The following is a 60948-nucleotide window of genomic DNA, read 5'->3' as shown; positions in this document are numbered from 1 at the left end:
GGGGCATTGAGGCAATGGCCTTCGTTGCCTCCATGCAGTATCAGCTTCTACTGGAGCATTTCAAGGGCACCAAGGCAATGATCAGGGGCATTGAGGCAATGGCCTTCGTTGCCTCCATGCACTATCAGCTTCTACTGGAGCATTTCAAGGGCACCAAGGCAATGATCAGGGGGCATTGAGGCAATGGCCTGCAATAACTTTGTTCTGAAAATATTTTCATTCAAACTTCAGAACCATGATTCTGTCAAAGCACATTGATTATTATATTGCATTTACTTAAAAAACTGAGGATCCGCCATGATGTACAACAACCTTGGGAATACCACATTCAACAAAACTCAGAACATTTGAGTTTGTTGAATGGGAGACTCTAAGATATGTAAAATTAGCATCGGGATAAAGAATTATAATATGTGGTTTAGTAGCCTTGCACCTACATGTATGTGATTGTGTGTAAGCACTGTACACTCTGCACTATCCTGAGTTATGTCAACAAAATCACAGGCATATTTTTGGGGGGTTGGATTGGCAAAAGTCCTGGGTTTGAATCCCAGCCGAGTAATATCTGTGATTTTTTTCTTCACAGAGCTCAGGAAAGTACTGTGATATACAGTGCTTACACACATCAGTGTAAGGGTAAAACTAATAGTGAAGAGAGACTCATTGATTGATCCAGATATTATCTTCAGTGGCATTTGTGGCAGCGACTGTTTCTGAATTACAGTGAAATGTTTATTCTGCCAGGGACAAGGATGGATTTAAGGAGTAACATCTAGCCTCAAGCAAGGCTAAGTTACATCAGTATAAACTCATCATGGCTATATTTCCACATTGTACCTTGTGCCAAATCATGTATGGACAATGAAGCGGTGCATTTAAAGTAAACTACAATGTTGCTACAAGATGAATCAATGCATTGAAATAGCCAGACAGACCATTTGGATAGAATCTTGACTGGTTTGGGGGATTTTTCAACTGGCATTTAATCTAATAGTAATCAGTATATCGCTGTTAAGTGAGTATATTTTGCCACCCCCACTTGCAGTGATGCACAACTCTAAGTTTAAAACTACGTACATGTACATGTACATGTAATACCTGGTCATACCTGGTTATACATGTATGCAATACTTGTTAGAGTACTTGGTAGGCTTCATAAACCACAATGTGAAAGATACATGTATGACCCTTGTGTAAGTGTTATTTGCTTTTTGCATGCCAGCAATTACATGCCAGCCACGTTACATTATCCTGTTTATTTATGTTAGTGCCTTGATGCTGTTAACAGAGTTTTGCAGATTATTTTGTACATTGAAATGCAATAGAGACTTCATCCAAAACAAGAACAATGTTTTTAAATCAGTTGGTAACTGCAATATCATTTTCCAGTTTGCTTGAGTTCCTTAAGTTCCTTGAGTTCCTGAATGAGTTCTTCAGTCATGTTAGGTAATCGTCGTCTTTCTGGTTTGCTAAATGTTGGGCTGGCAGTCGGGAAGTTGTCCACGTTTAGTTCGGTTGGTTTATTATAGAATGGATGCCAATGTCCTTGTATACTAGGGCTATCTGTATGCCATTGTTTGCGGATACGTACAATATCCAGTCCTGATTGCGTCCTTAATAGATTAACCTCCCCAAGAACTTCATCTCTTGATAAGTTAGCGAGGTTTATACTGCGTTTGGTTCCATTCACTGAAAGGAAAAGAAAGGGAGCAGAATGTATTTCAATATTTTAATATCAGCTGCTAATTTTGTACATTTGAGTATATAAGCCTACTAGTAATTTCAAGGGTAAGAGAAGCTATTGCTGTCAAATGTATGTATTCTCTCAAGAAAAGTTTGTTCTCTGTATACATTATCAGATCATGATGATTTATAAACTTATATTTTGGACCAATTTGGACAACATGAATTTCTGATGAATACTTTGTGTACGACGGGGTGACTTCAATTTAATTGTTTGTTCTTAATTCATGTAAGGACTAAGGATGTTGAGAAATAAATACAAATTTTCTTTTAGACAGAATGTTTGTGTTTAACATGTATAAAATACTATCACATAACACTTACAGAACTCTGCAACCACTTTGGGATGAGTGTATTTCCTGTGTGGTGTGACATACATAACAATCTGTGGATGTTTTTCTGCGAAGTCAATGACGTCTTGCTCAATGAAGTCTCTGTGAATGGAAACAAGAGCCAGGTTATCAATTACTGTATACATGTAGCCAACTTCATGGCTCTGTCTACTGCTGAATTCTGGGCTTACATGTAGCCCCAATCTCTCACGTTTGTTGCTTACAGGACAAGTGCCAAATTATGAGTAAGCGAAGACTGCCTCAATATGAAGTACGCAAGCACATGAGTAAAAATACCTGGTTCCATAAGCAAAGCCATGAAATGAAAGTTGTTTTGAAAATCAGAGGAAATCGGGGTCCAATGTACTGGCACTAATTACTAGGCGTATTACATGTATTTGTCTTGGTTAGGCCTACCTGTGGAAGCATCAATCATATAATTCTAGAAGTAGTTACTTCTAGATTTTTTAAAGACACTGGACACTATTGGTAATTGTCAAAGACCAGTCTTCTCACTTGGTGTATCTCAACATATATGGATAAAATAACAAACGTGTGAAAATTTGAGCTTGATTGGTCATCGGAGTTGTGAGATAACTATGAAAGAAAAAAACAGCCTTGTCACACGAAGTTGTGTGCTGTCAGATGCTTGATTTTGAGACCTCACATTCTAAATATGAGATCTTGAAATCAAATATGTGGAAAATTACTTCTTTCTCGTAAACTACGTCACTTCAGAGGGAGCCTTTTCTCACAACGTTTTATACTACCAACCTCTCCCCATTACTAGTTACCAAGTGAGGTTTTATGCTGATACAAATTTTGCGTAATTACCAATAGTGTCCACTGCCTTTAAGGAGTCTAACATTTTGGACCTCTGTAAGGCTGTAAGTGTTTAAAATGGTTGTTGATCTAGATTAACATTTCATGGTCATAGCCAGCAAAAACTTCAGTTTCCTTTGTACTACACCTTACACATCTAAAACATCCCCAAGACACAGAACATTCACAATGCATTTACAGGACTGAGGAAGTATAAACCGGGCATAACACTGGCATGACTGGTGGTAAACATTGCGGACCTACTCAAATCACATTTATAGTTATATAGACCTAACTATTTTGTGACATGGACAACTACATTTTTATGAATGAATCGTCCTCTACTCTACTTACTACCAACATGTATAACTACATGTACACTACACTAGTAAAAGTACTTGAATACAAGTCGCTTTGACACCTCACAAACTTAGCACAAACTCGTCCCTCTGCAAACTCAGCACCCACAAATTTGGCACCCAGCAACTTTAGCACCCTGCAAACTTGGCACCTTGCTCCTACAAACTTGGCCCCTCGCGAACTCGGCACAATGTAAACTCGGCACACTGCAAACTCAGCACCTTGCAAGTTTGGCACCCTGCAATCTTGGCACCCACAGACTTGCCACCTGCAAACTGGGCACCCATGAATGTCGGCACCATTTATGAACTCGGCATCGACCTATTTTTACTAAAAACCTTGGCACAAAGCAATCACTCGCTGGAAGGGTCAAGTGGTTAAATAAAGTGACGTACTTACACAATAAGGACTGGTTTGAATCTTGTTAATAATGATACATGTAGTTGCTTTGTTAACGCTGTCATAACCATTGTTTGCTAATAAGTCTTCATAACTGCTTCTGAGGAAATACGTCAGATAATTTTTTTTCTGTAAACTTGCTGGGTGGTCAGTTTTCAAAACATTGTTGAACTATTAGTTTTCGTAAATTTTTTGATGTTTTTAATGGGCAGTTGGGCATTAAAAGTGTTTTGTTGACGATGCATGGCTAAGAGTAAGACTAGAGGACGGTTCAATTTTAAAGGGGATTCAACGGAGATAGATTTGCTGGGGAAGTTTTGCCAGACGGCCTGGTCAGTGGTCAACAATGAGTGAGCCATTGCTGGCGCTGCACATGGGCGATGTTCAACTTCAGTGTGTGCATTGTCTGTAGTTAATGTCGCTTTTGCTGCTTAAAAAGTTGAATTAAACCACATTAATGTATTTCCATGGTATTTTTCATCATTTCTAGTATTTTTTTTGGTTTACTATGAAAATATATTCTCCATCCCGCTAGTAATATTTGTAATACAAACTTAAAACTATTAAAAATATTGGATTCGGAATAGTTGCTGTCCCTTTACATTACAAAACCCGCCGTTCACTCATATGGTGCGAACGCACTGCAGCACTGCCTTGTAACACCCCCCTTTCAAAGAATGATTTAGTCCAACTTGGCTGCGGCTTGGCAGTTTGTCAATCCAACAGGCTGGTACCTGCGGTTCAGCGCTTGGTGACCAAAAAATAAAGCGTTTGCAAAGTGATGCGACAGGTTCAAAATATAACCTGGGAACTCGCTCCGGGATCTGGGAAGTTTTTGTCTTTTTTCTTCCCAAATATTTTCTCAATGGTGTTTCGACTGTTCATTGATCATTAGATTAGTCAGTCATTGAGGATTAACTACATGTAGCTGTTGAAATTGTACATGATGGACCAGATTGACGTTTGCCGCTCGAGAGAATCTCATAACCCACCGGCCTTGCGGCCGTCGGGAGGAGGGTTGCGTTATCACAACTAGATTTTGAAAAGTTTCTGTATCCTGCCACAACTGCACTTTTTTCATTTGTTATGAAACAAATTAAATGCATCTATTCTAACTAAAAACTAATTCAACTTATGCAGGCGTCAATTTGAAGCGTGGACCGACCCTCCTCAGAAGTCGCAAAATATCGACGCCGTTTTGATGCCGAAGCCTAAGGTCAATAATTTGTTGTTATAGTGAAGCCTTAACGTTTTTTTTTTTAAATAATTGGGTGAAGTGTTACCTATAAATAGGATTTGAAACTTTGCATGGTGGAAGTAAGATATAGAAAAGTTTGCGGTAACACCATGTAATAACAATCTCTAAATGAGTTGGGGTGGTTCTGAAAAGAACCGTTGGATTAACTCGACGTTTCGATCAGTATGCTCTGATCGTCTTCTGGAGAATGCTGGACTCTTATGCTGCATGCTGCTTAAGTACTGGGCGGTGGATCAGCGGTGATGCATGAAGGCGGGAAATAGAGGCGGGAAGTGAACTCGATGATGCGTGGTGAAACCTGTTGTGGAGCCTTGGGTGGTGTGTGGGGGGTGTGTGCTCACTGAACCGTGTCAGTAGGAACAAGCACAGGGGATAGTGAGGGTGTGGGGCCTAGGTGACTGAGGGTATATTACATGGTGTTACCGCAAACTTTTCTATATGTTACCTATAAAGTTTATGAAAAGGGTGAAGCGTTGACGAGCCTTATTTGTGTTTGGTGATGTGACATCGAATCCACGACATCGGTCGCGCCGAAAGTATGTCAAAGTCGTGGCGTTTCAAACAACTGTAATTGTGATGCAATCTTTGAAGATGGCCTGTTTTGAAATATGCGCAAGCCAACTTGGAATTTGCCCACACAAATACACACATTCTAACATCGCGCGCCGCATTACCTTGCAAACTGCATCCTGTGGTGCATTCCACTTGCGCAAACGTTGCCAAGTTTGCGCACGTTTGCTACCGATCTCATTTCGAGTTGAACGAGCTGTGCGCCGCCAACGTTAGCAAAAGTTAGCAACGAGGCGAACTAGACTGGTTCCCTGTCTATACCTTATCAGCAAGGAAAGACGTCAGATGTTCAGGCTAGCGATCGCGACTGTGTATGTGTATAATAATGTGTGTTGCGTGGTGGTAGCTTCACCTATGGAAATAATTCAAAGGGTGAAGCTTGGACTAACACATTTGCTGATAGAGTGAAGTGGTGGTGAAATCCTGACCCTATACATAATTGGCTCAGGTGAAGAAAGGTGATGACGTGAGGAGGGTCGGTCCACGCTTCAAATTGACGCCTGCATTAGTATTACATAAATTAACTCAAAAAAAGATGTTTTCAGAAAAAATGTAATATTTGAAAATAAACAAACAAACAAACATAACCTTAGGCAGTTTCAGTGAAATTTAATGCAGGTGGTTTTTTCTCTGACAAGATGTGGTCTCTTAAGGTGTATTCTAAGGAGTAAAAATCAATTTAAAGTTTTGAAATCGGATGTTTGGTTGCAGAGATGTACCGTTTTTAATGAGCGTGGATCGTGCAAAAAACGTACCTGTGTTCAAGTTCAATTGTTATGTTTTTCTTCATATCGGCTACGACCAAGTTTAATGCACAGCCTATGGCAATAGAGGGCGCACTATAGACAAGCACCCTCTACCAATAGACCTTATCGCAAATACCAATGCGCAAGCGCAGACTGTTGAATGAGGTGCATTGTGGGATAGATATGGATCAAATTTGGATACCAGCAAGACCACAATGCACCTAATTCCAAGCTTTACGCGCGCGCCCCGGTATTTGCGAAAAGGTCTATGGGGAGGTTTACAAACAGTACTGCGCGGCGCTAGTAATGATTTTTATAAATGGCAAAAAGTGATATTTTGTGAATCAAACTGAGGAGCGGCATCGTGGGGGAAATTTTTAACTATAAAAATTAAAAATGTGTTAAGTTTTGCAGGTGTTTGTGTGAATATTCTTTATTAATTATGTCAACAAATAGCATTATTAAATTAACCAGATTGGAATAAAATTGAAGAGTTTATGACTGGAATGTTTTCTTTAATTTAAGATCAGTTGATCCTTTGATTTAAAATTGTAGCATTAATACAGTAAACAAATATTTAGAACAATCTTTAAAAAACTTGAGGATGAAGGCATTGGTACACATCGATTATTATTGTTATATTTACAAAGACAATTTCTAAAAACTAGTGGCTACAATACAATCAATTTTTTGTTCTACTTTCGTTTCAATTAGTATAGGCCTTGAAAATAGATAATAAATACTAGTTTTTTTTGACTCAAGATGAGCAGTCTGCTATTATCAATTCGGAACGTGGAAATTACCAAAAACAAGATCGGGCAGCTTTCCCTCAACCAAGACGAAACATAATAATTAGAGCCCCGGCCTATCAAACTTATTGTAACACACGCCCTCTTGTGGTGGCACATCACGGAAACACGAAGATGTACGGAAGTACATGTACAATCGTGCGTATTTAGGACAACTTTGCAAGAAATGGTTGAACAAAACCTCTTGGAGGGAGAAGAAAACAAAATCAAATTACACAAAATTTTCACAAGTTAAACTTAAAAGTATGGGAATTAGCACTGACAAAGTCGCATTCAATTTTGATGATTTTCTCTGGAAGAAATCTTGATTCAAAAAAGGGAAAACGCCGACAAAAATAGTTTTTAATGGTAAAAGCTATGCGACTAGATGTACCATGTGTGGAATTTTATCGGCTACACGACGATGATGTAATCGTTATCTCATTTTGTGTAAAGATGTGCTCCCTCATCGCAAAAAAACGCCTTCGGGCTTCTTCGGCGCTTTCCAAAGATTTCCCAAATCCGTAGTCGACAGGGTTCATAGGTGACGTCATGCACAAACAAATGGGCGCTGCACGCGGGGCCAAGCCTCCGGTTTTTGTCGTTGCTCTCTATTTTTTACAATATCTCCGAAACTATTCATCCGATTTCAAATATTTTTGAAATGTAAGCACGAGGAGAGAATGCTCCTGCCTGCTGTCAAGTCTCATAGTTTTGAGGGAAAAGTTTCCGTATGGCGCCACCACTGTTTCATTCGATATGAAACAATATAGTACCTTATTTACCTCAATGAGATATCCCTTTTTGTAAAAATGAGTGAAAAAGTGGTGGCGCCATACGGAAAGTTATCCGTTTTGAGTTGTACAAAATGTGAGTTATAATTTAATATATATCGTTCTTTTTTTTCGGGGCTGTGTGTGTGTGTGTTTTGGTACACGTGAAATCAACTTGATGGAACTGCCTAATAACCTGATTGATAGTGATATTTAGATTTAAAATGATCGAAAAAAGTGGTGGCAGTGCACTGCAGATTATATCGTAGGAGGTCCTGTTTTCGAGGTGTCCCTAAAATCGTGGCAAATCTTTTACCTCTCTGTGCGCGATGTAAACAGTCCCTAGATAAAAAAAATTGTGGTTTTATTTGCCAAGCAAAGAGTCTCCTCTCCCTTGACCAAAACTTAGAAACACGTAAGGCTCCACTGGTTATTTGCACTTGTAAATGCAAAATATTTGGTATTTTAGGCATTTCTACAAGGTACAAAAATATGTCATAATGTTGAGGCCATATAAAAATATTTGCCCACCCAAAACGTTTCATCAAACACTATTTCAATTCACAATTTATGATGATCAAATCATGTGACTGAATATTATGCTGAGCATTCTGAAAAAAATATACAGAGGCTTAAAGAAGCCATGTGCCTTATATCATTTTCTAATATTTTTGGAGATTTTTATTTTTTAACCCTCGTATCAATATTTTTATTAATATTAAAATTTAAACATCAGCTTGTTGATTCAATTATCACTGTTTATTTATACATTTTATTATAAATTTTAAGAAGAAAAAAAAGGGAAAAAACTAAATAATTAGTCACACTTTTTATTTAATTATTTATTTTTGTTATTTTTTGCAAATTACCATGGTAATTTTTAAAAGTTCATTAAAAATATTTTGAATAAAACAAAGACAACTGCTGGCTATAGAGTCATACACAGAGTCTCAAAGAACACTTGTAGTCACTGCAGATGTTTCTTCCATGTATGGCTTCCCCGGGAAACCATACTTTCTTGTTTGCCGTGAAAACAGGAAAAACTCAAAACAAATGGGGCCAGTTGAAGTCATCGAAGATCGGTGTGTAGTGACGTGTGAACATTTCAATGTCCATCAAGTTTTAATATATGTTTGCATACTTCATATTAACAAATGAAGATAATTAGGGCATCGGTTGATATATGGCATCATTATTTTTCTCCCAATTCAAAGAAAAAGGCATAATAGCGTGAAAACTGGTAAGCAGAGGATATTTTTATTAAAATTATATAATAACATAAGTTTTCCGAGTTATCAACACAACAAAAACCGAAAATGTACCGAATTCGTATTAATTAATGTGCATGTGCCAAGTTTTATAAATGTTTTAATATAAGTTTGTGGTGCCAAGATTGCAACTGTTGAACTGGTTAACTTGTGCAAGGGGGTACGGGTGCTGAGTTTTGCATGAAAAATGCCCAGTCCAACACTAACTACACATACATGTAAACCATGTAACAGGTCCAAAACACAAAGTCAAAACGGTACACTTTGACTTACCTAACTCCTTTTGCACTCCCTCCCGCCTTGCTGAACTGAAGGGTGAGCCTCTGCAACTGACACACGTAACGTCCGATTCCATTTTTCAAAACACTTTGTAAAAAAGCACTTGCATTGTGCGACATTGACATGTTTTGAGAACAAAATGTGGGTCAACAGTGCAAACCTTAACCAACTCTGAACTTAAGGCCGTGTCCGAATTGGCGACTTCGGCTACAGCTACGGCTAGATCAGCGCGTCTGTCAGTGTTGAAGGATAGGCAGACGCGCGCGATCTAGCCGTAGCTGTAGCCGAAATCGCCGTTTCGGACACGGCCTACCGTTACGAACCAGCAGCATGCAAAGCTTAACATGCTTTCTCGAAATTGTGGACGTGACGTCTGGGAACCAACACCGGCACCCAGCTATTTTAAGCAATGTAAAATTATTATATTTTTAATAATAAGTTATTAATATTTTGGTGACTTTTTAAGTCATTAAAAAAGAAATTTTTTAATTTTTACATATTTAAAACTTGAAAAGTTATTTGTATTGTTTATTATTGAGCTTTTAAGTGGTTGATATTAAATGTTTCGAAAAAGACAGATCCCATTATTAATCCGCGAACTTTATTAAACTTTAAACTAAAAACAAATCTGCAACTTTCTGGTAGATTCAACGTTGTTTCAGTTCTTCACGTTAATATTTAGCTTTAGAACAAACTTCTGCTAAAAAAATGTCTGTAATTAATGTATTAAATCAGTTCCGACGTATTTTGTTGGTTTCCTTTTTATGCGGAGGCAGATCAACAGCTGGCACTTTTTGAAGGTGTTGCACGGTTTTGACAGTTCCATAGCCGTACGTGGTAAATTGGTCGTTGTAAATCACTCTTTATAAACATTTAGATGTTGCCATTGTTACTATTAAACAGAGTGAGCAGATTAAGACATGGAAACAATGAGAAGGATAAGTTACAGTGCCTTTGACAAGTCGGACTCAGATGGTGAAAGCTGTCAAAAGATGACGAAAGGAGACCTTGGTTTTGGGTTAGGACTGCTGCCAGGAGCTGTTGTTATTAAGCCGACAAGTACCAGCAATAGTTCACACAGACATTGCAAGGAGCATAGTACTTGTCATCACGGAAGCAGAACCAAATTGTTTGATGAAGAAGAAGTGTTTGTAAGAAACAACAACCCCAAATGTTTAAGATGTAATGAAGAACCAAATGACAGTGATACAGAAAGCAGACTTTGTTGTTGTTGTGAATCTGGACTGCAACCACAGAGTTATTTTGGAGATCATGATTCTGAATCAGAGAGAGTTGAGGGCTCTAATTTGATGCCAAGACTTAGATCTGTAGTAAGAAAAGCTCTTATGAATCAAAGGAAAGTCAGTGGTAAGTATTTAGGAATGGTGCAAAAAATTATAATCTGTTCAATTTAAACCTGACAGGTCACCGTGTTGTATTTTAACTTTTAAGAATTTGAAGTAAGTTTTGAAATGAAAATTTGTTACAAAAGGTTCTGACTGTTTGCTATTATTAATACTTCAAATTTCAATATTTAATATGTAAGAATATTAACAAATAAAATATATCCTACAAATATTTTAAGGAAATTGTAATTTCTGAACTAACACATTATCTCTATATTTAATTAAGGTTCTGGTGACAACAAGGTTGACCCCTGTAGCTCTGATGAACAAGTAATCTTTGGGTTAGAATTGGCATCACAGGTAAATGTATGATGTAATGAAAATCTACTATCTTCAGTAAAAAAGAACCAGCTACTGTAGTGTTTAATTAGTCACTAGTTTAGCCTGTGTGTTCTTCAACGACCACATTGCATTTGGAATACAAGTTTTCAAAAAATTAAAAGTATAAACAAAAAATGATAAACAAACTAAGAAAAAAGAATGAACAAATTTAAATCAAATTTTTATCACAAAAGGTGAAAAGTGGTCCTTGCAATTCAATTGTAAACTAAATTTAACTGGAAGTACTAACTACTAAAACGGCATTGGCTTTTGAGATATACATGAATGTCTTCTCTTTAATTTTGTCTTAATTTTAGTTTGTTGTCAACTAAGATCTTTCTTTTCCTTTTATGAACAGGAAGTGATAGAGCTACAGAGTGATCTTGAAGCAACTAAGAGGCAGTTAAACAGTAAATATCGAGCCATTCAAATACTTAAAAGTCAGGTGAATAAATCTTGTTTTTGAATTAATTACAATTTTGATGTCCTTGGCTTGAAGTCTTGACTGTGAATGGACACTACACATTGTGACTCAAGTTACACTGGAATGTACTAACACGGCTTATTGTGATTTAATTGTTTTGCAGGTTTGGGGGAAAATATACAAAGAAAACAAAGTTTATTAATTGTGCATCTACATTATAATGTAGGAGGCATGTTGAGTACTGTTTAGCATGGACCATAAGATTTGCATTCCAATTATTAGGGCACATACAGTCCATCTGTATTTTGTTTTTGAGAATCTATGCATGTGTGTGCATAGTGTAGGTGTATATGACCATTGTATTCTGCATCATGGATGAATTTGGTGATCCGCAACAAATCAATAAAGAAACAGTGAAAAACAGCTGTTACGTTTTACAACAATCTGTAAACTCTGCATACATGTATCTGCCCTTGTACACTGTATGTTCTCTAGCACTGCAATCATTTCCCACAATAACTGACACAAAATGTTACTTACTAAAAATATGTGTACATTTCATTCCCTTTGCCATGACCCTGCACTTGTGACCATGTCATGTATGGTGTTGCTGCACATAGTTTGCACATGTAAGTATATGTACATTGCATCAATTTATTGTTTATTAATCATTACATTTATTTACTTGTAGTGCATTCATAATTCAGCATGTGAACAACAAATCATGAATTATTTATCCATCTTTCTCCTGTTCTTGCTTGCATGCAAACAAAACGAAAATGAGCAAATAAATAAATAATACCAATAATAATGTATCAAAACTTTGCTCTTTGTAAACCTATCCACATCTGCAATATTTATTGACCTGCTTTATATCACCTCTTAAGTTTAACCTCTAAGTATTCTATGGAATTGCTTCTTGATAATTCAAGATTTAAGTTTGATTTTGTTGCAGGTTGTCATGATTAACAAAGAACATTCCAAGTCAATCCAAGAAGCTAAATGTATGAAGACATCACTGGAGAAGGTAACATCATTTAGGTCTAATTAAATATAATTAATGCATTGTTTGAATGACAACAAAACATACAGTACACAACAAATTGGTAATCTGAAATGAAAGACACAATTTAAAATTTATATTGAAATGTTGAAATGGAGTTTTTGTTCAATTGGCTGTTGTACAGGAGGTTAATGGTCTTCAGTTTGATCTAAGTGCCACAAGAGATTGTTCAATGATGACTCAGCAGACATGGGCAGAACGATATGACAGGTAGGGTCTGTAGTCTATGGCCATATACAAAAGCATGTTACAATTGTATACATGTATAAAAGAATTAAAGTTCAGATGAGCACACTATCATAATGTGATGCATTGTTTTGTCTTCATTTTTCATGACAAAGTACATATTTTAAGTTTGTACATGGTTATCACCATCCAATGCAATCCAAGGAAGAAAGACAATCTCAAGTGCTTGCTATAACAGTCGTCTTGCACATTTAGTTCTTTTTTGGTTGTCTAAGTTATTGCATTTTGATATAAGCCTTCAAAAGGAAAAATAATAATTGTTTTATTATGAATTAGCGATTCGATATAAGTATTTAATAAACAAACTGTTCGCCTTTTTTTTCTTCTTTTTTTTCTTTTCTTTTTTTAGAGTTTGTTTGGAAAATAGAACTCTTGAAACAAATCTACAAGAATATGTAGAACAACTTCGGATGGCACGGCTAGACAATTTAGGTAAGGAAATCCTCACAGAATATCCTTAAATATAAGATGTGTCATTTTTCAATATGAGTTTTCTAAAATCAGTTTGTCATTCCAGGTCTAAAGCAGGAACGAGATGAGCTACTCGCCATGATGGATGTCAAGGAGCGGTTAGGATACAATCGCAACAAGTCATGTAATCTATTTGATACTGAAACTCATTGCACGGCACAGGTCAGTTACTCGAGTATACTCGTTGTCAATCAGTGGAAATTAGAAAACCCAAACTTCTTGTTTGAGTTATCCTCTTCTAGTAAAAAGATGTTGGCATGAATTGTGGTTTGGGACAATTCCTGTGAAACATTGTCATGGTTCTGTTGTTTATGTCCATTGTTGTTGTAATCTGCTAATACTTGCAGGTCGCACAATTGACCTCATTGGCCATTTATGCTACTCAACAAGCTGGGGCATATGGATTATGGATTGCTGTGTTGTGTATTTTGTGCTTGGTGTGATGCACTTAGCTCTAATAAGGTCACACAAACAGACATGCATGTGTCCATCCCATATCAAAATAAATGCTGATGGGCAGTTAAAGGAACACGTTGCCTTGGGTCGGTCGAGTTGGTCTTTGAAAAGCATTTGTAACCGTTTGTTATAAAATGCATATGGGTAGACAGATGTTTTAAAAGTAGAATACAATGATCCACACAAACATGCCTAGAAATTGCACGGTTTTCCTTTTACCTCGTCGACTAACATGGTTGGCCAATTATGGGAGTCAAATTTTTGACTCCCATAAATGGCCGACCGTGTTAGTTCACAAAGTAAAAGGAAAACCATGCAATTTCGAAGCAAATTTGTGTGGATCATTGTATTCTACATTGTATTAAAATATCTTTCTAACCATATGCATTTTATAACAAACGGTTACAAACGCTTTTTATAGACCAACTCGACCGATCCAAGGCAACACGTTCCTTTAAGTAGGCAGACCTATTACTTGTCTCATATGTGTACTGTATATTATATTAATTTGATAGGAACTAGCTGTGCTTGGTGCATGTTTGTGTCGAGGTACAAGACCTAATCCTTGCGGATGTGCTAGAGTAGCTGCTGGGCTCAAGAAAGAAAATTACATCCTTAAGTATGAGGTGAGATTCTCTGGTGTTAACTCCAACAATAATTGATTCTAGTGCTGTTGTATGTTATATTATCACTGTCTCTGAAGAATGGTGATAAGAATTTTTTCCTTTGTAAACATTTAGTGTATTTACAATTTTTGAAAATATTAACCACCCTCAAATAAAATAGACTTGTCCATGCCAGACAATCTCAGTACACACAGAGTACACACATGGTACAATTGCACAATAAGTACTGATTTGCAGAAACAATGACAGAGCTTTTCCCTACAGTCTGCAACATTGTCTATGGGACAGGCAAATGAGATGATTCTCATTTCTCAACATTTGGGGCTTTACCCCTTATGTTCTGCCCTAGAGGTGCACTTGTAGTATGCTTATTTATTTATTTATTTCCAGGCAGCACAAAAGCCTGAGGAATAATCTAAAGGCAATAAAAACCCACACAGGCGCAACAAGTACAAGAACAAATACGTCAAACTAAACACCCAACGAATGTAAGAGTTGAGCAGTTGTTTTGCATGCAGTTAATGTTAGTTTTTACTTCTTGTAGATGGATCAACTCCGGCAAAACTTAGATGCTACACAACTAATGGCAGATTCCTTCCGGACAGCTTTTGATCATCAATTGGACCAGAATATTTGTGAGAAGATAACATCACTTTGCCAGGATGAGAGAAGAGGAGATGGTCCATCTGGGAATCGTAAGACAATAATTATAAGATCTTATAGTTAACACTGTGTCCATTTAGGGTCTCTATAAGCACTGTTGATTTCAGTTTCAACACAAAGGTGTGGCAAGACTCTGTTTAGAATCCATTAACATAAAGCTTAATGTGATGTATGTGTGATGCATGTACTATGGTAAAAGTACAAGTGACTTAGGGGGTAAATTGCTATATCAGTCAATCTTAGGCAACAGGTGGATTTTGGCAAGGGTTAACTGATCTGTCATGATGACATTCTGCATCACTGTGGTGTATTATACAAATGATGTAACATTTGCTGAAGTATGAGGTCTATCAAAACGTACGTAAATAAATGCAAAGGGACTAGCGTTCTAGTCTAGGGTTGATGAGAGGCAAAATGGTTAGTCCTTCAGAGGCAACAGTAGCAACAAATGCTACAGTTTTTCATTACATTTATAAGGATGTATCAATTATGGTCATTTTGTTTATAATGTATTGTTGATTTTATTTATACTGGCAGAAAGCAATGGTCCCCAGGAATCAAGAGTTTCAAACGAGTATGTTGAAGATGATCAACAAAGCACTATTCACAATGATGGTGAAGGGTTTAGAAGCATTGCTGTTCAAGCATCGCAGCCACTACCAGATTTGATTAGTACCTTGGCAGACTTGGTAAGTTACAAACTTCTGTGATGCAACCATTGATAACTTGGTTGAATTTTAAAACCTTTCTCACAAAGCAGTATTCATTATCTTAGTCCCTTCATGCATTGTCCAATCGTAACTTAAAATGGCCAACAACATTCAAACAGTCTGACCCTTGTGCACACATGCAGGGTATGTGCGTGTGTACACTCGCTGCCCTGTGCACACATGCAGGGCATCTGCATGTGTACACACGCCACCCTGTGCACACATGCAGGGTATGTGCATGTGTTGTACACTCGCTGCCCTGTGCACACATGCAGGGTATGTGCGTGTGTACACTCGCTGCCCTGTGCACACATGCAGGGCATCTGCATGTGTACACTCGCCAACCTGTGCACACATGCAGGGTTTGTGCGTGTGTTGTACACTTGCTGCCCTGTGCACACATGCAGGGTATGTGCATGTGTACACGTGCTGCCCTGTGCACACATGCAGGGTATGTGCATGTGTTGTACACTCGCTGCCCTGTGCACACATGCAGGGTATGTGCATGTGTTGTACACTCGCTGCCCTGTGCACACATGCAGGGTACGTGCATGTGTTGTACACTCGCTGCCCTGTGCACACATGCAGGGCATCTGCATGTGTACACTCGCTGCCCTGTGCACACATGCAGGGTATGTGCATGTGTTGTACACTCGCTGCCCTGTGCACACATGCAGGGTATGTGCATGTGTTGTACACCCGCTGCCCTGTGCACACATGCAGGGCATGTGCATGTGTACACTCGCTGCCCTGTGCACACATGCAGGGTACGTGCATGTGTTGTACACTCGCTGCCCTGTGCACACATGCAGGGTACGTGCATGTGTTGTACACTCGCTGCCCTGTGCACACATGCAGGGTACGTGCATGTGTTGTACACTCGCTGCCCTGTGCACACATGCAGGGTATGTGCATGTGTTGTACACTCGCTGCCCTGTGCACACATGCAGGGTATGTGCATGTGTTGTACACTCTCTGCCCTGTGCACACATGCAGGGCATGTGCATGTGTACACTCGCTGCCCTGTGCACACATGCAGGGTACGTGCATGTGTTGTACACTCGCTGCCCTGTGCACACATGCAGGGTATGTGCATGTGTTGTACACTCGCTGCCCTGTGCACACATGCAGGGCATCTGCATGTGTACACTTGCTGCCCTGTGCACACATGCTGGGTATGTGCATGTGTTGTACACTCGCTGCCCTGTGCACACATGCAGGGTATAATAATAATAATAACCGTATTTATAACGCGCATTTTGCCAAAGGATACAAAGCGCCAGGTATTATTACTGCAAGGAGTGGGGCGAATTTTGAGATAATAAGACCTAATCCTTAAGCACCATGTAATGGTTTACAAGGTGCTATGGCGCAATATGCTGCCAATCCAGCCAGGAACACCGGGGCGAACCCCTTCTCTTTTCAATAAGTGCACTGGGTTCTTTTACATGTGTTTATACAACACATGGGACCAAGGCTTTACATCCCATCCGAAGGACGAAGCAATGGTTATGTGTCTTGCTTAAGGAAACAAGTGTCACGGCTGGGGATTCGAACCCACACTCTGCTGATCAGAAACACCAGAGTTTGAATTCGGTGCTCTTAACCGCTCGGCCACGACACTCCCACGGTGTGTGCATGTGTGAAAAATGTACCACTTAAAAGGTGCTTTTGCATTAAGCATAACCCACTGGAGTGAAAAGTTTATACGCAATCTTAATTATTCAGTTTCTTCTGTTGCACCACACTGTGATCATGGAGATTAACTGTACAAGAGCTGGTATATTGCTGATTGATTAATATTTCTATTTTAGCTGAATGACAAGACGGAGGCTCTGGTTCATCAAAGGCTGGTAGCTAAGATGCTTGCAAGAAAAACACAAGATTTAGAGAAGACAATGCAACAATTGAATGATTACAGTAATAGATAAGTAATGCTTTGTCTAACTTGGAGCGATATTCATCCCTAGGGATCCAGGGAAGGAATGTGTGGTCTGTTGCTTGGTGGGAGGGGCATGAAACACTTTCCTGCTACTTTCTAAATTATTAGTTTGAGAAGGGGTGAAAATATGCTAACCCACCCCTCCTCAGTTTTATTAAAGGCACATTTAGTAATTGGCAAAGACCAGTTTTACCCACTTAGCATATCATCTCAAAATATGTATACATGTACAGAAACAAACCTGTGAAAATTGTGGCTCAATTGGTCATTAAGTTTCAAGAAAATAATAAAAGAAAAAACCCTTGTTGCATATTTTGTCTTTGCCTCTTGATGACTGAGAAAAGCTTTAGGCATTTCTCAGGTTCAAATATTTTTGTGAGAAATTGTTGGAAATCACTGATAAGAGTCTTTGCTAAATCAGAAGTATTTTCTACTCGCCGCAAAGAGTGTAAAAAAAATCCACAGTAGGACTGCTAAACTTTGCATCTTGTTATCAAAGAGATTGTCACATTTATTCATTAGAATATGGAAAGATTGGTTAATTTTCAGAGAACCTTGTGCAGAAATAGGAGTTGGCAGCTTTGTCACATAAATACTCCACCATGAAATGCCTTGAAGCAACATGTACATGCCTAACTATTGGAAAAGCTGACAAAACACTTCCTGTAGGTTATTGACCGTATAACAAAATTAAACTTGATCGATTTCATTTTTGTTAACTTTTATTTCAAGACCTTTGGTAAGATGTATACAAATGGATTTATATACATTCCCAGAACACACAAAACTTATCATTTTCAAACTTGTTTGTTTTGATTATAATGTTGAAATAGATTACTGGAATGAATGTTATGTTTGCACCAATGTGACAAAATTTCAGTGAGACAAAACTTAGATGCTATGAAATACTTTCCAATGTATTTACATTAAAAAAATAAGGTTTTTGAACCTAATTTGGGAAATTAGTCTGTTTACCAATGAGAAAAGTTCAATCGTGCCATCAGTGAGTATGGAAATAAGTTTTTAAGATAAGATTTCTCGTCATTTTTGGCAAACACAAGCAGTCTATTTCACTTTTATACAATTTAAACTGTCTTTCAATTTCACTTTGTGGCATGCAATTAAACTTACAATAAAGCCATGCAGAACTGGTTGAATGGTTATCTTTTGTGAGCACGGCACTTGAAAGACCAATTGCTTACATATTAAGAGAAATCTCATGCCTGATATGACTTTCTTTAAATTTGTAGTTACACTGGCTGCTTATTTGCCGAAAATGACTGGGAAAAACGTATAATGTCTATGTTTCCCAATGTTTAAATTTTGGTTATAAAGGATTATTTTTGTAGTTTAAATATTGAAATTAAACCTGGCCATATTATTTTGTTTTTGTCATGTTGCCTAAATAAATTATTATTTATTAAACTACATTATATGACTTGAGTATTTTGATATAAACCGACTGTCATCTGTTCGTACTTTGCTTATAGATACAAGTTATTTTAACTATAAATGTCACGGTGAGGTTACTGGAAGCAATGATTCTGTAAAATAATTTAATACAAGTGGTGAGAGGTCAGCAACTTATAAAAATAACTTGTTCCTCAGTGAGATTAACACAAACTTAACATATTTTTTTTATCAAACTGCATCATACCAAAATAAGAAACTATGGACTACCTGGATTACAATGATCTTAAACTCATTTGTTTTCTCCCACAATTGGAATAATAATATAATTTGTATGTACCTCAGAAACATTGAAGCCCAAGCTAGCATACACCAAGCCATCTATACAATATGGTACCTAGCGGTTTATGTACATCTATATTAAAGGTTAAAAACAATTAAATACATTGGCTGGTTATATTAGACTGATTATGTTTAAATATTGTTCTTTTTGCTATTTACACAAAATCTACAGCTCTCATTCTTAATAATCTTAAGCCAAGCAACTATATACACATATAACTTTTCTTATCTCATTTTGGGGAGATTGTCAGAAAGGTGGGACTAAACTTAGTTTTAAAACCCAATGCAGCAATCATACAGCCAAACATGGGTAAGTTTGATCGCAATATATACACACTATTTTTGATTTTTGAATCATATACGTAATAAGAAAAACAAAACTTATAAATGTAATGGATAGAAACTCATACAAGTAGATAAATGTTTGTATCAAGCAAATGTACACCCGTTAAACAGTTACACAATGAATGTAAATTTTAAAATCCTCATAATACCAAATCTGTTTAAAAAAAAATCCCCCAGTAAACTAGTACAATAACGGTTAGCCGTAAACTTATTTTGGGTGAAACATTTTTTTTTTACAAGCGATATTCCGTAGGCCTACCTTTTAATCACACTGCATATGTTGATTTGTCATTTGTTTTAAATGAATGAGAATACAAACATTTGTTTTCTTTATTATTTCACTGAAATATTGAATACATGACTATCATGCCTGTACAAGTTGAATTTCACTTGCAAGTCAAACTTAGAACGGAAGAAATAAATAGAAGTAATAGTCTTTGTATATAATAAGCCACAATCTTAATTGTTCTACCAGCCATGTCTCACTTTGCACTGAAGTGTGTAGTATTCGTCTGACATTTGTTTGTTCCAACATTAAGATAAATCTTGATTATTTAGATAATGAATTACTCTGAATGAATACGATTTGCTTTTCCACACCATGATAAGAAACTTTCAAGTTCTTGACATGATTTACTGAATACATTATACTGTCTGTACATCTTTGCATCCTATTTTACATTAGAGATTAGTCAACCAACACCACGCAATTAGTTAGAAGAACCATACTTTACAGATTTCAAATACTGTCAGCTGTTCAAATTTACAAGGGGGAATTCAAAGAAATTTGAAAACATGGAATTGTGGAGGAAATTTCATGAATACAAATTTTCATATCCTGCTAAAGTCTAGGATTATTTTAGTGTTTTAAGGTACATCTTGAAACCATTTTTTTGTATACAAAAATAACTTCAAGTAATGGAATAATTCATCATAATCGAAGTGGCTGGAGATAAAAGGAGTCACATAAAAATAGCAAAAATAAAATGGAATAAAATCTTTCTCTTTACACAGAAGTCAGTGCTATAAATAAATACATGGTTACATTGAATAAATGCAATGATGTATCATTTTAGCTTTACCATCAGTCATGAAAGTAGAGCGTGTGTTTGTGTGTGTAACTAAACCCAATGGTTTATATCATCTCAGTAAATGTAATACAATCTATAAATAAAGCAAAGTGAATCGATGGGTAATATCCCTGAATCTTGGTAACAAGTTTGGTCCCTCATGTGTTTTAAGATGAAAAGTTCATACATTTGTAATACACCTATGTTATAGTAATTGGTGACAGCTGAGACTGAATGAAAGAGAGTCAGATCACTAATACTGGACTCAAATTAGTGATCGGACTTTGGTAGTTTTAATCTTTTCCAAGAAACTTGTCACAATGACGTTTCAAAATAAATATGATTCAAAGTCAACAATGAAGTGACATTTTTGTTTTCCCCTTGTAATAAAAAAAAATGGATTAAAAACTACCCTTTAAATCCTTTTAATATCAAGGTTGTTTAAAAAAAATGAAGTGCTACTGTGCTTTAATAAAACCATCAGCACCAACTTTTAATTCAGTGCAAGTTTTTTTTTACATGAATACATGGTAAGCTTAGGTTTTACCAATGTACACCAATGTGTATGTCTAGTTGGTAAGAAACTAAGGCCGTGTCCGAAACGACGACTTCGGCTACAGCTACGGCTAGATCAGCGCGTCTGTCAGTGTTGAAGAATAGGCAGACGCGCGCGATCTAGCCGTAGCTTTAGCCGAAGTCGCCGTTTCGGACACGGCCTGATTTAGCATTGTTTGAATCCCTAGCAAGTAATGTGCCTGTGATTTTTTCTCACAGAGCTCGGATAAGTACCAAGTATACAGAGCTAACACACATGTGTATGTATACATTATAATTCTTGGAAAAGGAAAAAATTATAAATAGTGATAGCTGTAAAAGAAAAAAAGTAAAGTTTTATGTACAAAAATATTATCTAAACTGCACTTGTTGCATTATAAAGGGCTGTGCAAAATATACATATTTTCTATTATTCCTGCAAAGGCTGCAGACATTTTATACAAAGGTTGCACGCATTGTGCGCCCATCCTTGACAACTTTCTCCCACTTTTCACGATCAATTTTCTGTTGTTGTACACCACTGCCATCCTTCCAGTGAAGGTTTGAAACCATTCTGCTTGGGTTGTCTTCTTGGGAAATTGTTTCCTTGCTCTGCAGAGCAGGGGTCTGATGGACTGGTTGATGAGAGATGCCTTGATCAACATAATGACTTACATGTGAAATGGCAGAGTTTGAAGAAGGATGTTCAGAGGTATGCTGTGGGGTACCTTGCTGAATTAAATTTGGTTGAGCAAAGTCATAACCTGACACACTGGTTTCTGAAGTACCATGCTTTAATACCTTATCGTATGTATGTTGTAAGGTACTGTATGGCAAAGAGCTATTTGTAGAGGTATTTTGTTGTATGAACGGTTGTACGTAGGGGCTGAAGTTCTCTGGTTTGTGCAATGACTCAATAACATCTGGTCTTTCAAATACTGAAGACTCTTGTTGGAATTTGAACGACATGTTACCAAAAGGCCCTTCAGAAAGCTCATTGATGTTTTCTTCAATATTTGGAGTCATGACAAGATCATGAGTGGAAGGTGAAGGAGGTCCAGGGGATGGTGGGTTGGTACTAAAGTCAACAGAATCAATGTCTGTTAATGGTTGAGGAGACATGTCTGTATAATGGCCTGGAAGTGTGCTCCCTTGAAGGGTACCAGTTCTATCTGGTAAGGAAAACATCAAGTCACTGAAATCACTCTTTGGATTTAGTTCATCCTTTGTCAAAGATGGTGGAGGGGAATAATTGGCTTCTTCAAGCTGTAGAGTTCGGTCTAACTCATCTGGAGGAGGCGGAAGGATTGAGTCATGTTCTGCTACTGACTTAGTTAATGTTTGATCCAAATCAAACACTTGTTCATCACATAGGTCTTCATTCACATTAGCATCGTAGAGTTCAAGAGAGTACCCTCTTGCTTTAGCACTATCAACATCCAATTGGTTAACAAACGGATCAGTTGGATAGGCACGTGGACTTAGCTTAGCATTCTGGTTTCTTTGCATATTACCATTGTATAATAATGATGAATGGTTAAAACCATAATTACTGCCCATCATGTCTATATCACTTTCATCGTAGCCATATGCATCACTAGCCATTGCTGTCATTGACTCATTAAAAGTCTGTGGTGTAATGTCACTGTAGCGCCCTCTACAGCCAAATACTTCCTCAGCTTGTGAATGTGTTGGGATGATTCCTTCCCTAAACCCAGTGTCATTGGGATTGGTTGTTGGTGGTGTAGATTTACACCTCACAGCTTTGTCTTGAAAGCTTAGCTTTTTATCTGCAGAGTGTAGAGACTCATAACTGTGTAGGAATTCTGGTGTACTGAACTGATAAGGAACACCAAGGGAACTCTTGGATCTAAGATTTTGCGTTTCTTTGTTTGGTTTCTTCAAGAAGTCCGGAAGTTCTAAGTTCCGAATAGTAAGACCACGTTGGTCATCCATCCTACGACGTTGTGCCTTGGACAGCATAGTGTACAATTCTGTTAAGAAACAATACAAAAACAAGTTAAAGGTACAACCAAAGATACTGGTGCAAAGAATAATTATTATTGACCATTATGAAAGTTGATGTTCAAAATGTTTGACCTACATCTCAATAACAAATGTCAACAATGACAATATTTACAAGAGTTAATAAAGCACTTTGATTATATCAAACAAATAATCATATAATATATTTCAAATCTTACTTGTGTTATTGTACGTACTGGGCACACAGTCACAATGTGAAAAAATTAACAGAACACTTGTTAAGCTTTGCATGGTGAGGAAAAATAAGAAGAAACTAGAAACAAAAAATGGTAAACTTGCGGGTACAGCCACGTGTAAATCTCTTTGGGTGAGTGTTGGCTCTGAAAAGAGCCAGTTTATGGTGTTGTGAGTCTTCAGTCTGCCTTACCTTCAGCATCATGGTTTGTAATTCTGTATTGCCTGTTCTGGGAACCTCTGGACACAGAGGTCTCTGAGATACTTGGTCTCAAGGTTACTGCTTGATTTCCTACTCCACATGCGGAACCTACTTCTTTCAAATTTGCACCATTCTGGAAAAAAAAAAAAAATGTATATATGTATTATGGAAATTTGTAAGATTCCTACAAAGATTTAAAGATGACTCGAGTTAACTTTGTATGTGATGGGCCACAAACACCCAAGCAAAACAATCACAAACCAACGAAACACATAAGCCTAATTCTAGAAAATAAAGTCACCTCTGATAAGCGTCGTTGCAGATGAACAGTTTGTGATGTTCTTGCATGACTGTTTGGAATGAAGCTCTCTGCAGATGCTGATTTGTGAAGTGGAGGAGCATTTATATCTGTTGTACTTGGATCCACTCTAGCCTGGGCGTTGTAATGTCCAGCTGCAAATAAAATATCAAACTTTAGAATACTCTGTTCTAATGAAGTGAAGCAACTACCTCATGGCTAATTATAAAATAAATATCTGATAAAGTAAGTATTTCGCCAGAAAGGTCATTTTCCTAATGACAATAGTCTGGCAATAATTAATAACTAGAATAAAAGAACATTTATAATGGGCCTTATGCAACGCCTCAAAGTGCTGTACACATATATTAAAATCAGCTACATAATATAATACAAAGAGAAAACACACATAAAAACCTACAATAAGCAGATAAGCAAACAACAAATGTATATATACTAACAGCAAATAGGAATTAAAAAAAGAGAGATATAAAAATACAAGATGAATCTCTAAATGATTGAATATTTCTCTATTATTGAAATCGTGGTTGAATAATATTAACTTGTTTTTTCAAGTTGCTGTTTTCGGTGTATTATTTGTGTTTGAACATTGACCATTATTTGGATCTTTACTCACCACCGTACTGTTCCAGAGTCTCAATCAATATCCTCTGACCATCCAAAGATGCCACTGTTATATCCAAGTCAAAAGGTACTGGGGAGTTACTCTGAAAAAAAAAACACCCATTAGAAAGTTAGTTATTGGTTTCAATTTATATTATTATTGGCTTATTAAAAACTGTTTGTATCATTCTAGAACGATTATTATTCATATAATGTTAAAGTAACCAATGAGTGTGAATTGGACCCAATCATTACTGAGCCGCTTACATACCTGTAATAATGTTTGAAAATTAAGTTACATAAACCTCTTCCTGACTTATCTTAAACTATAATCGACTGATTTAATATTGTGTGATGTAGATATCATGCGTATGTTACATTAGGCCTATATAATATCAAACAATGAATCATTGAAGAGAAAGTAGTTACCAGATGTACAACTAGAGTATCTAGTTGAAGGTTGTACTTGTAGGTAACTGGCAGTAAAACCTCAATCAGCTTCTTACATGGTTTAGATTTCACTCCAATTACTCTGTGACTTGGCAGCTCAATCCTGTTAGTGAAAATTAATCCATAAGCAAAAACAGGCAGTTTTAGATTGGTAAAACAGAGCAGATTTAATCGTTTAGGCACAAAGTGTAAGACTACATTACTAGCTTTATCATACTCTACTATCTCCATGTAATAGCTAGTTTATAAAGTAAATTTATAAGTTCAGTACTTCAACCTACATGTATCAAGTAAGTTGTCTGCACCTCAGTATACTGTAGCAATGTTTTATCAAAGATTAAATTTCTTTCCTAATTGTCTTTTTGTTTAAAGGGTCTCGGTACTTTTTGTAGGACACATTTAACCAATTTAACTTACAAAGTTTTGCAAGTAATAATTATTTTAAGGTAAGCTTTCTACTACCATTATCTTCAAACAGTGTAAGTTTAATGTAAACTAGCGGGATACCGCGCTTGGCGCGGCACCCCGCTAGATGAGGAGGATTCTAGTATACAAATGTTGTAAAAGGTAATGTGGGGGCAAGGGAGGTATTCTTACAGGTAATAATCATTTCGTAGGATTGGATTAGAAATTGTACTTATAACCGGTATGGAAATCTGTCATATATGTTGTATTTTTATAAAAATTAATTGTTGAGCGTGCACAACTTAATTGTGAAACGTCGCAACGCGTCGCCTCCCCTCCTCACCTTCTCTCTTGCGTTCTCCAACTAAAGGAATTGGTGTTTGTTTCTGGAATTGAGCTTTAATATTGGGGATGGGTATACTTGGCAATGATGGTACTTGGCATGATATGTAGGGTATTTCGTAATATTTTAGTGTTGATCGAGCGGGCCAACGCATTATCCGTAATGTGGATTATGTTCGCCTCTTTTACGCATAGTTTTAATTCAATCGGCTTTTGTCATTGTGTCAATTTTATCCACTGCACTGAGTATTTCCCAGCTAAGATGACTGCAAGGGTAATAATGCTTAGTTGACTAAAAATATAGCACGTACACTGCTCCAATGACACACTTATTTTATTGTGTTGAGCACATTTGGTATAATTCAGTTACACTTGGCAAAATGTACATCCTGAGTCTCGCCCAAACTGCTTTCATTATAGTTACGAACTTTGTGAAACATTTGCTTTGTTATTTTGAGGGTCTGTACGTCCAGTTTGGTAAATTTATATGGAGATGGGCCAATCGGACAATGTATAACACGCTGAATTTTGAATCAGCAGTGGTATTTGGTTCCCTTAACAACAAATCCATAGTCACCGATAGCCACGGATTTGAGTGGTCTAAGTCTGGTCTCCCCCTCAACAATTATCACCGTTGCTAATAGCAAAGGAGAAATCCGACTAAAAAGGCTTGTATGAAAGTGGTACCCGCTTTTAAAACAAACTCATAATCACAGCCACTAATAGCCGCGGAGTTTATCTGACTGAATAAGGAAGCTTCGAGGAAGTTCTGGTATACAGCAGATAAAAAAAAACGTGCCAGTTGGTATGCACCTTAACGACAAAGTCATTTTCTGCAAAATTGTATTGAAATTAAATATATTTAATGATTGGTTGCTATAACTGTTGAATGATTTTTGCTTTGTTTCCAATGACGTGTACACGATTTTAGAATCTAAGGCCCATTCATCGTGATTTATTGAGTGTACGTCCAACGCACATACAAAGTTGTCTGAGCACCAAATAAAGCGAGTTGCTGTGCAACATCTAATCTACTGTTTTTACCACCGCTTTTGGGAGTAACAGAGCGTCGGCCTCATTCATTTTTAGTTTATTCTCATATCAATTAATTCTCATGTAAACTTTCTGGTCAACATCCGCCGGGGCGTGCGCCCCGCGTGACGATATCCCCTGATAAAACATCCAATTTTATATGTTATCATTATTATCTGTGGAACCCTCTAGAAACTAAAATAATAGAATCGATAATTTTATTGGTCTTTAATAACTACTTTTATATTCTCTCACTTAATTCACTTTCAGAAAACATTTGCCTAGTTATTTTGAGGGTTTGTATGCCAGCTACCCCTACATCCTCTCACTTAATTCACTTTTAGAAAACATTTGCCTTGTTGTTTTAAGGGTTTGTAGGCCAGTTTGGTTAATTTTGTATGGAGAAATTCGTAAAAAGTACTTGATTCAGCTGCACATGAGGGCTCGTTCGATAACGAAACCCGACGGCCGATTGCTTAGTACAAAACGGATTTGGCAAAGTCTACATCCTGAGTCCTGACTACGTTCTAACAATTTTGTTGCTTCACTAACTTTGAATGGAATGTTCGTTTACAGCTTCAAAACAGCAGTTGATGTTTCAGAAAGTTTGTAACTATGAAAGCATACTATTCTTAAACGGTGATTTCATGTACTCTTTTGTAGGTTTAACTGGCAAAACCTATACAATGTATATGAAAAGAATCAGTGATGTATTTACTTTCTTTTTGAAAATGTTTCAACTTTTGCGTGTATACGTTCTGTGTGTGGGGGATGACATGGACTGTACCACTAATGGTGCAGAGCTAAATGGAGCAAATAAAGTTTCACAACAATGGGTTGCTGTTTGATGCGTTTAAAAAATGCTGGAAAGTTGGAAAGTTGGGTAGTGACTTAATTGTAATAAACACATATGTAACAGATGCATGTATTAAAGCCTAATGTCTTTTATTTAACACGCAAAATTAAACCCCCCTGTACAAAATGGTATATACACAATGCCTTTACCCCTCTGCGAAACATCAATCCGAGGTTGCCACCCACTTCAAACCTAAAGAGGTGGCTCTGTGTGCAGCCTATACAGCTTCCCCCCTTAGACCAACAGGTGGCCCATATCAAAACCAGACAACCACAAAGGTGACTCTGTGTGCAGCCTATGGCTTCCCCCTTCGACCAACAGGTGGCCCATATCAAAACCAGACAACCACACATGTAAGGAGATATCGCTCGTGACTCCAGCCAATCAGACAACTCGTAAGAGGGAGTTAGGTTCAGGGTTTTGTAGACTTGCAACCCGACGTCTGTAAGGACACAACCGTGTTGGATTCCACAAGGGTGCCATGCCACTGGACCTTCTAATTTTCAATCCAAGATAGCGCGGGTTACGCTTTGAATAGTATAGATCTGTGGACATTGTGTTTTGTGTTACAAAAAGTACCCAAATCCTTTTGGACAAAAGAAAATCCATCCTAGATTAAAATAAGGGAAACAATGTGTGGTGAAGATGTTTTCAACTAGTGGCTTAATCCCAACGAGGCCTGGTTCTTGATAACTTTATTGAGACGAAGTCGAGGTAAATTATTAAGAACCAGGCATCGACGGGTTTAAAACACTAGTTGAAAACCGATTCAACACACTTTGATTCCCATTCATAAATACCTTTTCGGTCAAAAACATCAACACTTTTTAGTCAAAAAGTTAAATAAATGCAAAAATTAGAATTGTTCAATGATTTCTTTAAACACAACACCCCTCCAGCTATGAAATTGTAAAACCCTCCGCCGTTCTCGCGTAAACAACTCCTTATAAGGGAATGCTGTGCACGTCGTGCGTATCGCGTGATGTGGCACAACTGTTTCAGCCGTTGCTCTCGACCAATAGGAATGATGAAACTGTCTTATAAGAACAGATGCAAGCTCGCGTGTCACGCCCATGTTTCAACACTTTTTACTGGTCATAAACAAAGGTTTATACACACCCACGTGACGCGCTCTCCACCAATAGGAAAAGCGAAACTGTCTGAGGTATTTATGAACGTGTTTTAAGATTTTCCTAAATTGCTACCTTAGTCAATCAATTATTTGTTAAACATGATATGATAATGCACCAATTTGACATTCATTGCTCCTAGCACCATATGGAAAGATCTTGAAAACAGGTAGGATTTAAGTAAAGTAATGAGATTGTCTGAAGTTCTCAGCAAGTTAAGATCTAATTCTTGGTGCAGTGATATAAGATATAGAAAAGTTTGTTGGTCGGAATGCGTCTTAGGATAAATCCCTTACAATTTGTCATACATTTTTATCAAATACCAGAAAACACTACACTGACACACAGGGAATGTGCCCCACACTGGGGTTTGTGGTTCTGTAACTTTGGAGACTGGGTATAGTGTTCGACTTTTGATCATGGAAAGCTTGTTTACATCTGCTCCTTTAAAAGGTGGTTTAAAATACACATCGAAAATAGAAATAAAAAAATGGAATAACTCAATGTATACAAACTTACTTGAAAACCACTCGTTGCTCAACAATGATTTCAGCTCCTGCCATGTCACTCATGTCTTGCTTGAAGTCAACAATCTGTCAACATAACAAACATAAGTTTGACTGCAATAAAATGACACCTTTATAATTTACCTGATATATCATGTATGGAAATGTGGTTAATTGTAAACTCATAAGGAGATATTCCATGAAGTACAGTGAATGAGATGATTAAGGTAACTAATTTCCCTTTGAAGTGAACTGTAAAGTTTAGGCATACATTCCTGTCACGCTGACTGATTAAAACATCAATGGTATAATAAATTACAATAGCAGTAGAAACATTAATTGGTACATGAACATATTGTGTTGCGCTACTATTAGGAAGATACAGATTATTTGTAATGACAATAAGGCCAAGTCCATCAGTGGGTTCTCATTGTCAGCATGGCTTACATGCAATGCCATCTGAAAACATGCTTTATATTCATGAGACTACCACTGTCTCAAAATAAAAACCTGATTAAAATAATTATAGCTCTACAATTTCAAATTGTTACAACTTGACTGGCTAGTGCTGATCCATTTTTTACAGAGGATACAGGTTGTTTTCTACAACAGTGACTGCCACTCATCAAATCGTAATAACATTAACGAATCATTTTACATTTAAAAGTGTACAATGCTATACACAAGCAAATTGTCCAAAAGCATTTTTCCTATTAATTTTTTTTTCAAACTTTCACAAACAAATTGAGTTTGTATGTGAATTGGTTCATTGTGAAGTAACCTCTAAACTAAATTGGCTCATTTTTTTCAAATCATGCCAAACCCAATATGTAGGTCTTCACTGCCATAATTTTTTCCATTGCATGATTTCACCCAACAATGTACCAACAATTCATTTGGGTTCATTTCATAGAATAAAAGCGAGCACATTAAAACTTAAAAGCAAGCTAATGAAAAAAAGACAACAGAAAATATTGAAGCATGCAACTAAATGTGTAAACAAAACAAAAAGGATACAAAAAAAATATGCAAAGAGCAGCAACTTTGAACCCTGGATAAAACCAATCATGTAGCAAGTTTGATCTCAAGTAATTCTTTACAAGTTATCAGCATTGAAAACTTGCCATTGAATTTATTTTTACTGTGTGAAAAAGTAATATATAAGCCAAATATGCCTTTGATAAGCATGCCACCAAGCATCAATCCAGAAAAGTAAAAGACAAACACAACAATATCATTATACCTTTTTCCTTCCTTTGGGATAAGACTGTTAAAAATGATGGAAATTCATAAAACTGTTAACATACCAAGTACACTAAAATGTTCATTATTCCATTTAAGTTTACCATCTTCTAAAAGTGATACCTTTGTCAATTACTACATTCTATATAATTATACAATATTGGATGGCTTTGAGGGGGATACAAGAATATATTGCACGAGCTATGACAATATTGCACGAGTCGTAGACGAGTGCAATATTGTCATAGCGAGTGCAATATATTCTTGTATCCCCCCCCCAAAAAAACATCCAATATTATTATTAAGGGAATGGTGAAGAGGTTTTCAAATAGTGGTTTAATCCCAAGAGGCCTGGTTCTTGATAATTTTACCGACACAAAGTCGAGGTAAATTATCAAGAACCAGGCCTCGGCGGGTTTAAACCACTAGTTGAAAACCGATTCAACACACTTTGATTCCCATTCATAAATACATTTTTGGTCAAAAAACATAAACACTTTTGGTCAAAAAGTAAAAAAAATGCAAAAATTATAATTAGTCGATGATTTCTTTCAACACAACACTCCTCCAGCTCTGAAATGATAAGGCCCTCCTCAGCCCTCGGGTAAACAACTTCTTATAAGGGAATGCTGTGCGCGTCGCGCGTGATGTGGCACAACTGTCCCGGCCGTTGCTCTCGACCAATATGAATGAAGAAACTGTCTTATGAGCACAGGTGCAAGCTCATGTGTCACGCCCATATTTCAACACTGCTTACAAGACTGAATTGGTAAACACAGATCAACCACTTGGTTGAAATAGCACTAATCACTTACCTCTTTGGAATCAGTAAGGAATGCCTCAACTGACTGGAAGCTCAGTTGTCTTACTTGAAGATGAGGTGACAATATATCACGCACAGTAAAGCCTGCCCTCGCTGGTAGCACTACCACATCATTGTTTGGGAAAACAAGACGACACGTCCCCTCAACAGGTATAGCCTAGCAACAACAAACGCAGGTTCAAAGATTCAAACTATGAAAAAAAAACTTGAAGAGTCACCATAACGTACAGTTACATCCATTATATGATAGCTTGTAATAGTCTGAAGGTAAAAATGCATTAAAATATTTCAATGTATACTTCTAAAATGAGCAAAACTAATAAACATAGTAATATTAAAATGCGACAAGTAGAGGCAATTAGGACCAGCAATTGTAGACCCCTAAAAGTGTCATGTCCTCATGTATATAAAACAGAAACTGTTTACCATATCAGTGACCATGACAATGACCATGAAATGTGAACTCATTATCCTTTCTTATTCAACAGTAATGCAGGGCCTTTATAAATCAATTCAAAGTAAAATGTGCACTCAGGAAAACAACATGAAGGAATGTAACTTTACCTTTGCATTCATGTTTGTGGCCGTTGTCAGATCTTTATCGCCTACTGATGTTTTACACTTTGTGTCTTGGAAATGAGTTAAACAAAATAAAATGAAAAAAAAAAAAAATGAAAAAAAAAATCTTTTATAATGGACATGATAAAAGTTTTGTTGGAGTTTTAAGATATAGTCTCCGAACACAGGCCTGGCACTTTCAGAACCTACCCAGATTTCAGAATATATACAAATTCAAACTAGACATAATTACATTTGTGCACAAATGCAGAGCTGTTTCGTTAAGAATTTTCAATTTTTGTCCACTAAACTTGAAATTCTCTTAGCATCAAAATAGTTATGACCAATCCAGCCTATTTAAAAAAATAATTTGGATTATACCATGTTCGGATAGCATTTTATGACTTAAAGGTGCAAAAATGGAAAAAATCATAACAAATCATGTGATGACGTCATCATGACGTCATTTCACAGTCCACAAGAACTTGTCAATATCCAACAACCTACCAAGTTTCAACATGATCGCATAATTACTTAGGGAGTTATATTAGTTCAAAAAGTGCACCTTTAAGGCCGCTTCACGTGACCCCCCATGACGTCATTGATCTGAAACTTCACACATATGATGGCTGCCTGACAGTTAAAGTGATTACCAGAAACTTCACCACAGACATCTTCAAAAAGTCTATTTTGAAGAGTTTTCAACCTGCCGCTAGAGGGCGCTGTTGCAATTCGTGACGTCATCAATATTTTTTTTTAACTGCCCACCCTTGCTAGACACTTACGTCCTTGAAAAGCAACTTCATAACTTTTACCACTTTTTAGTTACAGGGCAGTTCCGTTTTTTTGCCCGTTTCAACCGGAAGTAGAGGTCATGTGAGGTCATGCACACGAAACAAAATGAAGACCTAATTTATCCCTACCACATCCCGCAAACAGAAACCTACGGTCCCGTTTGGCTGATTTGATATGTATTTTCAAACATTTAACATAAAACACCTTTAAGATGACTTCACGTGGCCAGTGATGACGTCATACTGACATCCTCCCTATAGGATCATTATTGCTCCATAACCTTCAATCCCTGAAAGTTTCATTGCAATTGCTTTTTGGGAACCATGCAAAAAATTGCGAGTACTGAAACAGACAAATAAAAAAATAAAAAAATAAATAAATAATAACAAAAACTTTACCAAAAACAAGAGCTGTTTCGCTGCGCTTCGCTACGAAACAGCTAAAAAAACCTTTAACAAAAACAAGAGCTGTTTCGCTGCGCTTCGCTACGAAACAGCTAATAAATAACACAGCTCCCCCAGTCATGACTTAATACCTGATTCTTTAGCTGCTGTATCCATATCTCTGCTGACTTTCTTTGTCACCTTAGCTGCAATAAATAGCATACATGTATATATTTTAAGTAGGAGCGTTGCTTTCATGCAATTCTGTTACACACCCCAAACCTCAAAGTTACCAAACAAAAAACTCACCAACAAGTAAGTAGAACGTTTTTGTTTGACTTGATGTTAATTGAAAAAGTCATCTTTTAAATCAACTGAAATATGCAATCATGAAGTTAAAATCATGAAATGGAGCTGTGTAATATAAATTTTATAGATGTTAAAGTTGCATCGGGGATAAAGAATATTCATTTTGGTTTTTACCCATATACACCGATGTGCGTTTAGCACTGTATACTCAGTACTTACCCGAGTTCTGTGAAAATAATAGCAGGCATATTACTCGGGTGGGATTCAAACCCATGACCCTTGCAATTCTAGAGCAGTGTCATACCAACTAGACCGCTGAGATTGCCCGGTGGCTAGAGGCAGTTCGAATCCTATGTTTAGCTGCGGATACCGCAACGATTTAATAGATGTTAAATTTGCATCGGGGATAAAGAATATTCATTTTGGTTTTTCACCATATACATCGATGTGTGTTTAAAGCACTGTATACTCAGTACTTACCCGAGTTCTGTGAAAATAATCACAGGCATATTACAACTCGGGTAAGCACATTCAGCTGCTTTGGTTTTTACCTCGATTTATCCACGGTAGCAATGATTTACGCTTCTTGTCAGGGCTTTCTTCATTTACTTCTAAGCTGTATGACTTTGTTGTCTTCCATAGTTGATACTGCAAAATGTACAATGAAAAAGCTTGTGATACATTTACAAACCACGTTAATGCACAAGAAAAGTTAAAAATAAATGGGCAATATAATTATTGGCTAATGTTGTCTTGTGAATAGCTTTTCAATGGCCAGATAAGTTTCATGTCTGCTTCCCTGAATTGCCTTGCTGTTAAAACAACTCATCATCACTTGTGATAGTTGTAAATAAACATTGTTAACATTCATCTGGGCAAAGTAGTATTTGCTGCTGTTGCAAGATTCAGATGATTTTTTCCTCTTTCTTGAGTTTAAATGTTGTAGGATGTAGTTGGTGGACTCTTCCACAAAGGGATCACTTCTGATGCAAGCTTGAGTTTGTGTTTTCCTCTTTCTTGAGTTGTTAAAGTTGTTGGAAGTAGTTGGATGACTTGCTCACAATGTGATAACTTCTGATCAAGCTTCAGTTTGTGTATTCCTCTTTCTTGAGTTGTTAAAGTTGTTGGATATAGTTAATGGACTTGCTCACAATGTCATCACTTCTGATCAAGCTTTAGTTTGTGTATTCCTCTTTCTTGAGTTGTTAAAGTTGTTGGATGTAGTTGGATGACTTGCTCACAATGTCATCACTTCTGATCAAGCTTTAGTTTGTGTATTCCTCTTTCTTGAGTTGTTAAAGCTGTTGGATGTAGTTGGATGACTTGCTCACAATGTGATCACTTCTGATCAAGCTTTAGTTTGTGTTTTCCTCTTTCTTGAGTTGTTAAAGTTGTTGGATGTCATGGATGTAGTTGGATGACTTGCTCACAATGTCATCACTTCTGATCAAGCTTCAGTTTGTGTATTCCTCTTTCTTGAGTTGTTAAAGTTGTTGGATATAGTTAATGGACTTGCTCACAATGTGATCACTTCTGATCAAGCTTCAGTTTGTGTTTTCCTCTTTCTTGAGTTGTTAAAATTGTTGGGTGTAGTTGGATGACTTGCTCACAATGTCATCACTTCTGATCAAGCTTCAGTTTGTGTATTCCTCTTTCTTGAGTTGTTAAAGTTGTTGGATGTAGTTGGATGACTTGCTCACAATGTGATAACTACTGATCAAGCTTCAGTTTGTGTTTCCTCTCTCTTGAAGGGCTAACATTGTAGGATGTAGTTGATGGACTTGCTCACAATGTCATCACTGTTGATGCAAGCTTCAGTTTGTGTTATCCTCTCTCTTGAGTTGTAAACGTTGTTGGATGTAGTTGGATGACTTGCTCACAATGTGATCACTTCTGATCAAGCTTCAGTTTGTGTTTGCCTCTTTCTTTGGTTTTTAAAGTTGCAGAATGTAGTTGATGGACTCTTCCACAAAGTGATCACTTCTCCTTCAGATTGTGTTTGCCACTCTCTTTGATTGTTAAAATCGCAACATGTAGTATGTCAATCTTTAGTTTGTGTTAACCTCTTTCCCGGTTTCATGCTATTGGAAACCATTTGGTATAGGTGTTGATCATGGTTGCCATAGCTAGTATAGTTGGCGCTCTCAATGTGTGCATGCTGGTTACTGCAGAAGTGAACTGATATTTGGGGTTTCTAAAAATTGAATTGGTTTACAAGGCATCATACGGAAGAATACAAATACTGAGAAGTATTGGTTTCAAAAACAAATTTTTCATCAGACATAATATTGAACTTGGGGTATTAGTGTTAAAGAATCTAATACAAAATCAAAACTTTCTCTATAAAGCAAATGTACTAACTAATAGATAGTAATAAAACTATTACACAGCCAGGACCAAAATAAAATTGTCAAAATAAACTAAAAGCCCCATAAAGTACCTCTTAACTTTATTAGATACCAATTGTTATTTAGCCAATCGCAGTCTGGAGCATTTCCTACATAACTGAAAATATGTTATACTTGCGTGCAAGTCATGAACCAATGTGTATCTGGAGTAATCCCTATTTAGAAAGTTAATACATCTTCATATGTTCATATGGCCAGTGGTTATCTGGAGCATTTCCTGTTTAACTGGTCACCACAACTCCTTGAACTATTCTACATGTACCGACATGGCTCACAACCTTCCACAGCTAACCAATGATTACCTGGAGCATTTCCTGTGTTTTAAAGTTGACAAGGTAAACTCTCCAAAAAGTGATGAAACCATAATGATTTTAGCTCGATGACAAGAATTACAATGCACAACTTCCTTAAATGACAGGAAATCCCCATGATAACGATCTGTAGGCAGTACCACCCCTCAATACTTGGAGCCATTACTCCAATGTATCAACTAAACTATTTTCCAGAGGTTTCAGTTTCAAGAATACGGACCCTTATAGTTTCCTTTACAAACAACCAATAGAATTAAAGAGCAATATCTGGACATACAAGTGTACATACTGTGCTTAATGGACTCAGTACAAAGTTCAAGGTCATTTTATTTTGCATTGATATTCCTGGAGTTGCTGAGTTGCTTAAAGGTGATTTTTGTCATATATTCAACATGTACTGTTTTACACATTGATACTGTTTATTTGGCTGCTTATCTGGTACCCTGAGATCCATCACACATAAACAAGGAAGACAAAACTAAACTGACTGAATAAGGAGACTAGAATGAAAACATACAGAAAAGAAAGTAAAAAGAGAGAGTTGTATGTACATGTACCTGTATTGTAGAGAGGCTGTGGTTTCTATAGAAGTTGGTCTACATGTTCAAATTTAATTCAGTCATGGTGGATAGATGAGGGTGTAGACAAAGGATACTACAGGGGTTAGGGATACTGGTTTTTTGAAAATTGTACAAGGTGCATGAACAAGCATGAGTAAGTTATAAATTTAAGATAATAAAAACAAAAACAAACATTTAACGAGACGAATTCAGTGAATTTAGTTAATGAATCTTGAAAAAACAAAAACCTAAAATACATACCATAAAATACTGAAAAAAGGCAGTAAGTGTATAAAACATATACTTTATTCATAAAGGATTTGTGGTAAAATGAACACACACAACTAAGGTAAAAGAGTAGCAAGTTCAGATTTACAAATATTAATTATCAGGCACACTCAATGTAGAAACAACATTCCATGTGAAAGGACAATGTTAAACCAACAATTAGAGATTAATTACATAAAGCATAATTACAAATTCAAGAAATTCACAACTATTTATCATATTAATTTTGCACATATTGACATTATTCAATATCACCTCATGTGGTACGAAAGGTAATTTATAATAATCACTTCCCAATTTATTTTTTAAATTTTACTTTATCTACAACTGTATATTATGTGCTTGTCATATGTAATGTTCCTACATGTACATGTCCTTTAAATTATTTCAAGCAAAACAAACTCCAATTATGGTAGGACACTACATGAACAATATAATTCACAATAAATTTTAAAAGGGAAAAGAACTACTTTAAATTGTAGGATGAACTGATAAAATCTAGATTTGTACAGGTAGCTGGACATTTTTACAATTAATAGTGCCTTTCATTGACATGCTTCTGGCTCTACAATGTTTCAACCATACAAACTACATGTATTTTGAATGTCTTTTTAGGCGGATTTTGGCACTATATAAAAGCTTTTTATTACTCCAATTATTAATGAGAAAAATCACAAGACCAAAATACCTTGTCACTTAAATCGAGAAGTGGACAAATTTAAGTACAGAACCAGGCAAGGACAAGTACAGTTATTATATGTGAACTGAGAACATACTATAGGCTCCCTTCTACCAAACAAGTGTTAAGCAAATCCAGCAAACAAAATAATGTTTAATTGTGTTGATCTGGGCAGGATGATCATCAAGCGTAAAATTTTGAAGAGGATTTTCGCAGACCCAAACGCTGAAAACAACAGACAACAACACATGTTCAATGTACATTTCATGTACTTTAAATATTCCTGCTTAAAGATTGACCTTTATTTCTTATATATTTAAGAATCATTAAACTTGACTAAAATGACTTCATGAAGAATGTTGAAGTATTAGTAACAATGCATGGTGTACATGCTTGAAAATCATGGCAACACTGTCTGCCACCTGATTCACCTACCATCAATTTTAGCAGTGTATTATACTAAGTGTGCAATTTACAAATGTAGGTGTCGCACATACATTTTAACAAGTCTCCTTTCAAATTGACCACACCATAGCCAGACAGAAGCCGTGTCTAAATTCAGTACAAGAGGTCACTAGCAGCTGCAGATCAATGTCAGCTTAAGATCAGACCATCCCCAGACAGAAGCCATGTCAGAGGTCAGTACAAGAGGTCACTAGCAGCTGCAGATCAATGTCAGCTTAAGACCCGACCATAACCAGAAAGAAACCAGGTCAGAGGTCAGTTAAAGAGGTCAATAGCAGCTGCTAACAAGCCACAGTTACATTTTTTTAATGTCTGGGTATTTTCTTTATCTATTTACCATTACACAAGAATGAATTTTAGTAAAAATGTCAGCTTGTTAGACATGTTAGATATCATTATTTCTTAACACAACACCATGGTAAAGGCTCACAGTTAATGCTGAAAAAGAAAGATTTATGGTACCAACTATGTATTTTGGGTACAATATTAAGTGCAACATTTGCCCTACATTTACTGTAGTTCCTTTTTATAGAAAACTAACCTAATACGGCAACATTTAAAACAAAAAGTTTTGCCATTTTAGTGTTTATGTGAAATAAAATAGTTATGCCAATGAAATGCTGAAACGTACAGGTACTATAAAATGCAAAGATCCAAAGATAACTGTGTAACTATACATGAGTAAAACAAACGACCCCTTGCATTATGTTGTCACACTAACAAACAGTGCCCTCGCCGAGTTGAAAAGAGGCAGATCAATTCAACAGAAGCAAATGTTGGTGCGTAAAATCATGGATGTAACATAAGCATAACAGCAGTGTTGCGCAATATGCAAGGGTTGTATGCAGTCACTCATGCATATATATTTATTCCTTTACACAACAATGAATAAGTAAAGAATTCAGATTGTTATAATGTTAGATATACCAAGATACCTTTACACACCATATGGAAAATGCTGACAGTTAATGTTGACAAAGAAAGATGTATATTCCCAATAATTGTTTGTATCATTTTCAAGTGCAATATTTCACCTACTTTTTCTGTATTTTCTTTGGATCATAAACTACCCCTTTATGAAATGTAACATGTAAAACAGACTAAAATGATTTTGTTTAAAGATGAGCGCCATGTGCCAATGAAATGCTGTAGATGTTCTTACTACATGCATGTATGCAAAGGTCACTATACATAAGAGAAACACTGCAGTCACCCATGCACATGTACCCAAGAAATATGCTACAAATTACATCACCACAACAAGAAGTACATGTTTCACAAGAACAAACTGAAAGCAAACCAATCACTATGATTATGAACAACCACCAGTTTGCCAAGCACTTACATTTGATTTAGTACATAAAATGAGAGTTTCAACGGAGCACACATTAGTCTATGTCAGAAAGTGAGAGATATGATTTTCAATAGAGCATAAATCATTTCATGTCAGAAAGTGAGAGACATGATTTTTAATGAAGCACACATCAGTCTATGTCAGAAAGTGAAAGATATGATTATCAATGAAGCATAAATCATTTCATGTCAGAAAGTGAGAGACATGTGTGTCAGAAAGTGAGCAAAATAGCATGAGGGGGAGATGGAAGTCACTTAAGATGGAAAGCATTCCTCAGCACCCATAGATTGTCTCACCTTTTTCTTATTTCCCTTTTGACCTTGTTGTGCCCCTTTCTTACTATCTTCAGAGGTGTCATCAACACTGCTAACACTTCCAGTAGAAGTTCCATCACTCCGTTCGCGGCTAACAGATATGGGGAGAGGGTTTCCCGCCATTTCAGCCAAGAGACAGTCTTGATAAACTTTGCTCTTCAGGAAGCGAGAATAACTGTCATATTTCATCAGTTTGAAGATCTGTTTTGGATAAAAGAAAAGGCATTTTCTGGTCAAAAACTAAATACTTGTGAGAACTGCCAATTTGGTATAAACTATTAGCAAGCCTTGAAAAGCTGGTACAACACAAGGCTGTTTTTTCTGATGAATCACCATGTACCAAGTGTCCAGAAAAAGGCGCATGTTATTCTATAAATATTTCTCACATTGTATTTATGATAACTAACCTGTTGCTGCTGAACTTTAAACATCTCTGGTGTTGGACTCTTGAGGGCTTGGACTACTTTCAATCGACAGCTGCTGTCTAAATTGACTGGCATGGAGGCTTCATCAGCCAGGTGTTTACTGTAGATGTGATCAGCCATACGCTTTAACTGCATGCAAATACAAACAAAAGGATCAACAACTATTGTTGAAAATTTGACAAACTATCATCATTGGTGGGGATTTTCTTTTCCTTTGTACCGTTGAAGTAAATGTTTCTTTTGAGGGACAAAGATAAGTGACTTACCTCTGATTTACTTGTCATCTTACTCATTGTCTCACAAGCAATCCAAAACATTATGTTTTCTTCACTGAATTCCCTCTTGAGAAATTTCTGTTATAAAATGTAAAGGGAATGTGAAAGAGAAGAACAAACAGTTATAATCATTTGAACATATCATTTTCCCAAATACACATCAATTCAGCAGAGATGTAACCGACTGTTAAATAACAAGAAAAGTTGTGTTTGGTACACAAAAATTCACTGCAAGCCAGTCTGTTTCTTGACATATGACATGGGTGGTCCAAAACAATAGGCTATATGGGGATTCCAAGGCAAATCAACACACCAAGTTTGGAGTTGTTATTCAAAGTCGTTCCTTAGTTATGACTTGGACAACATTTTTTTGTTGCCACAATGACCTTGACATTTGACCAAGGTGGTCTGATACAATGGCATGAATATGGGCTACTTGGGGATCCCGGAGCAATGAACACACCAACTTTGAAGTAGATAATGCCATGTCCTTTGACAACAGGTTTATAAGGCACAATCTTGAGATACAAATCATATGTTTTTGGTCAAATTTTAATTGAAGGCTTTAGGGTGTGAACAAAAAGACAAATTTACAAATAAGATTTGTGATTTAAATCACACAAATTGTATGCAAGCAACCTCTAACCACTCACTATTCTCACAATGTCTATGTTCATGAAAATGTTATATTTTGTTTATGATAAAATCAGTTTTTTTGTCACTACAATAAATACAAAGTGCATGAATCCTAGATTATCTAGAACTTGGTAAAAGTATACAAAGCATGTGGCCTTATGGTGGGGGAAATGTAGCACAGTTGCACATAGTCCAACAGGCTAATGAACATGACAGAGCAATACAGTAGCAATACAGTTCAGCCACATAGCCACAACTGCATTGATTGCAATGGAGCAAAATGTCAATTCTTTGATTACTAATGATTTTTGTGGTGCTAATATATTTTTAAGTTGTGCAACAGTAAAATAGCACCATGTGAAGCAATCTTGACTAACCTAGAGACAGTTTGCTTAGGGTGTTATATAATATAATATCATATCCTGTGCATAATTTACCGTGAAGCAGTCCAGACCAAGCTCATCCTGTAACAGACGCTCAAAGCTGACAGCCCAACTTGAAACTCTACCAACTTCTTGTCCATCATTAATCTGAAGTAGGTTTGGATTGGACCGATTTCCATCACTCTTGACTGATACATCTGCTTCTGGTGAATCCAGTTCTGTTGACAGAATACAAAGAAATGTTTCATTATGACTGGGTACAAATAAATAGTTGGATGCAAGCTGTAAAATGTGCTTTATGTTTGTGCATAAACACTACTTAACGTCCTAAAAGATTTTATTGTGGAAGAGTGTGGGTTCGAGTCCCCAGCCTTGACACTTGTCTCCTTAAGCAAGAAACTTAACAATTGCTTCGTCCTTCGGATGGGACGTTAAGCCATTGGTCCCATGTGTTATGTAACGCATGTAAAAGAACCCAGTGGTCTGATCGGCAGCAAATTGCACGACAGCACCTTGTAAAACATCACAATTAGGTCTCATAATTCAAACATTGTCCCACATCTTGCAGGAAATACTGTATGTTACAGCGCCGAGAGCGTCAGTGGGTGACAAACATGTGCGCTATATAAAGAAGCCACAATTAATTTGTTAAATAATTAATACAAGAATTAAAACACACTTAAATGTACCCTTTTATTGTGGAAATCATAGTTAAAACAATGATGAACATGTCAGTCATAAATCAAGGACATCACATTATATTCACATAATATTACTCATGTAATCTTTTAATTGCTGTACCTTTAAGTCCAAAGCAGTTTGAATTGCACAGGTTCGGTTGAACTGAACAATTTCCCATTTTCTTGCAATGTTTGTCTGATGCTTGCTTCACATCAAACAAACAAAGAACACAAATTGTTTACCAAGTGCAAAAAGGTTACTGGTAGAAAATGGACAGAAAATCACTAATCCACAAGTTTCAATGCGCCGCACAATGCGCATGAGGCAAGAAAATGACAGAGAACAACTTACCTCCATCTGAAGCTGCCAGTGACTGTTGAGACAAAAATACAATACAATAATGAGTCAATGAAATGTTTAGAGAAGTTTATGATGAGCATAATGTACATGTATGATTGCAAACTATAATTAAGACAACTTCCTTGTTTTCCACCTGAACAATAGACCCTTCCCATGAAATATGTCAATTTGAATCTCATCCAAGTAATGTGCCTTTAGAGAGTTGAATTGGTTTCTAACATGTACATTGTGTAGGATTTAGGAAAGCACGGAGTATACAGTGCTTCATACAGGAAAAAACCCTAAAAATAAACAAACAAACAAACAAACAAACAAATAGTTAACAGATTAACAGAGAACAATACATACGTACATTGTTAATCATTAAAAATGTGTTGTCGATACAATTTTGCATTTCCCAACATCAGCATTTCATGAATGTATATAAGCCAACAATTATAATACAAATTACATTTTTTTATTGATCACATAGTATTAGGTTTACAAGATACAATGTATTGTACAACATCACAGGTTAACTGTCTTGTCTTTCAAAAGTGAACACTTACTTGACGAATACATGTACATGTAGACATTAGTGTAACTGTAAAGTGCCATGTACTAGTGTAACTTTTCCAACAACTGGAAGACTGCCATAATACAGTATTACATGACATGGTTTACAGTTAGCATAAAATGACACTTTAGGTAGTTGTACTCAATGAGTGACAACCTTCCACCAACCACCATACTCAGTGTATGCATAATATACTTACTCGGACCGCGAGAAGCTTTGTTCCACTGTTTGACTGTGAAGCCCTAGCTCTGGCAAATCTCTGAAAAGCACTCATGGGCACTGTTTTACTTTTTACCTCAGCTCAACAATTTGATGCTCCACCATAAGAAATATTAGTGGGGTATGTGTAGAAACCCACAAGAACGGGCCATTTGCAAGATAACAAAATGTTGAGAAATGATACAAGAAGGATTGAGAATAACAGTACTTGTGTATTGCAAGAGCTTCCCTTTGCCAGTACTAACCCACCAACAGGAAAAGTCAACTGAATAGCAAGTAACAACTGCGCAGACAGGAACTTACATGTGTTTCACTTCCTGATACAGCAGAAAAGGTCAACACAAAGAAAAGGACAATGCAAGCATTATCTAGCTAATGTACCTGAAACATGTAATGTATGGGTGTACATGTATGTATGCCTTTTTTATGTAGGCAACACTTTCTATGTACATCAAAAGAGTTTGTTTAAATGCACGGACGATTTATTTGTTTTGTTTAATATTTTTTCTTTCACCTCGCTTACATGCGCAATACACTTGGGCAAAACTTGAAGAGAAAGGTAAATTTCCCTTTTCAGCCCACTTTATGGTTGAAGAATTCATCACAACAGCCAATACAATAAATTGTTTGTTTAATGACAGTAGGCCTACTGGTACAGTACCTAGTATGAATTGTGTACATCCATGGTCTTCAAGGTCGGCATGCACATGTACAGGGCACAAAACGTAATGTGTAGGGTACATACATGTACATAGGATTCAAAGTCAAGTTTTGTACTGTAATACATAGTATGTATGGTGTAAACAAGAAATAATATCAACAAATATTGTGCAACAAATCAGGGTCATCCATGAGAAGTGACTACATCCTGTCATGAATGCCTGGTGCAAAGTGTTTGTGCAAACAGTGTACAAAGCTTTAAAGTACTACAACAGTAGTATTTTGTACTTTTTATGGACGATACTTTCTATAACCTGTGACATCACATTTTTACAAAAGAGCCACTGAGCCTAGACTTCCTGCAGGCATGATTTTTTTTTTTATCTGAGAGATAGGTGGTTTTTAAAATGAGGGTTTGGTGGTTTTAATCTGAGGGGTAGGTGTATGTAAGTGGACATTCTTTGTTGCAGAACAACTTTGCAGGGGTGCTGGTAACCTCCTCCTTGTCACTCACTGGCTTGGTATTTTATTTTAATCTATTTTGTTTCTTTGATCTTTATATCTAGGCTATTTGTATATTTTTTTACCAGTGTAAAGCGTAATAATAAACTAAACTAAAACTACTTTATGGAAATTGCACTGTCTAATTTTTGACAACTTTTGATATGATGAAAGGGGGCACATCTCAAAAATTTTTAAACTGGGGGTGGGGGGTCACGGTTTTTCAAACTTAATCTAATCTCCAATCCCCAAGGAGTCTATAACTACAAACAGTCATTGTTAAACGGCCGTGTACTTCTTGAGATATGGTGCTACAAAGATTTCCCAATTAAATATGCAAATATGGGTCACGTGGTTAATTAATTACAAATTTTAACATTTTTTTGGTCGGTAATTTGATGTTTGATCTAGTAGGCCTACAAGTTGATTTCACAGAACTCTTAACCACCAAACTCTGCGCTTATGATCACCATTTTTGGCTTACTGTGTTTTTAAACATCATCATGTCATGCATGCACACAGGTTATGGCTAACAATTGAGAAAAAGAAAAGGCAACACTATCGATATAAAGATATGAATCAAACTTAAATATTACAAAAAGAAATATATGTTAAGTTTTGGGGGATAAAAAAAATAATAATTTGGACGGAGATTCGAACTTGCAATTCTCAGATGTGTAGTCGCGACTGATGACCACTAGGCTTAGAAGGGCACGATGCAAAAACGGTGGGTTTTTACATGAGTGCATCAACAGAGGGGATTATGATCCGGCGAAATAATTCTCGTTTCATGATTTTGCGACCATTGTCACTAAATATGAACTGCTAACGCTTAGGGGCCTATAATTATTAAGTAGGGTTGAAATGTAGTATTAGATGCCTTTAGGGTTTTTTGATGACGACGCCGATCTCGTCAAAAACCCCTATCTAGTTACGCATGTTCGTTTTAACGAAAACCCATGCACAGAGTAATTGGTCTAGAACGCGGTTAGAAAAACAAGGACAAATTTAACGTATGTTTTAGCGAAAATCCTAAACCTCCGTACGTTGTGCGTGTACAGAGTAATGTGTCCAGAACGCGGGTAGGAAACAAAATAGTATAGACTCCTCTCAAGAAGTCAACAACTCATAGAGGTACATACTGTGTTGTATTACCAAAGAGAATATTTCACAATAACATGAAAGTGACTGCATCAAGTTTACAAATTAAAAATTCAAATGAAGACCACGTGGTTAATTAATTAAGAATTTTAAAACTTTTTTTGTTAGAGTAAAGCTTATGTTCTAAGCTTCAATTTGATATATGATTTGAGTATTTTATCCTCATACTTGAGAAGACGGGGCCTGAACAAAAACGCTATTGGGTTTTAGGCGGAAACAAAGAACAATAATAATAATAATAAAAATAATAAAAATCTCGACGAAAACAACACCTACAGCTTATAATAATAATAATAATTTATTTTTGATATAGCGTCTTACATAAAAAAAAATCTCAAAACGCTGTACAGTATTTTTTACGTACAAGAGATAAGCAAAATACAGCAAAAATACAGAACACAATAAGAACGATAAAAAACAAACAATGAGATACACCAATACGAGACAATCAACAAAATCACCCCACAGAAATGGCAATAAAACATGCAATAACTCAAAGAAAGCCCTTATGTCTTTAAAAAAATAAATGTTTTGAGATAAGTTTTAAAGATATCAAAGTTGGTGATAGTCCTCAAATGAATGGATAATTGATTCCAAAGAGTTGTAATATTGTGAAACATTGCTACATTTTACAACCCCGCTAAAATTAATCAAGGGACCCCAGTTAAATTGCTGTCGTGTGAATAACACTAATATAGACATCGTTAAATTATGTTGAGTATCAAAGAACATGTACTCACGACAAATGAAATAGATTTGTCTCTTGGTGTTTGTTCAGCTCATCTTGATTTTGGTCCAGTACAAATTGTAAGCTACAAGCCCTTCAATTTTGTGGATATCCCAAGCCCTGAAAATGTATACTTTGCCATGACCAGTGCAGTTTGTTGCCTGGTACATGGTAAAAAGTGGCAATGTCACATGTCACACGTAAACAAATGGTCTATACTGCTGTGCACATGGAGTTCATGAATGAATGAAAGGAAGCATAGGGACCATGATCGGTGCAACTCCAAAAATAAAGGACCATACAAACTTATTATTTTAGAGGGGTACCCGGGTTTCCATCACAACCTTACATGCAGTCATGTATAATATTCAACCCAATAATGACCTTTGTTTTGCGTGTTCATCATGTTTAAATGTAAACAAGTGTGCAATTTTTGTATTTTGTACAAGTTTTACTTAGTCCATTCAGTTTTTATCAAGTGTATCTAGATATATTATTTTAAACAACCATCAACTGTCCCTTCAACAAATGGAGTCTTGCTACATGTGCAATTATGGGTTTATCTATCAGTTATATTCAGTTTTATCTTGACCATTAATAATTTATGGGTCACCATTCATAGAAAAGGCACAATCAATACCTCTTCTGATAAAGGGGCCAGATCAGTTGTCCTATTCAACTCTATGAAGATGTTTACTTCGTCAAGAAGTAGGCCCACAACTAAGTAAATCCATGTCTTTGTTAATACTGTTCTTTCATGGATAAGCAGTGTATGTGATGAAGAGAATACCAGTACACTGTAACAACCAAGGGTTTGGAAGGTATCAAGGGCCAGTGAAGTCATGACTTGTAACTCATTTTTAAAGGATTTGGGTACTTGTAACAAACAAAACAATGTTCACAGATTTAAAATAAACTTACACCATTTGAAGATAATGATAGTAGAAAGCTTCCCTTAAAATATTAGTTGCTGAGGTGGTGTAGTTTTTGAGAAATGAGTAAAACAATGTCATGAAAATACGTTTTTACATGCTAAAATAACTATTTTTCTTGACATTGTTTTACTAATTTCTCAAAAACTACAGCACCTCAGCAAGTAATATTTTCAAGGAAGCTTTCTACTATCATTATCTTCAAACTGTGTAAGTTAGTGTAAATCTGTAGACATTGTGTTTTTTGTCCTACAAAAAGTACAGACCCTTTAACATGTTTAAGGCATTAAACACAGTTGGCAGGAACATCTCTGTTTACATGATAAAAATAAATAAATAAATTGTCAAAGTTTGTGTGAAATAGTACAAAATGAGTTTTGTATGAAGGACAGTAGGGATGTATCTTTTCACATGTCCTACATCTGTGTCATATGTTTTGCAAAAACACAAAACTTTGTTGAAGGCCATGACGTTAAAAAAACACATTGCAATCAAATTGTGTGAAGAACAGTTCACTTTCTGGTCTGAAAGGATTTGTTGTTTATTGACCGTTGTTCAATGGAAAAGCAGTCTTATCAAATACATGTCTTAGTAAATGTATGTGAGGGCCAAGAACACACTGACAAAATTGGGAAAACAAGTTTTCTAGACCAAATTGATAGTACATGACGAACAGTAATGCAACATTTGCCTGCTTGGAACATCACCATTTCACTGCTGCTACTGATAATTAAGACCCCCAAATTAAAAACTTAGCCAGTAGCAAAAGCACAAGGCCAAAATGTGAAATAGAATAGGCACGAAAGCCATTAAATTATGGGTTGTAAAACAAAATATACACCTAAGCAGCATGGATCAAAATTCATGCTGGACGGCAGGCACAAGGCCAGTAATTTTAGCTTCGTTTCCACCAAACCTTATTCCAAACAAGTCCGGCGGTACGAGGGAGTGATGCGTTGGTACCTTGCGGCACACCACAGTACAGCGCTTAGTTCGTTTACCACTGAACAGTCCGATACCTTAAAAACGAATTACATAGTGTTGAATTTGTACTAAGAACATCCAATTGCAACACCACAAATCCCCGAAAAGTCTTGTTTCCAAACTTCTTGCTCAGTTTGTTGACCAACAGTGATGAGCTCCTGACTACACTGAGCAAATTCAAGTGATTGGTTGATTTTGCCTGGTTACTGATGCATTCAATACACCCTGGGTACCATGCAAAATCAACTAATGGTTGACTATAGTGCCTCACTCACAACTTGCTCACTGCTGTCAAAATGTTTGGTCGATCTTTTATGGTTCTACAGCCCTTCAATGTTTCAGTTGCTATGATTTGACACAGCCTGACCTTGACCTTTTCTTTATACTAAAGCTACATGTACTTACATCTCTGCCTCTTCCTTGCATCAGTAGTACCCGCTTAGCTTGAAGTGCTTTGTGCATAGAAGTCTTTATAACATCAGAAGAACTGTATTCCGAACAATCACTATTTCGCCTTGCCAAATACAGGTTCTGTAGAGGCTGCCAAAATATAAATGCAAACAAGAGAACATAACAACTTCTCATCTTTATTATTTGATTGGTTGAACATTGAGACTAAACCATTTTATATGTTATATCGAGTATCCAAAGTACTCAAACAAGGCAAGGTTGTGTCATGTTGAAAATGTTGGTGTCCACTAAATGTAACTACATGAACTCGTCCATATTTGTTTAGAAGGTATTTAGATTGTTCAGAGTGCCCGGTCACCAAATGCAAGTGAAAACAGCAGCAGGCGAGTCAAAACAAAGGTTCCTTCACTAGCTTGCCAAAATTTGGTTGACTCCCTTGGCGGGGATAGGACAAAAAAAAGTTATGGGAAACCCCTGGAGTTTGGGCTGGGGTGGTTCAGTAGGCTCATTTTTGTGTGTGTTTAGGGTTAAAAATATTAAATGACAATGATCTATGTGTGAGATTACTTTTTTAAAGAACAAATATTTAAAGCATTTCATCAAGCATTGTCACATTATAATTACTCATATCATTCACTAACGTGTACATGTACTGTGTAGCTGTAGCTGTGCCTGATAAAATGGTCAGTAAAGATTTGACCTTTTTATATTCTGCGACAATGCACTCACATCATCACATATTTGATAGGTTTTTTTGTACCTTGACTGGTGCTCCATCTCTTTGAAGGACAGGTATTTTCTTCCGTACTTGTACCTCTGCTTCACTATTTGTACGACCAGTATCCATCTTAACATACATTGAATGTCTTCCAGTTGGTGGTCTCCCCTTCACACTGGTTGAAGTAGGATGCCTTCTTTGTACTTGAACCTGGTCATTGCCTCGTACATGAGAACGAAGACTTGGGATGGTGTTGTTGGTGTTCGGAGGTCGATACTGAGGTTGTATCATGATATCAACACTTTGAGATCTTTCTTTAAACATTGTTTGTTGCTGCTCTTGATTTGACCCAACCAAACCTTGCGTGCTATGAAAACCAATAGGATCAGGTCTGGCTCGAGGTGTCAACCGCCCAGATGCAGTGTTCAAAACAACAGAAGATGGTCTAGAGAGAGGGGTAAGACGTCCATTTAGATCCTTCAAGATAGGATCAGGTCTGGCCCGGGGTGTAAGGCGCCCTGCTGATGAACTTGTTTTGAAGCCATTTTGTGGAGAGTGTTCTGGTGATGATGTTGAAGAGATTGAGTAGGATGACTGGGATGTGTTTATTTCAGCTTGTACCACATGTCTATTTGGTAAACCCTCATGTAAACCCTGGCCTGCTGTTCTCTGATTGCGAATATGTCCAGCAACATCAACTATCATTACTCTCTCTCCATGACCATTGGCTTCGTTTTCTTTACCATTTCCAAACCCGCTGTCACTATTACTACTGTTGCTGTTTGATCTTCGCGGACCAACTGGATATGGAGACTGACCATAGAAGTCGGCAAAATGCAAGCTATCCCCATGCTCTCTGTGTAATTGGGCGATATAAGTCAGCAAGGGTCGAGATGATGTTGGGAACTGTTGACATGTATTGGTTGATGGATCATGAATACACTGGACATCAAACCTGGCAGCCATTTCAAGATGAACATTATGTGAACACAAGGAAGGATCCACAATGAAAACATGGCAGGAACTTCCAATTGGTTCATCATCACTATCAGCAGATTCCAAGTTGTCTTCTGGATTTTGTGAGGTAACAATTCCAAAGCACCGCTTGTCATCAGGACAAATACCTGAGAAAGTAATTCTTTCAGCTGGGTAAACAACTGCAACTTTGTGATTGGCATTGATGAGAGAAACACCTTTGTTTCTTATTTCCATCAGCATTAAGGAATGAATACGTTGCTCAAGGTGTAGACGTCTTACACAACCTCTTATAGCTTGAAGACTTGCCATTGGTAAATTTGCAGATGCCGGAATATCAATAGATCCAAGATATCCAACTACAGCATGCATCAACACTCCTTGTTCTCCACTTGAAGCTGACAATCTCCTTTGTTGAGCTCCAGACCTTGCTTGGGAACGAAGTGAAGGATACATAATATTGGACACTTCCACTGGAGTCAGAGGTCGTAACCCGGGGTCAGGAAGTTCACCTTCATCTTCTTCTTTTTCAGGATAAAAGCTAGAATGACTTTGTGCAGAGTATGGTCTACGTCTGTAATGTTTGTTTTCTGAATTACGTTTCACGTTCCTGGGTTTTTGAGCACCCCTGATTTGTTCAAACTCTTTCCCATTCCAGTATGTGTAATCGTGGTTGCTTGCACTGTTCTTAAGCATAACTGCAGCACGACCTGATTGATTGTATGGACTAAGGTGTCCTGGTGCAAACTTACTGGCAACATTGGCACCTACATTTGACTGCAATTGATGTTGCTTGTACATTATGGTCTGCTGATCTTCTCGGCTCAAATCAGTTTTAATTTTACTAGAAGGTGTCACACTTTTTGATCTCATATATCGGACTCTTGGAACTGGTACAAAGTCCTCTTCATCTGAAGATTCTGATTCCTGTATTTCAGCAACTGTAAGCCTCAGTACTCCCGAGGTAGATCCAATCAATTTAATAATCTGTTCATGACCTATGCGTGTGACATTCTCTCCATTTATAGCCATGACACAATCTCCAGCTTTCAATCCACAGGCATCGGAAGGGCTACCCGGTAAGATACAACTTAGAACACATGGATGTTGTCCAGTCATCGTGAAGCCATAACCATTTCGACCACGTCCAACTTCCACTGTTTTTAGGTTTGAAAACCTAGTCTCTTGTAATTTAGACTTACTACGCCTGTTGAGATGCATTGTGGCTTCTTGGTGTGTACCTTTAAGGAGAAAAAGATAACAGAACAATTAATTTTTTATATTTTGCAGGATATGGCACTACATTTACGTACGTATGTATTTCATACATTCCAAGTTTTGTGTCTGAACTCAACGTACACACAAATGTACTATTGTCCCCAACAAATCACTTGCTCTTTATTCCTTGGACTTTGTGTAGCTTAAAGACACTGGACACTATTGGTAATTGTCAAAGACCAGTCTTCCCACTTGCTGTATTCTCAACATGTATGCATGAAGTATCAAACCTGTGAAAATTTGAGCTCAATTGGTCGTCGAAGTTGCGAGATAACAATGAAAGAAAAAACACCCTTGTCACACGGAGTTGTGTGCTTTAAGATGCTTGATTTCATGACCTCAAGTCCTAAATCTGAGGTCTCGAAATCAAATTCGTGGAAAATTTTCACGGCCAAAACTGCCGTGCCTTTTTTCCCCGTTGTGCCCTTTTTTACCCAAGCCCAAGATTTTATTATTGACACAAACATTTGTTTTCGGCCGACTACTTACGGCCGACAATACTAATCCAGGGAACTCTATAGCAGTCATGGTATTCAACGTTACTAGCGCAACGGAGATTCCACTCCCGAGTCATCGCCTACGCTAGCGCTAACCTGCATCGCATATAATCCACACGCTCGTTTATCTGATGTCCCGATTTCACAAGGAACCAGTCTAACACAATCCATTGATCAACAGAGGGCGCTGTTGTTAAAATGCCCATATATGGTATCCTCCGTTTGTGAACGGATGAAATATTGTTGGGGAATGAAATGTTTACGAAGGAATTTGCCAAAATGAAGACGCAAAAAGAGCGTTTGGAGGAAGATGTAAAAGATGAATTTGAGAACTATGCCCCCAAATGCAAGAAAGTTAACTTACGATTATTTTTTTCTTCATAGAATTTTTTATTTTTTTATTTTTTATTTTTTTACTTTAATCATTTGGTTTCTTTATGAATAAGATATGATTTATCAATATCTTGAATAACATATGATTTATCAATATCTTATTCATAAAAAACTGTTCCATTGGGTTAACCACCCATAGGGAAACCTCTAGCCAATTTTTTAATTTACTTGTTTAATAAGGCTCATGACCCCTTTGATAACTTACTGGCCTTCGCGCCTTCTTTATTTTGAAACTTTTGGCCTTGGTGCCCTTTCTACTGGCCTTGGTGCCCTTCAAACATTGCCTATATCCAAGACCAAAGTGGCCTTGCCCTAAAAAAATTGTAATTCCAGGCCTGCACGATGAAGAGCAAGTGTCATTATAAAAAGGTTGGATAGACGTTTAAAAAAAAAACTTTTAAGTTTTTAATTGTGAAAAATGTTCCTGTTATCCTACTAAAAACCCATGACACCAGGATACGTCACTTCAGAGGGAGCTGTTTTTCACATCTACATGTATCAACAGCTCCCCATTACTCATTACACGTACATGTAAGTCCAAAGGTTTTATGGCAATAATTATTTTGAGTAGTTACCAATCCCATGCACTGCATTTAAGACATGGTGGCCATCTTGAAAAAAAATTAACAAACAATTTGAAAATAACCAATGACAAGGACCTTCCTCTCCAACTTTTTATCAAACAAAAAAAATAAAATAATTAAAAAATCACGATCTTGGCATGCCATAGAATCCCAAATAGCAACCACATCAAGTAATCTATGTAAATGTGTGACTGAAAGAGAGTGAAACTCAATCTAGCAGATGACAATTTCGTTTTGAATTTTCCAGGTTGGAAATTCGGATGTTGTTTCTTTGGCTCATTTGATTGTTGGCATATACAACAATGCACGTGACATACAAAACAAAATCATCATTTAATAAATATTTGTTTGAGCACAACCTACGACAAGTAACTTTATTCTCAGCATGATTAAGCCTGACGAAAATACAGACCGTGAGTAAACTGCAGAGCTTCTGTCACCAGTGGAGCTTGCACAGTCTTGCGGTAAACGGAAATCAAGGGGTACCGGTCAACTCAGTCTCAAGCCAACTCGGTCCCAGTCAACTCGAACCCAAGTAAACTTGGTCCCAGTCAACTCGAACCCAAGTAAACTCGGTCCCAAGTCAACTCGATCCCAAGTCAACTTGGTCCCAAGTCAACTCGGTCCTTTGACCAAAATATTTTGTTTGTACTGTTTCGTGTAAGTTACATGTACTTGATAATAGAGAGGTTTCGCAAGCATGCGGCAGCAGATACAGATACGGATATGATACCGTATCCGTTCACGCCAGTGTTGGATTTTGTTTCGCAAACTATAGTATTGAGTGCGCTCACATTCATCCTGAGTGTTTTTTCCCGACAAGCATGACCTTTACAGACACCGTGTTATGTGCACTGCATTTTAGCATTGTTTTGCTTGTAACTAACAATTTTCTATCTATATCAAGCACGGTACCAGTGAAATAAATTTCGTGGGAAATGTGTTTGGAAAAAAAGACAACTAAAAGTCTGCAAAGCAGTATACGTTTTAATGTGACGTGTATGAGTTCATGTATCCGCTGCTAACGTGTGTGCAAAATACGATGGTAGCGGATACACGTCACGTGAACACACAAACTGTCGACGTATCGGTTTCTGTATGTGTATCCGTACACTTGCGAAACCTCTCCTAATGTTTGTGTAAGTTAACTTACTTTTTGTTTTCAACCAACCTTTTTATTTTTTTAAAATTATTTTTATTTAAGGGTTGTTCTAAAACCCCCTCGGCCCCCACGACCCACGACCCCGTCGACCCTCGACTTTTGTGCGATCTTTTTTTCTGTACACTGAAATTGCCACAGTTCACAACCTCAGCCAATCACGCACACAATTTTGTATGCTGACGTCGACTACCATGCCTCGCACATCACAACAACACAGCGTACGAGACAGACCATACACATGTAGTATACACGAAGCAAATTTCGCGTGATTGGCTGCTGAGATCGGGCCTGTGGCAATTGTGATGTACAAATAAAAAACTGCGGTATTTCGATGTGTATCTCTTGGCCGATCCGAGATTATTATCCCAACTGGAAACCTGCGTATACCGCCCGATTATGGCCAACTCATTACGTGATGATCAGGCAGACCCATTTCCGGTCGATCGCTCCCGTCCGCGTTTTTTTTTTTTCCTAGGACGAACGTGGGCAATTTACATAAATGGGCGTAGTTAACTATACATTTTCCCATGCCATACGTACTACGACGTAATAATAGTTGTGGAAATTATACACTCAAGCATATTAAACATGTACACATACACGCATACACGTACACATGTTACATGTGTACACATGTTACATGTACAATGTACATGTATTAGTACCATGTACCATGAAAAACTGCGTATTTGTACATGTACAACTCTACCTTGTGTTCATCAAATGCGTCGCGCTTGCTTTCATTGCCAAGTCTTGATTGCCTGATAAAATACGTTTGGATATGGTTGGGAGGGAGAGGGAGGGCAATTATGAAAATAGACTGACGGTCATAATGAACGGTTGTGGTCACTAATGTTTTTTGATGAAATTTAAAAGTACACTGCATTACAAACAGCACTTATGCATCTGGAGCACACAAAATTATGCAACAAAAATAAAAAAAAATTCCACAGGTTTGTTATCTTAAATGCATGTTGGGATACATCAAGTGAAAAAACTGGTCCTCGACATTAATTACCAAATCAAGTAAAAATACTGGTCTTCGACAATAATTACCAAATGTGCCCAGTTTAAAAATAGACCATGGATGGTATATCTCCATGGTTAGACCATGGAGGAAGAAATAGGGGGTAGACTGGTTCATCACAACCTGTACACAATTGTGTGAAGCGATAGTTGAAGAAAAGCAGGTTGTGTGGTCCCCATTTATTTACCACAACTATTTTCATACCACATTGACATACCAACACCAGTGGCCCAAGGACCCTTGCGGTCATCACTAAAGCTTGTGCATGCGCGAGAGTGTTTTTCGGGCAAAAACACGCCCATTTTATGTTAATTGCCCACGTTCGTCCTAGGAAAAAAAATTATGCCTCACGTCCTGTGTACTATTCCTCCATGGTACTACCGTCCTTTCTCTATGGTACTACTAGTTACCCTAAGCGAAGCTCAAGGTTGTAGACCCGACCGACCAAATGCCCACACGGACGTGTTTTGGGTCCCCAATTGGTGTGCACGTGACGTGCGGAAGCGGAGAGTAAATACTCCCAATTCTGTGTGGCTGATGCAGATAAATATAACCGCAGTCTCAGACTTGAAATCAAGTCTAGTCGTGGAAGGAAGTTGCGTCGTGGATCACACACTGTGAATTCTAAATCGGGGACTTAATTCTTACTCGGCCGTAAAGCGACATTTTATGAATTCGGAATTGGGACATTCTTTGAACACGGGGCGGACGTCGAGGGGTCGTGGGGGGTCGAGGGGGTTTTAGAACAACGCTTTATTTAATTGGTCGGCCAAGTGTTTTGATTTTGTTATTACGATAAAAACGATTAACTGGAAAGTTTTGTCAATTATTATTTTTTAGTTCTCAGAAATTGTACTTTATATATTATTTATGTGTTTTCTGAAAAAATTTGTTGATAAAATAAACATCTGTAATCAAAGTGGATTCAATTGTTAATGTTTGTCAATTTTAATGGTAATTGTTGAGTGACAGCCAGACAAAAAAAACAATAATCTGGTTGAAAGCAGAGAAACATTTGAACTCATAATTTTTTTTTTTTTACACTTCATAACTTATTCGCCCAACACAATTATGGTAATATTTAAAAATAAACAAACACAAGTTGAATCTAGAAACAAATGGGACGCTCAAGGATCGTTATACCCTGAAGATCTGCACACTCATCTCAAAAAGTCAAAGGTCATTAGTTATCTTTTTTCCAATTCAAAGAACTTTCCGTCAACCATACGGACTGAGTTGACTTGGGATCGAGTTGACTTGGGATCGAGTTGACTTGGGACCGAGTTGACCTGGGACCGAGTTAACTTGGGACCGAGTTGACTGGGACCGAGTTGACCCATAACTAAGCGAATCAAGTTGTGGTTTGAAAACATTTGAGTGAGGGTTGCTAACATCGTCATAATAATGACTACACGTTATATTTTGTTAGTTCACTGTACAGTAACAGTTGGCAATATCTTTGGGGTATCTCGACTACATATCACTCAATTCAATAGAAACAACATTCATGTTATTCAGTTGTATTACATCATGGTGCTTTTATAGCTATAATACTGGTGGATGAGTACGGTGTTTAGGTGGTATTGCCATGGAGGTTCTTCCTCCATGGTGTTGATTGGATGGACAACAACATTCAAAATGAAACTCACTTACCAAAATGCCAGACAACAAGGCAGGTGTGCAACAACTTACACGGTTAATCAATCATGAGGTGAGACGTGTTGAAGAACTATCCACAAACAATGTTTAAAATCATCCTTCTTTTTACTACCTAAGGTAGATCACTGCTACTCACATTCTGTCCGTTTTTTGTACTTAAAAAACGACAAATCAGTTTGGTTGGCGATACACATTGCCACCCGTCGCAAATGGACATTATCGTCCATTATCATCCATGACATACACATACACTCTGAAATATTAAGTTTTTAATCGTGCACCAGCGCGCTGGTACCCGCGGCTTATTTTCAGTTTGCTGTTCCGTGACAACAGAGGGCGGGCTAACGGGTAGAATTTTTTTTACTGAACTGTACCAAAGATACTATAAAATCTTTGACTGTACGCGGTATAAAAATATTGCCACTAATAAAAAACTTGTTTGCAATGTTTTAACTTCATAATAATTATTATCAGGGCTCAATTTTTCAAAGCAATGAAATCCATCGAAGTAAATTTCAGTATCACCAAACATGATTTGCATTGTGACATAGTTTTAGCTCTCTGTAAAATCGGCCGGAAATAGTTTAAATTCCAGATTGATTTTTTAATAATTTTTCAAAAAATCGGCAAGAAATCAAGGGTTAGGGGGTTAGGGTTAGGGTTAGGGTTAGGGTTAGGGTTAGGGTTAGGGTTAGGGTTAGGGTTAGGGTTAGGGTTAGGGTTAGGGTTAGGGTTAGGGTTAGGGTTAGGGTTAGGGTTAGGGTTAGGGTTAGGGTTAGGGTTAGGGTTAGGGTTAGGGTTAGGGTTAGGGTTAGGGTTAGGGTTAGGGTTAGGGTTAGGGTTAGGGTTAGGGTTAGGGTTAGGGTTAGGGTTAGGGTTAGGGTTAGGGTTAGGGTTAGGGTTAGGGTTAGGGTTAGGGTTAGGGTTAGGGTTAGGGTTAGGGTTAGGGTTAGGGTTAGGGTTAGGGTTAGGGTTAGGGTTAGGGTTAGGGTTAGGGTTAGGGTTAGGGTTAGGGTTAGGGTTAGGGTTAGGGTTAGGGTTAGGGTTAGGGTTAGGGTTAGGGTTAGGGTTAGGGTTAGGGTTAGGGTTAGGGTTAGGGTTAGGGTTAGGGTTAGGGTTAGGGTTAGGGTTAGGGTTAGGGTTAGGGTTAGGGTTAGGGTTAGGGTTAGGGTTAGGGTTAGGGTTAGGGTTAGGGTTAGGGTTAGGGTTAGGGTTAGGGTTAGGGTTAGGGTTAGGGTTAGGGTTAGGGTTAGGGTTAGGGTTAGGGTTAGGGTTAGGGTTAGGGTTAGGGTTAGGGTTAGGGTTAGGGTTAGGGTTAGGGTTAGGGTTAGGGTTAGGGTTAGGGTTAGGGTTAGGGTTAGGGTTAGGGTTAGGGTTAGGGTTAGGGTTAGGGTTAGGGTTAGGGTTAGGGTTAGGGTTAGGGTTAGGGTTAGGGTTAGGGTTAGGGTTAGGGTTAGGGTTAGGGTTAGGGTTAGGGTTAGGGTTAGGGTTAGGGTTAGGGTTAGGGTTAGGGTTAGGGTTAGGGTTAGGGTTAGGGTTAGGGTTAGGGTTAGGGTTAGGGTTAGGGTTAGGGTTAGGGTTAGGGTTAGGGTTAGGGTTAGGGTTAGGGTTAGGGTTAGGGTTAGGGTTAGGGTTAGGGTTAGGGTTAGGGTTAGGGTTAGGGTTAGGGTTAGGGTTAGGGTTAGGGTTAGGGTTAGGGTTAGGGTTAGGGTTAGGGTTAGGGTTAGGGTTAGGGTTAGGGTTAGGGTTAGGGTTAGGGTTAGGGTTAGGGTTAGGGTTAGGGTTAGGGTTAGGGTTAGGGTTAGGGTTAGGGTTAGGGTTAGGGTTAGGGTTAGGGTTAGGGTTAGGGTTAGGGTTAGGGTTAGGGTTAGGGTTAGGGTTAGGGTTAGGGTTAGGGTTAGGGTTAGGGTTAGGGTTAGGGTTAGGGTTAGGGTTAGGGTTAGGGTTAGGGTTAGGGTTAGGGTTAGGGTTAGGGTTAGGGTTAGGGTTAGGGTTAGGGTTAGGGTTAGGGTTAGGGTTAGGGTTAGGGTTAGGGTTAGGGTTAGGGTTAGGGTTAGGGTTAGGGTTAGGGTTAGGGTTAGGGTTAGGGTTAGGGTTAGGGTTAGGGTTAGGGTTAGGGTTAGGGTTAGGTTAGGGTTAGGGTTAGGGTTAGGGTTAGGGTTAGGGTTAGGGTTAGGGTTAGGGTTAGGGTTAGGGTTAGGGTTAGGGTTAGGGTTAGGGTTAGGGTTAGGGTTAGGGTTAGGGTTAGGGTTAGGGTTAGGGTTAGGGTTAGGGTTAGGGTTAGGGTTAGGGTTAGGGTTAGGGTTAGGGTTAGGGTTAGGGTTAGGGTTAGGGTTAGGGTTAGGGTTAGGGTTAGGGTTAGGGTTAGGGTTAGGGTTAGGGTTAGGGTTAGGGTTAGGGTTAGGGTTAGGGTTAGGGTTAGGGTTAGGGTTAGGGTTAGGGTTAGGGTTAGGGTTAGGGTTAGGGTTAGGGTTAGGGTTAGGGTTAGGGTTAGGGTTAGGGTTAGGGTTAGGGTTAGGGTTAGGGTTAGGGTTAGGGTTAGGGTTAGGGTTAGGGTTAGGGTTAGGGTTAGGGTTAGGGTTAGGGTTAGGGTTAGGGTTAGGGTTAGGGTTAGGGTTAGGGTTAGGGTTAGGGTTAGGGTTAGGGTTAGGGTTAGGGTTAGGGTTAGGGTTAGGGTTAGGGTTAGGGTTAGGGTTAGGGTTAGGGTTAGGGTTAGGGTTAGGGTTAGGGTTAGGGTTAGGGTTAGGGTTAGGGTTAGGGTTAGGGTTAGGGTTAGGGTTAGGGTTAGGGTTAGGGTTAGGGTTAGGGTTAGGGTTAGGGTTAGGGTTAGGGTTAGGGTTAGGGTTAGGGTTAGGGTTAGGGTTAGGGTTAGGGTTAGGGTTAGGGTTAGGGTTAGGGTTAGGGTTAGGGTTAGGGTTAGGGTTAGGGTTAGGGTTAGGGTTAGGGTTAGGGTTAGGGTTAGGGTTAGGGTTAGGGTTAGGGTTAGGGTTAGGGTTAGGGTTAGGGTTAGGGTTAGGGTTAGGGTTAGGGTTAGGGTTAGGGTTAGGGTTAGGGTTAGGGTTAGGGTTAGGGTTAGGGTTAGGGTTAGGGTTAGGGTTAGGGTTAGGGTTAGGGTTAGGGTTAGGGTTAGGTTAGGGTTAGGGTTAGGGTTAGGGTTAGGGTTAGGGTTAGGGTTAGGGTTAGGGTTAGGGTTAGGGTTAGGGTTAGGGTTAGGGTTAGGGTTAGGGTTAGGGTTAGGGTTAGGGTTAGGGTTAGGGTTAGGGTTAGGGTTAGGGTTAGGGTTAGGGTTAGGGTTAGGGTTAGGGTTAGGGTTAGGGTTAGGGTTAGGGTTAGGGTTAGGGTTAGGGTTAGGGTTAGGGTTAGGGTTAGGGTTAGGGTTAGGGTTAGGGTTAGGGTTAGGGTTAGGGTTAGGGTTAGGGTTAGGGTTAGGGTTAGGGTTAGGGTTAGGGTTAGGGTTAGGGTTAGGGTTAGGGTTAGGGTTAGGGTTAGGGTTAGGGTTAGGGTTAGGGTTAGGGTTAGGGTTAGGGTTAGGGTTAGGGTTAGGGTTAGGGTTAGGGTTAGGGTTAGGGTTAGGGTTAGGGTTAGGGTTAGGGTTAGGGTTAGGGTTAGGGTTAGGGTTAGGGTTAGGGTTAGGGTTAGGGTTAGGGTTAGGGTTAGGGTTAGGGTTAGGGTTAGGGTTAGGGTTAGGGTTAGGGTTAGGGTTAGGGTTAGGGTTAGGGTTAGGGTTAGGGTTAGGGTTAGGGTTAGGGTTAGGGTTAGGGTTAGGGTTAGGGTTAGGGTTAGGGTTAGGGTTAGGGTTAGGGTTAGGGTTAGGGTTAGGGTT

General features: G+C 37.7%; 3 protein-coding genes across 5 annotated transcripts; 1 reads left to right on the top strand and 2 right to left on the bottom strand.

Moving 5' to 3' along the window:
* Positions 1 to 568: 568 nt before the first annotated feature.
* Positions 569 to 9700, bottom strand: LOC117294365 (39S ribosomal protein L43, mitochondrial-like). Its single transcript, XM_033776737.1, has 4 exons — positions 9652 to 9700; positions 9333 to 9519; positions 2068 to 2177; positions 569 to 1689 (listed from the first exon to the last, which is right to left on the bottom strand). Exons 2-4 carry the CDS (start codon positions 9461 to 9463, stop codon positions 1379 to 1381), a joined length of 552 nt encoding a protein of 183 aa, XP_033632628.1. The 5' UTR covers positions 9464 to 9519; positions 9652 to 9700; the 3' UTR covers positions 569 to 1378.
* Positions 9701 to 9953: 253 nt separating this feature from the next.
* On the top strand, positions 9954 to 19109 carry LOC117294364 (coiled-coil domain-containing protein 125-like). 2 transcript variants are annotated; one of them, XM_033776734.1, is made up of 12 exons: positions 9954 to 10706; positions 10971 to 11044; positions 11424 to 11510; positions 12110 to 12118; positions 12445 to 12516; positions 12677 to 12762; positions 13148 to 13230; positions 13316 to 13431; positions 14241 to 14351; positions 14896 to 15046; positions 15552 to 15703; positions 17539 to 19109. In XM_033776734.1, the coding sequence occupies exons 1-12, from the start codon at positions 10259 to 10261 to the stop codon at positions 17653 to 17655; spliced, it is 1506 nt and encodes a 501-aa protein (XP_033632625.1). In that variant the 5' UTR covers positions 9954 to 10258; the 3' UTR covers positions 17656 to 19109. The 2 variants fall into 2 exon arrangements, with proteins under 2 accessions (XP_033632625.1, XP_033632627.1); XM_033776736.1 differs by lacking the exon at positions 12110 to 12118.
* Positions 19110 to 21504: 2395 nt separating this feature from the next.
* On the bottom strand, positions 21505 to 57353 carry LOC117295165 (regulator of G-protein signaling 12-like). 2 transcript variants are annotated; one of them, XM_033777737.1, is made up of 19 exons: positions 57120 to 57353; positions 49593 to 51766; positions 48827 to 48961; positions 42673 to 42694; positions 41695 to 41858; positions 40613 to 40699; positions 40329 to 40475; positions 39904 to 40122; positions 34094 to 34190; positions 33386 to 33439; positions 32062 to 32126; positions 31490 to 31654; positions 30676 to 30699; positions 29446 to 29519; positions 25141 to 25264; positions 24725 to 24815; positions 24091 to 24242; positions 23781 to 23922; positions 21505 to 23361 (listed from the first exon to the last, which is right to left on the bottom strand). In XM_033777737.1, exons 2-19 carry the CDS (start codon positions 51744 to 51746, stop codon positions 21824 to 21826), a joined length of 5454 nt encoding a protein of 1817 aa, XP_033633628.1. In that variant the 5' UTR covers positions 51747 to 51766; positions 57120 to 57353; the 3' UTR covers positions 21505 to 21823. The 2 variants fall into 2 exon arrangements, with proteins under 2 accessions (XP_033633628.1, XP_033633629.1); XM_033777738.1 differs by lacking the exon at positions 30676 to 30699.
* Between the last annotated feature and the right edge of the window lie 3595 nt (positions 57354 to 60948).

Source organism: Asterias rubens, chromosome 9 (assembly GCF_902459465.1).
Source record: "Asterias rubens chromosome 9, eAstRub1.3, whole genome shotgun sequence".
Lineage (NCBI taxonomy): Eukaryota > Metazoa > Echinodermata > Asteroidea > Forcipulatida > Asteriidae > Asterias > Asterias rubens.
This window is presented reverse-complemented; position numbering and strand designations above follow the sequence as displayed.

Excerpts from the sequence above, each read along its gene's own strand:
- LOC117294365 (XM_033776737.1), bottom strand. The coding sequence starts at position 9,463 with ATGTCAATGTCGCACAATGCAAGTGCTTTTTTACAAAGTGTTTTGAAA. Across the intron at positions 2,178-9,332 it reads GGGAGTGCAAAAGGAGTTAG|AGACTTCATTGAGCAAGACG; the intron begins GTAAGTCAAAGT and ends TTCCATTCACAG. Across the intron at positions 1,690-2,067 it reads CAAAGTGGTTGCAGAGTTCT|TGAATGGAACCAAACGCAGT; the intron begins GTAAGTGTTATG and ends TTTTCCTTTCAG.
- LOC117294364 (XM_033776734.1), top strand. The coding sequence starts at position 10,259 with ATGGAAACAATGAGAAGGATAAGTTACAGTGCCTTTGACAAGTCGGAC. Across the intron at positions 10,707-10,970 it reads GAATCAAAGGAAAGTCAGTG|GTTCTGGTGACAACAAGGTT; the intron begins GTAAGTATTTAG and ends TATTTAATTAAG. Across the intron at positions 12,763-13,147 it reads TGGGCAGAACGATATGACAG|AGTTTGTTTGGAAAATAGAA; the intron begins GTAGGGTCTGTA and ends TTCTTTTTTTAG.
- LOC117295165 (XM_033777737.1), bottom strand. The coding sequence starts at position 51,746 with ATGCATCTCAACAGGCGTAGTAAGTCTAAATTACAAGAGACTAGGTTT. Across the intron at positions 42,695-48,826 it reads TGCAAGGAAGAGGCAGAGAT|TCACTGGCAGCTTCAGATGG; the intron begins GTAAGTACATGT and ends TTGTCTCAACAG. Across the intron at positions 32,127-33,385 it reads TACAGCAGCTAAAGAATCAG|ACACAAAGTGTAAAACATCA; the intron begins GTATTAAGTCAT and ends CTCATTTCCAAG.